This window comes from Helianthus annuus, chromosome 17 (genome assembly GCF_002127325.2).
Source record: "Helianthus annuus cultivar XRQ/B chromosome 17, HanXRQr2.0-SUNRISE, whole genome shotgun sequence".
NCBI lineage: Eukaryota > Viridiplantae > Streptophyta > Magnoliopsida > Asterales > Asteraceae > Helianthus > Helianthus annuus.
Genome location: NC_035449.2, coordinates 47,010,689 through 47,082,777, shown reverse-complemented (window position 1 = coordinate 47,082,777; position 72,089 = coordinate 47,010,689). Strand labels below are relative to the sequence as shown.

At 36.1% G+C, this 72,089-nt stretch overlaps 3 protein-coding genes across 13 annotated transcripts; all 3 read right to left on the bottom strand.

Moving 5' to 3' along the window:
- Window positions 1–15,716: 15,716 nt before the first annotated feature.
- Window positions 15,717–18,703, bottom strand: LOC110924147. Its single transcript, XM_022168183.1, has 2 exons — window positions 17,566–18,703; window positions 15,717–17,377 (listed from the first exon to the last, which is right to left on the bottom strand). The coding sequence occupies exons 1-2, from the start codon at window positions 18,701–18,703 to the stop codon at window positions 15,717–15,719; spliced, it is 2,799 nt and encodes a 932-aa protein (XP_022023875.1).
- Window positions 18,704–18,721: 18 nt separating this feature from the next.
- LOC110924146 lies at window positions 18,722–21,041 on the bottom strand. Its single transcript, XM_022168182.1, has 4 exons — window positions 20,963–21,041; window positions 19,901–20,339; window positions 18,859–19,799; window positions 18,722–18,786 (listed from the first exon to the last, which is right to left on the bottom strand). Exons 1-4 carry the CDS (start codon window positions 21,039–21,041, stop codon window positions 18,722–18,724), a joined length of 1,524 nt encoding a protein of 507 aa, XP_022023874.1.
- A 23,240-nt stretch (window positions 21,042–44,281) lies between these two features.
- LOC110923324 (probable UDP-N-acetylglucosamine--peptide N-acetylglucosaminyltransferase SEC) lies at window positions 44,282–51,981 on the bottom strand. 11 transcript variants are annotated; one of them, XM_035987050.1, is made up of 18 exons: window positions 51,652–51,981; window positions 51,458–51,570; window positions 51,159–51,215; window positions 50,375–50,685; window positions 50,190–50,277; window positions 49,005–50,020; window positions 48,850–48,889; window positions 48,083–48,170; window positions 47,946–47,973; window positions 47,698–47,848; window positions 47,125–47,584; window positions 46,737–46,816; window positions 46,463–46,610; window positions 46,235–46,384; window positions 45,854–46,015; window positions 45,342–45,461; window positions 44,690–44,768; window positions 44,282–44,597 (listed from the first exon to the last, which is right to left on the bottom strand). In XM_035987050.1, the coding sequence occupies exons 11-18, from the start codon at window positions 47,260–47,262 to the stop codon at window positions 44,389–44,391; spliced, it is 1,086 nt and encodes a 361-aa protein (XP_035842943.1). In that variant the 5' UTR covers window positions 47,263–47,584; window positions 47,698–47,848; window positions 47,946–47,973; window positions 48,083–48,170; window positions 48,850–48,889; window positions 49,005–50,020; window positions 50,190–50,277; window positions 50,375–50,685; window positions 51,159–51,215; window positions 51,458–51,570; window positions 51,652–51,981; the 3' UTR covers window positions 44,282–44,388. The 11 variants fall into 11 exon arrangements, with proteins under 11 accessions (XP_035842943.1, XP_035842944.1, XP_035842953.1 ...); XM_035987051.1 differs by having other exon boundaries at window positions 48,850–50,020; XM_035987060.1 differs by lacking the exons at window positions 48,850–48,889; window positions 49,005–50,020; window positions 50,190–50,277 and having other exon boundaries at window positions 47,125–47,221; window positions 47,429–47,584; window positions 48,083–48,678.
- Window positions 51,982–72,089: the final 20,108 nt, after the last annotated feature.

Below are 72,089 nucleotides of genomic sequence, written 5' to 3'. Positions count from 1 at the left end.
CCATTTGGGGGGGGGGGTTGAAGCCCAACAAAGACAATGGCGAGCGGTCGCGAGGTTGATTGTGGGGCCCTTTGTTTGACTAGCCATGGCCAACGGCTATTTTTTTAAAGGTTTTTTTATTGTAAAACAAAATTGTTACCTTACAAATATACTTATTCAACCCATTTTTTAACACACAACTCATCGGTCCATCTCATCTTTTTAACACAAAACTCATCTCTCACAATCCACAACTTCATCATGTTTCTGTTCAATAACGACCCGAACACCTTTTCTCCAAGCAATCCGCGTTACGTACAAACACCACAACACTCGTGGACCATCAACGCCAACACTGATGAAGGCGAATACCGGCCGCTTCCGACCGACAATTCACCAACATGTAACATGCAATCACCACAACCTCGACACACACCTCCACCGTTCAAATGTCGTGTCTTTACATGTACCCACCCGTGTTTGACCGATACACGTGACAACTCTTGTCTCCTATTTCTTTTATGTTGCCACTCGATACCCAAACCTTAGTACCCAATAGCCAACCCAACCCCGAAATTGAAAACCACGAAATGTCATATCGCGGAGACATCATAGAAAGCAACCCCACGAGCCATGAACAAAAAAGAGTGATGACAAGTGGACAATGAAATAGGAGTTAACCTTGGCATGAGCGTGGATCGACGTATCCGAAGACCCCGTTGTTGGTAATATTTTTTTAAAGTGTTTATTTACAATTTTAATTGTATTTTACATGTTTAAAATTGTATATAATTTTATTTACTAAAGCAATTTTTAAAAGTGTTAAAAAAGTTTATTTACTTAAGAAATTTTAAATATTTTTTAAAAAAAGTTTAACGTATATAATTTTAAAATTGTTAAAAAAGTTTAAAGTATATAATTTTAAAAGTGTTTTTAAAATGTATAAATGTTGTAGATGTTGACGGAAGCAATGATCAAAAGGCACATGTTTTTATGAGGCGGATCCGAGCAATTTTTTTTGCCAACATGAACCGCAAACCGTAACGTTCAAACGATTCGTTCTCGGGAAAGTGGTCGTCAATGAGGTTGAAATGTAGCAACTTAAACAACATTGTCAACCGCCATATTAACAACAAAAATAGACAGAGCGGTTCAAATGACGCATACGTCATGTCTGCCGCCCTCGACGAGCTCAGAGCATCATACGGTTGCGCATTTACCATGATTAAACCTTGGGAGGTGCTTAAAAATTCGCAAACTGGTATTTAGTGCCACCGGTCAAACCCTGTCAAACATCAAAGCGCTCCAAGACTAGTTCAGACACATCTGAGCCGCGCTCGTCTGTAGGTGGATCCGATGTTCATTCTTACTTAGACCTAAACGATATCAACCTCGACGTAGACTTTGAGGAACCACATGAATTGTCATGGCCATAAGGTACAGACAAAACCAAGGTAGCGGCCGCAAAAGCAAGATTCAGAGGCAAATCCACTTCTACAACAACATATACTAAAGGTGGATCCAACTGTTCGTGCGTGTTAGACGAGAAACTTTCTTGAATTCTAGCTCTAAAGGAACAGGAGATCGAGTTACAAAAGAGTAGGCCAAAAGCGACCGACATTCAGTTTCTCAAAGAGTCGATTCCACCTCATGTATCGGAGGAGGATCAGATGATCATCGAAATGGAGAAACAAGCCAATCGCACAAAATATCTAAACAAATAGACCTTCGTTATATTTTAAACTTATGTTTTTCTACAATGTTATGTCCTTTTTAAAAAAATATGCTATGTCTTTTTTTTATTCAAGAATTTGATTTTTTTTTTTTACAATTTTGGTTTAATTCATATATTATGTCTTTTTTCTATAAGATGTTTTGGTTCTTATAGATTTATTTTTCAAATGATGTAAAAAATAAAAAAATAAAAATAATTGATTAGGTAATGATTGAAGGGGCTCCATCCCATATCATGGGTGTTATTAAAGAGATGCAATAGAGCCCCTTCGATGACGTAACGCTTAAGTGTCGATGATGTGTCACAGTGGAGCCCTCCCATACGTTACACAGCCTAATGAAAAAAGATATTCTTTCAACTTAAAATTATTTAATACAATTAGAGAGGGGATATGGTTACAACCATATGTTTCATGAGTTATACGAAGGCCACGTCTCATCGACCCCCACATGTTATCGTGGACGTATGTAGTTTAGACTTTCAAAAGAAGAAACTGAACCAAATGTTAGACTTTCAAAAGAAGAAACTGAACCAAATGTTATTGACGACGGGGGTAGCCCAAAGACAAATAAAATCACCAATATGCAAAGAGCTTAAAAGGTTGAAAGGTTCATCGGATGAAAAGCTGTATAATGAGTGAATCGAGGAACAGTAACTAGTCATGTCCACCAACTCATCTCACCAACTCACGCTCACCAACTCACAAAGTCAGAGCAGGTCTGTACAGGCACACCCTATTAACCAGGGGTCCAAAGCCTTGAACCCCAAAAGGGGAAACCCTCCATAAGCAAACAGGTTCCACTAGTATAATCCATACCATTTCGAGAGATGTCTTCCACTATAAGAAGACAGCTCGAAGACACTTCCTGGACATTCCAAAAGGCAGAGATTCCTTAATCTCTTGTCATTCAAGAGTTCTTTGTCACCTCCAAATAACTCTCCATCAGATTCATCTCATTTGCTTTCTTTTCTGAATTCGAGCTAGTCTCGAAGAAAGAACTTCATAGCAAATATCTCAATCATACTAGTGAACCTCCTTCCACGTTTTGCAAACGTGGAGGGACCCCGCGACCTGCGTTAGGCAAAACTGAACCCTTCAGCCCTTTTGCCTGACCAGCTAAGCTACCATCCTTGGTCCCGTGTTTGTTGCATCAACAAGTTGGCGCCCACCGTGGGGCTACGCCGCTGTTTCTCCTCAGAAGAGACCTGGTACGTGTAGCTCCTTTCGTTCAAAATCACCATGTCAGAAAGTGGATCTCCGGGGGAGGTGAACCAGATTCCTAACACCTCTACCCCGGGAAGTGGTCAAGCTCACACAACAATAACAACGCCTTTTTCAACTCCGGGGAGTACACCCGAATTCCTCACCTTTAACACACCAACCCCATCCAGATCTGGGGCTCCGTCTCCCAACGTTGGTGTGTCTGACACTCCTACACGCGTTGAACTTACCCCCGAAGGGGTCGCTAATAACTTCCTTGAGTTAAGATCACTCCTTAACCAACATGTGAACAGAGAAAGGGAAAAAGGTGTAAGGATCCGTCTCGATTACGACGAACCTGAACCAACGTTGTCTCCTGGGCCACCTCTACCACCCTTTGTTACAAGAGGTGAGGCCGGTCCTAGCAACCCTTCAAACTTTCATCCTTATTTGTCTACTATGACAAACCCCACTGTTCATCCTGTTCTTTCTTCCCAACCAACCGCTAGTGGTACTCCTCTGGGACACGAGTTAACCCTCGACCAACTCCTACAATCCCCAGTGACTAGTTGTCCCACTTCTCTGAATACCACATGGGAGCAAGCCCTGTCCGTGCTCCCTTTAGCACGAAGTGCTGTTGCCAGCACCCCTCTTGGGGTAAGTTGCTCGGTTGGTCCTGGAAGCCTTCAAGGTTTCAATTTCGTGCCCAATGTGATGTCTCAGATGATGGCCCACTTCCCTTGGCAGCACTTCATCAATCAAGTGCTGGCCACCCAGGGAAACCAAGGCAATAACAACAACGGAGGCACGAGACCTGAAGAGGACTTGGCTAAACCTTACAAGCCAAGCAACCTTTCATGTTTTTCAAGACAGATAGCTGATTATGACTTCCAGTCAAAAATCAAAATGCCTGCCCACATCAAAACGTATGATGGGACTGAAGATCCAGAAGATCATCTTCAAATCTTTACCGGTGCTGCTCGAATAGAAAAATGGTCGAATGCTGAATGTTGCCTAATGTTCATGCAAACCCTCATAGGGTCCGCTAGAATTTGGTTCAATGACCTTCCTGCTCAAAGCATTCGAAGCTTTGATGATCTCAGCAGAGGCTTCCTGGCAAATTTCTCCCAACAAAGGAGATACGTTAAGGACGCGACTGTAATCTTCCAAATAAAACAACGAGATGATGAGAGCCTACGAGCATTCATTGAACGGTACAAGAAAGAAGGGCTAACCTACGTGGGGGCTGATGAGAAAATGAGGGTTGCCGGTTTTATGAACGCTATAACCTCTAAGTATCTCACGCGAGATTTCAACAAATCTCTACCCAAAACCTTGGAAGAAGCCCTTGAAAGAGCCGAGGCTCACATCCGAGGAGAGGAAGCTGTTGATATCAAGGAGCAAAGGAAAAGGGGTTCTGGTTGGCGAAGCAGTAGTCCAGCTAGAAAGAGAGGAAACTTTAACTCTTACGACAGACGCCCAAAGGGTTCAGACCCTCGAAGGGTTGAAGGGCGTAACCCTTCAAGCAGAGATAAAAACATGAGTTTTACTCCTCTCACCAAAACCCCTCAGGAGATCCTGGCAACGGAAGAGGTCAAGCAAAACTTCAGACCTCCCAGGCCTCTTCCCAAAAGTCGGAAAAACGAGAACTCCACTCAGTTCTGTGAATTCCATGAAGAAAAGGGACATCACACCAATGATTGCTTCCAACTGAAAAAGAGAATTGAAGAGGCCGTCAAGTCGGGAGAACTTGCCCACTTGGTAAAAGGAGTTCGAGACAAGATGGCTGAAAGCAAAGGTAAGGAAGTAAACATGGTGTACTCTGATGACAAGGCCCCTTACAAGAAACAACGCTTGGAAGCTTGGGAGCTTCAGTGTGTCTGCTTCCCCCCAACGGAGAAGGACCCACTACCTGGCCCTCTTGTGGTCGAAGCCCTCGTGGGGACCTTACAAACATGCAAAGCATACATAGACACGGGAGCAGCCACTGAAATCATGTTCGAAAAGTTCTTTAACCGATTAAGCAATGAGGAGCGTTCAAGGCTTCAACCCTCCGGGACTTCCATAAAAGGTATCGCTGATATAACCTTGAAACCTTTGGGGCAAATAACTCTTGACGTATGTTTCAGGGAAGGTTTGAAGGAAAGGACTCGATCACTAACCTTCGTGGTTATCAATATCCCTTCCAACTATGATGTGATCATAGGGAGGCCCGGACAGTGTGCATTTTACATGGCTGTATCTATTGGCCATGGCACTGTCAAATTCCCCACTGAGAGAGGGATTGCAACCCTCCAACCCTCTCAGGAAGCCTACCTGATCGAAGGAAAAAGTCCCGATGACGAGAAAGACAAGCAGGGGTTAGTCATCAACCCTAAGTACCCCGAACAGCGGATAAGGGTCAACCCCAACCTTTCTCAAGAAACTCTTTCATACCTTGAAAAGCTGCTAAAACACCACAGCGATGTATTCGCCTGGTCCCCCGAAGACATGACCGGGATTCCTCGAAGCATTGCTGAACATGAGCTAAGGATACCACCAAACGTCAAGCCAGTGGTGCAGAAGAAAAGAAGCCTGGCATCCGAAAGAAGCCTAGCAGCTTGCCAAGAGGTTGAAAAACTCGTATCAGCTGGCATTCTTCGAGAAGTTAAGTACCAGTCATGGATCGCTAACCCTGTTATGGTTCGAAAACCTGATAACTCTTGGAGAATGTGTATAGATTTCAAAGATCTTAACAAGGCTTGTCCTAAAGATTGTTACCCACTCCCAGAAATTGATCTCAAGGTTGATTCACTCACGGGATACCCGTTCAAATGCTTCCTCGATGCATACAAAGGCTATCATCAGATCCTCATGAAAAAGGAAGACGAAGAAATAACGGCTTTCCACACCGACAAGGGCATTTTCTGCTACCAAAAAATGCCTTTTGGCCTCAAGAACGCGGGAGCCACTTACCAACGGCTCGTCGATAAAGCCTTCGAAAGCCAAATTGGAAGAAACATGGAAGCATATGTCGATGACCTGGTGATCAAAAGCAAAACGGAATACCAGATGCTTGATGACATCCAAGAAACCTTCAAGAATCTTAGAAAAATCAACATGAAGCTTAACCCTGAAAAATGTTCGTTTGGGTTTGATGAAGGAAAATTCTTGGGTCATATTGTGGGAAAGCAAAGCATCAAGGCCAACCCCAACAAAGTAAAGGCTGTTCTCGAAGCTAAACCGCCAAGAACCAAGAAGGAGGTTGAAAGCTTGAATGGGAAGCTTGCAGCCTTGAAACGTTTTACATCAAAACTGGCCGAAAGATCTCTACCATTCTACAAAACACTCAAGAATTGTTCAGATAAGAAAGATTTCAGATGGACCGATGAGGCTGAGGAAGCTTTTAATCAAATGAAGCAGCACCTTGCTTCACTGCCAGATATTGCAGCACCGGAAACCGGGGAGCTCATATCGGTGTACCTCTCAGTCGCCGATGAAGCCATCAGTGCCGTCCTAACCATTGAAAGGGATAAGGCTCAGGTACCCGTCTATTTTTTCAGCAAAACTTTAAAACTGGCTGAAACCAAATATCCTCCCCTTGAAAAATTAGCCCTAGCCTTGGTCCAAACAGCCAGAAGGCTTAGAAGGTACTTCCAAGCACATCCTATACAAGTGGTCACTGACCAACCCGTTAAGAACGTGCTTGAAAAACCTGAAAACTCGGGAAGATTGGCAAAATGGGCAGTGGAACTAGGTGAACATAACATCACCTATGTCCCACGAAAAGCAATCAAAGCTCAGGTTTTGGCTGACTTTCTAGTAGAAATCCCAAGCCAAAAGACTGAGGAAGTAAACACCACAACCACTGAACCCTCCAACCCTGAAGCCTGGAAACTGTTCACAGACGGGGCTTCAAGCGTTGAAGGGTCAGGAGCTGGTATAATCTTAATCAACCCTGAAGGGCTAGAATTCACATATGCTCTTCGTTTCAACTTTCAGACCACCAATAACGAGGCTGAATACGAAGCACTGATTGCTGGTCTCCGGCTAGCCAAAGAAATGAAAGTCAACAAGCTTGAAGTGTTCACTGATTCACTATTGGTATCAAGCCAAGTCAATGACAGCTATGTTGCCAAAGAGCCAAACATGAGAAGGTACAAAGAAAAATCCAAGGAATTAATGAACACCTTTCAAACATGCAACATCAAACAAATTCCAAGATCCCAAAACAAAAGGGCAGATGCCTTAAGCAAATTAGCGTCCCTCACATTCGCCCACCTCACAAAAAAGGTGTTGGTTGAAGTGTTGAAGGCTCGCTCAATTGATGAATTGGAAGTACAAGATGTGGTCACCGAGGAAGGTCCAAATTGGATGACTCCCATAAAGAAGTTCCTTCAAAACAATGAACTACCCAACGACCAAATGGAAGCTGAAAGGGTAAAGATCAAAGCAAGACAATATGTGTTGCAAGGAGAAATCCTCTATAAAAAAGGATACCTTGCACCATTACTAAGGTGTGTGGGCCCTGAACAAAGCAAATATTTGGTCAAAGAAGTGCACGAAGGAATATGTGGAGCTCATTTTGGAGCTAGATCGGTGGTTGCAAAGCTCATGAATTTGGGGTATTTCTGGCCTTCAATGCATCGTGACACCGCTGAGCAACTAAAGAAATGCGATGCCTGCCAAATCCACTCACCGATACCAAAAAGTCCCAAACACGACTTGGTCCCCATAACCTCAGCATGGCCATTCCATAAATGGGGAATGGACATTGTCGGTCCATTCCCTCCAAGCAAAGGGGGAGTAAAATTCCTATTGGTAGCAATCGACTACTTCAGCAAATGGCCAGAGGTTAAACCCCTCGCCAAAATCACAGGAAAACAAGTCATAGACTTTGTTTGGGAGAATATCATATGTCGCTATGGGTTACCGGGGGTAATTGTCACCGATAATGGGAAACAATTCGCCGAGAAACCCTTCAGCCTTTGGTGCAAGGAGTACAGGATCAACCAAATCTTCAGCTCAGTGGCCTACCCGCAATCAAATGGCCAGGTTGAAAGAACCAACAGAAGTATTGTAGAAGGCATCAAGACAAGATTGGGGAGACATGAAAGTAATTGGCTGGAAGAATTGCCTAGCGTTTTATGGGCAATCAGAACGACGGAAAAAACAAGTCACAAAAAGACACCGTATAGCTTGGTATTCGGATCCGAAGCCGTAATCCCAGCTGAAATAGGAGTTGTAACCCAACGAGTCGTCAACATGGATCCCAATGTAAACACACAAGAGACCATGTTGAACTTGCAACTCCTAGAAGAAGCCCGAGATCAAGCAGCAATACAAGAAGCCAAGTACAAACAAAGGATGGAGGCCTATTACAACAAAAAGGTCAAGAACGAAAGATTCAAGCCAGGGGACCTAGTCCTCAGGAACAATGAAGCCAGCAAAAAGGAAAACCAAGGGAAACTAGGCCCAAAATGGGAAGGTCCTTACACCATCCTCGAAGCACACAAGGGCGGATCCTATAAGCTGGCAGATTCAGAAGGCAAAAGGCTTCCAAGGCACTGGAACGGAAAAACCCTTAGAAGGTTTTATGTTTAGAAAGTTTGGTTTGTAGCAAAACAAAAACCTTTTGTAAAAGCAAATGTTGCTTGAATGAATGAAGTTACTTTATCAAACTTGTCTTTCTATCCTAATATCAGGTTGAGAACCTAGCAAAAAACTCCATGGCAAGGGCCATGTAAGGGGATGAGCTCCCAGGCCATATCGCTCAATAGGTTCAAGGGTTGAATGGACCTATATAAGGGGTGAGTTCCTAAATCAATACAACTCCATGAGACTTATCAAAGAAAAACAATAGTGTCTCATAGACAGGTTTGAACAGCCTACACCAATCGTTCCTTAAGTCTAAAAAATATACCCAATAAACAGACTTACGAAATCAAACAAATCACAACGAAATAAAAGAAAAGGATAGACACTACGTCTTGATGATAAACACTAAGGCAAAGTGACTGCAGCACTGAACCCTTTAAAGTGTAAAAAACATAAAGACAAAGTAAACAAAGACAAGGCAAGAAAACAAAAATAAACAAGCCCATCAACCAAACATACAAACCAAATCAGAAGCTACCCAGTGTGCAACCAACGGATACTTAGCTTGAAAGGTTAAAGGCTTCAACCTGGAAGCAACCATACAAAAAGCTTGAAGGGTTGAAACCCCACAAAACAAACCAAGCAAGTAAAATAAACAAAAACACCAAACCATCATGTCATAGTCAAAAAGGCCATAAAAGACCTTCATTAGATAGTCAAAGCAAGCCCTAGTGACTTGCAGATAAAACTAATGTTCAACAGCCATATAGGCCCAACCAACCAACCATGGGAACCTTAAGGGTCCCCAAAACCTAAACATTGTTTAAAACATTACACAACATAAAATGTTTGCTAAGAAAGCTACGAATAAATGTCAGTTATCAGAGGGCTTGGAACCTTCACCCTTAGACTTTTTAGCTTTCTTTGTCTTCTTCCCCTTCACACCTTCTTCACCACCAACCGCAGAGGTTTCCAAACCAGCATCTTTCGAGGTTTCAGGCAGACTCGAAAGGGTATCATCACTGTCCCCAGAGTAGGACCTCTTCCTTGACAAAGAGCCCAAAACCTCAGCACAAACCTTCTCATTCAACCCTTCAGGCTTCAATCCCTGTAAAACAGACAAAGGCTTACCAGAGCAGGAGGATACCTCATGAATATAAGGGTAAGTTAGCCTCTCCATCTGCTCAACAGAAGCCTTGAAAACATCAGAAGCCTCGGGGCGATACATGGGTGACTTTTCCAAAGGTTGCCCAGATTCATGAAGTTTATAGCCAGCAGCAAGGCCTTGATGCTTCCCCAGGTTCAGCAGCTTTGTGTAAACATCACCAAGGGCGGAGTTAAACTCCTTGGAATGCAAAAGGTAAGTCACAACCTGTTGAAACCCATGCTCGATCAACCACTGATTATCCGCAGTCACCTGACCAACGGAAGCCTTCAACCCCTCCTTTTCTTCACGAAAAGCCTTCTGCTGGACAGATAAGGCCTCTCGATCAGCCTTCAACTTCAGCAAATTAGCTTCAAAGCTTTTCTTCAGGTCACCCATCTCAATGGCATGCATCTTCTTCAAATCCTCAATCTCCTTCTTCCAAGCTGCCTCCTTCTCTGCAAACCCAGCCACTTCCTTCTTCATCGATGCAAGGGAGGATTTCATTTTGTCTTTCTTTTTAGAAAAATCCTCATACTCCCGCATCCTCTGGCGAAAGCGTGTAATCCCTTGGGGAAGCATGGCTGCAAGGTTGCAAGTAGTTAAAACCATGCGAGATAACATAGTGTCATCATCCATCTCAGCAATAGCTTCACGAACGGAAGGAGGAGCAAGATGACTAAGAGCATCTTCACAAACAGCAGCATCCTTAAAAGTGTCATCATTTTTAACCAACCAAGAAGGCACATAAGTGCCCTCAGGGTTCAACCCTTCAACGTCTCTGCTCGACGATTCTTGAACAGGGGTAGCAACACCCTTCTTCCCCCGAACCTTCTTACCACGCACAACTAATTCCTTCTCCTTCTCAACCTCTGCCTCAGCCTGATCCTCAGAAACCTCGATGTCATCACTCAAATCCACTGGCTCAGTGGAAGTGGATTGAGGAGTAGCCTTCAGTAAACGACGAGATAACCGGCGAGTTGAAGGCTTGGGAACATTGGACTTGGTAAAACCCTTCACATTTTCAACACTGACATAACCTGAACCCTCATACCTCTGCTCAGAGGTCCTCACAACAACATTTTCACCCGGAACAGTCGGAGCATCTTCAAAAACCACATCGGACGTATCGTCACTCTTGATGAAGTCCAAAGCAGACATAACTGCCAAAAAACAAATAAAGAAAATAAGTCACAAACAAAGTAAGACGAAAAGGCAAAGGGGAGAAAATGCATACCAAGGCCATTTCTCATCAACACCGGATCCCGATCAACTTTTGCCCAAATATTACTAACCCCTAAAAGCACTAACAAATGTTCGGGAAAAGGACGAACCCTGGAAGGACACCCCCGAATGGCTGAAAGAAAGGCATCATTTAATTCAGACTCGGAAGGCTCCGGATCGTTGAGAACAGCATCCGGATGCCTCCACACCATTTTAAAAGGAATGATGGACTCAGAAACCCAGAAAAATGTATTCTTCCATGATCCAAGGGTCGTAACCATGGAGGAAACAAGACAAGTTTCAACCTTTGTGTTCTCAAAAGTAAACCAATCACCATTTTTGGCTAACCGGAAGAACCTCCGAAAGAGCAACAATGAAGGATCATAACCTAAAGCACGACACAGCACTTCAAAGTGCAAAACCCTAGCCATTCCTTTCGGATGTACTTGCCCAAAAGACACTCGATAATACTCAAGCACATTTAGAACAAAAAACGAAAAAGGGTAACGAAGATTAGACCACTCAAAATGCCGACAGTACAAAGCAATAAAACCAGGAATCGGTTTGTCAATGGAAGCATCGCAAGCAGGGGCGGTTGGATTAAACTGTTTATCAATACCATGTTCAAGACAAAATAGGTCTACCTCCTCTTGTGTCAATCGAGAAAATGACCTCGCTAAATCCTTAAGGGCACCCATGATCGGAAAAAGTAAAAGTGAAAATGGAGAAGAAACTAACCTGAGAAGAGGAAAACGGTGAATGATTGCAAAGAAAGTGAAGAAACTTTACAATAGTTAAAATAAATAAGAGAGTAAAGTAGGGGCATTAAAGGTAAATAAGTAACTTCTGCCAATCCGCCGCCTGACACATGTCCAATCAACTGTCAAATCGATTAAATTTCAAAATTCAAAAAGTAACCGCCTCAAACCCTTCAAGCCTCCAAACAACGAACCCTTGAAACCTTTAAAAAGACATGCATAAAAGTCAGAAGTCTTTGAGCATAATACCCCAAAAACCTCTGACTTGGGGGGCTGACGACGGGGGTAGCCCAAAGACAAATAAAATCACCAATATGCAAAGAGCTTAAAAGGTTGAAAGGTTCATCGGATGAAAAGCTGTATAATGAGTGAATCGAGGAACAGTAACTAGTCATGTCCACCAACTCATCTCACCAACTCACACCCACCAACTCACAAAGTCAGAGCAGGTCTGTACAGGCACACCCTATTAACCAGGGGTCCAAAGCCTTGAACCCCAAAAGGGGAAACCCTCCATAAGCAAACAGGTTCCACTAGTATAATCCATACCATTTCGAGAGATGTCTTCCACTATAAGAAGACAGCTCGAAGACACTTCCTGGACATTCCAAAAGGCAGAGATTCCTTAATCTCTTGTCATTCAAGAGTTCTTTGTCACCTCCAAATAACTCTCCATCAGATTCATCTCATTTGCTTTCTTTTCTGAATTCGAGCTAGTCTCGAAGAAAGAACTTCATAGCAAATATCTCAATCATACTAGTGAACCTCCTTCCACGTTTTGCAAACGTGGAGGGACCCCGCGACCTGCGTTAGGCAAAACTGAACCCTTCAGCCCTTTTGCCTGACCAGCTAAGCTACCATCCTTGGTCCCGTGTTTGTTGCATCAACAGTTATGAAATTGCTATATTACTTTTTTAAAAAGTTAGTTACAAGTGTTTCACCTGAAGTAAAAATACTTTTTAGTCAAGTCAAGAGTTTTATTACAGTAGCCTTCGGATGCTTTGAGTTAAGTTAAAAGTTTTATCACATTGGCCTATGGGTAGTGATAGTGGCGGAGTTTAAACGAAAAATCGATGGAGGCTAGCGCTAGACTCTTAAAATTCAAATCAGTGGAAGTCGGACTCTTAAAATTTAAATATTTTAAACTAATTTTTGTTGAAATTTTTCAATAAAATTAACACTATGAGCAAAAATCAGTGGGTGTCGAGGCACCCTCGGACCACTCGATGGTGGGTTTCCTTTGGAATTGGAATGGTGGTTAACTAGGTCACCATCACCTTTTGTGTTCACAGGCGTGGATAACTTTTTGCCCTTGAGTTTACCAAATGATCGGACTTTTGCTGATCGTTAAAAAAACTTAAACTATCTTCTAATATGTAGTTTTATGGTTTAGGATCAAATACAAAGGCTCCTAAAAATAAGAAGTGTACAAATGCTTCTAAAAATAAGAAGTGTACAAATGCTCCTAAAAATAAACCCACTACACAAAAAAAAAGCCAAACATTTTTTTTTGGGTCGGTGATCCGGGATTTAGGTTTTTGGGTGGGGGTGGGGGGGGGGGTTTAGGTTTTTAGGTTTTTTTTTTTTTTTTGTGGGGGGGGGGAGGGGGGTTAGGTTTTTGGGTGATGGTGGGGTGGGTGGGTGTTTAGGTTTTGGGTGATGGTGTAGTTGGTTTAGGTTTTAGGTTCTTGGACAGTTGGACATTTGTCACTTTATAATGCTTTCGTACACTTTTTATTTTTAAAAACCTTTGTAAAATAACTTAACCTGTTGTTTTATATATTAACTTCATCGAACTTGTATAAAATCTATGTTTTCATGAAATCAATGATGCTCAAATTTCGGGACTCAAATAAAAGTTATCAAGACCACACTCATCTATGAATTAAGAGTTAAATGCTTGGTTGGTCCCTGTGGTTTGCAAAAATTTCATACTTGGTCCTAGTGGTTTACTAATTACACGCGTGGTCCCAAAACTTGTCAAAAATGCACTCGATTGGTCCCTAGCCTTAACCTCTGTTAAATTTCTCAGTTAACTTAGTGTGAAATGACTATATTACCCTTGAACAATTAAAAAACTAAAACTAAGAATTAAAAAATTAAAAAACAGGATATATATGAAAGCTCTGCATTTCATCACCATCATCATCTTCATCACCAATGTCAATAAACCAAATCAAGATCTAGAAACACCAAACTGATGAAACCAAGAAACAACCACCACAACTTTTCAAGATCTAGAAACCAATCCCAATATCACAATAATCACACACACACACACAAGAAAAAGCCGATCAAGACAACATACCTATAGATGAGCACTTGTTGACACCTTCAAGGGTAACCAAAGCAGTAAGAATAAACACAAACGACAACAAGAAAGCAAGAAACAAAATAGTATGAAACAAAGTCCTGTAAGAATATGACGAGCTGCAACCTTGATCTTCATAAAATCAATAAGCCCATTACTGCTCGATATCGTTACACTTCTCATGCTAGGTGAGAAGTGTAGCTGCATAATGAATCAACAATCCCCTAATTCCTCAACAACTATAAACAACAAACCCTAACCCTAATTCTAACCAATCTCCCCAATTTCATCATACCCAGATCACAAGATCCACCAAGATCCACAATTGTCCAACAAACCTCACCTGAATCACAGCCTCTCAGATCAACGATTGTACACCGATTCGATTCAGATCAAATCTGTTCAGATCTAACTGTTGTGATGGAGACACCGATTCGATTCAGGGAGCTTTTGTTTCGACTTCCGACCGTGACGGAGACACCGATTCGATTCAGGTAGCTTCCGCTTCGACTTCCGATTCATCAACAGCCGCTGTACTGAAGCAACGATGTGTTCGACATCAGCGGAGCCGTTTAAACTGTAAGCTTGGTGGTCGGTTTTTTATCCACCGTGTTGTCTGATTCCATTAAATCTCAAAATGAGGTGGTGGTGGTGGGTTGAAGGTGACGGTGGAGGTGGTGGTGGGTTGAAGGTGACGATGGAGGTGGGTTGGTGATGAAGATGATGATGGTGATGAAGATGAAATGCAGAGCTTTCATATATATCCTTTTTTTTAATTTTTTAATTCTTAGTTTTAGTTTTTTAATTGTTCAAGGGTAATATAGTCATTTCACACTTAGTTAACTGAGAAATTTAACAGAGGTTAGGGCTAGGGACCAACCGAGTGCATTTTTGACAAGTTTTGAGACCACGCGTGTAATTAGTAAACCACTAGGACCAAGTATGAAATTTTTGCAAACCACAAGAACCAACCAAGCATTTAACTCATGAATTAATCTTCCACAGCTTTGACAAAAAAAAAATTACACACAAGCGTGCTAAAACAACAATGAATACAAGAACTCAAATATTATAACTCATAAAAGACATAAAAAAATCAAATTAATCATAGTGATTATATTTAGTGGTTGGCTACAAATAATTAAACGTTACAAACAGTAAAAGCATATTTGAGTCATTAATCTTGTAGATGTTACAAACAGTAAAAGCAGATTTGAGTCATTAATCTTGTAGATAAAAGGTTGTAGGCACGCCACATCATATGGAAGGAATACAAGTGGCTGGAACTTGGAAGGGTAGGATAGTAATTGCAACAGTTGTTGAATGTTTAACATTTCCTTACATTTTTAAATGTCTGTAATTTTTTATATGTAACTAGTTTAAGAATCCGCGAGGTTCGCGGGTGGACTAAAAAACAAATGAATAAGTTTAATTTATTGAAGTAATCGTTTGAATTAAATAACCGTTCAAGTAATAATAAATTAGTAAACTACAATGAGACAAATAATGTAATATCTAGAGATAAATGATGATGCAAATTTGTGTAATATTGTGTTTATGGAAGATAATGGATAGCGAATTATAAGTGAACGTACTGTTTATTTATGTAGAATTTTAGGTTAATATTTAAGTGTGTGTATGAGTATACATGTTTTGTATTACGTTAACAAAATTGATTAAAAAACAACAAAAAATAAACATTAAATAACTTCAAAAAAATGTTATGGATCATTTTAGAGAACAGTTACATGGAATGAATGATCGAACGATGAATGAGTACATGGAGATCACAAGTCACGAAATACTTCTTTGTAAACTACATTTGTCGTTTTATTAGTAGGTTTGCCGTCATTGTCCAAAATCAGAAGTTTAACTCCTTGTCTGGTTTTAAATCTCGATAAAGCAACATACAGCTGACCATGGGTGAAAACTGGCTGTTTCAGATACAGACCAACTCTAGACAGTGATTGTCCCTGACTCTTGTTAATAGTCATTGCGAAACAAACAGCCAACGGAAATTGTCTCCTTTGAAACTCAAAAGGAATTTTTTTATCAGAAGGTATCAAACTAATCCTTGGTATATAAGTGCGAGTGCCTATGTTCCCTCCGGATATTATCTCGGCTTCTATTACACGGTTATACATTTTTTTGACCTGTAGTCGTGTACCATTGCAAAGACCATTTTGTTGGTCAATGTTACGTAAGAGCATCACCGGCACACCTACTTTTAGTGCTAGCCTATGATTAGGTAAGCCGGATACTTTAAGACCGTTAAGCACATCGGGAGAGTATAGTTTTTGTTGTGTAGCGTTTGGATTTTCAGACTGACAAAGACTGTTTGAACTAAGATATTCTCGTTCTTCGCCTGGGAATAGTGACAACAACCGATCATTAATTTCATGCACAACCTCGTTCTTAGGTGCAAGTATAGCCCTCTCACTGAAATAATTTTGATTGTTGAAGTTTTCAAGAATTGAAGGATACACAAAATCAATTAAAGTTGAAATGGGGTCCGATGTATCAGTGATCAGAAGATCGCTTGGTATTTCAATTGATGCTTCTCCATCATTTGGACCACCAACATTTCCCTCGCCTATATCCAAAAGCCATTTTGCAAATTGTTTTATTTCTTCAGCGTCCGATGCTGAACTTCCAACTGTTAACCTCATGTTTTTTGTTAGTCTCAGCAACTTACATGTATCCCAAAGATAAGGCGAACTTAATGAGGCATTGACAATCTCTTGTCTTCCACCATTTGGAACAACAGGAAGGATCTGTCTAAAATCGCCTCCTAAAACAATAACCTTTCCTCCAAAGCGGATATTTGATCTGTTGGAAGTGTCGATATTGAAAATGTCGTTCATTGTTCTATCCAACGCTACGAATGCATGCTTATGGACCATAGGCGCTTCATCCCATATAATCAAGTTTGTTTCGTGAAGTAGTCTAGCTACATCTCCATCAGGTTTTATATTACAAACTGAATCCTCTGTAAGATTCAATGGAATACGAAACCTGGAATGCGCGGTCCTGCCACCAGACAATAACAACGACGCGATCCCACTGGAAGCAACGTTTAATACAATTTGACCTTTTGATCTGATTGCCGCAGATAATGTCTTCCATAAGAAGGTCTTCCCGGTCCCACCATAGCCGTACACAAAAAAAACCCCACCTTTGTTACCCTCAATTGCGTTGATTATTTGTTGGAAAACTGACTGTTGCTCATCAGTTAGCAAATTAAGTTGATTATTAAATTCAATTTCAAGATTGGTTTTGTCGTAGATACGCTCCTCGTTAATCAGACGATTGTCTGAATCAGACATAGACGCATTATCTGGGTACGGCATTGTCTCAAATCTTTTGAGTGATGAGTTGTTTCTAGCTAAGAATTTTTCAACTTCACTCAAAACGTAGTTTTTAAGCTGCTCATCTGGAATTGATAAAGCTGTAAAAAATGAAAAAAAAATATATTATGTAATAAAAAAAATATTTAATGAACCAAAGAATATATCATAAATGAAACACAAAACCATGTTTTCTTTAAAGCGAAATAGTTTTTTTTTTTTTTTTTTGTATCACAACCAAAAACAAAAAAAAAGGGGAGAAGAACAACATTTTGTGTAAAAGAATTACCTGGAACTCGATGATATTTTCTAAGTCTGTAGATAAAGTCGTCTGTCATGTATCTCCATGTGCTTTCCCATACAACCTCTGGTCTGGATAACGTATTTGTTAACATCAAAGTAGCAAATAAATTACGAAGATACGAAGGGGATCCTGTTTCATTTGCTTCCTTGATTGCCTCAGTGTATTCTGTGTCATCGTCCAAAAGACCGAGTGCATAACATGCATCTCTAAATGTATCATATACCTTACCATCAACTATTTTAATATCATCAAAAGATTTTGGTCCTTTCACTTTGTTAAGAAGAATTCTTAAAAAATAGGCTTCCCCAAGAGACGGACTTACAGCGTGAATTCTCCCAATTGACTTATGTCTTTGTCTAGGTTCCCAACAACGTTTATCAAGCTTCCATACATACCAACTTGGAAACTGAACATATGTAAGTATACGGGCCACTGTGTCATTCGGGTGTTTGTTACGTTCCATCCAGGAAAGAAACATTGATGCTTTGACAGATGGTTTGTTAAGGACTTGATTAATATCCTCGTCGGGTCCAAAAACAACAGGTTGTTTTCCGGGAAGATGGAAAGGCAGCCTTATAACAGAAGGAGTCTTGTAATGCACATCGTAGGCGAAGATCCTCCAAGATGCCTCACAAGCTGAGAGATACCTACAATCATAATATTCTTTGACCTCGTCCTGTTCTAGTTCTTCATTGTTATTATCATGTTGGACAACAACAACGGTTGCTCTATCAGAGCCTTTATTTATATATTTAAACAAATATTTAATTGATCCGGCTTGATTGCACCACTCAACATTTATATGTGCCTGGTACCGTTTCAAAAGTTTTTTGTTGTATGGCACAACACTTCGGTTGTCTAAGTCGATTCCATTTTTTACTACAGAAGCACCATTATCTCTTCTTCTGTATATTGGGAATCCATTTGAATCCAGTGTAGTATGATCTTGAAATTTCTTTGGAAAACCCTTCGAACACTTATTGTCAACCATACATGGACAACTTAAATTAGCGTTACCACATGGACCATGAATCATATAGTCTTTCACAAGCGCATATAATTCTGCATCTTCATCTTCATCAGGGATTTCTACAGTTATAAATGGATCAACATGGTCTACCATCGGAAGTTTGGATTCATTTTACAAGAATAAGCATAGGTGGGCATGAGGCAATCCTCTCTTTTGAAACTCGATTGTGTAAACAACTGTACAAAAAAGATATCATTAGTAGATTTAAATAATCTAATATGTATATAAAAAGCAATCTGATAAAATACCTGCTGCAACTTTTCCAAATAGATGTCGTTCTTTAAAATCTTTGCAAATTGAATCCAACTTTATTTTAAACAATCTGCTCAGTACATCGGGCCTATCTTCAGGTTTAAGATTTGTGTCTCTAAGAAACCTTTTAACCTCAGGCCACTTTGGATTGCAAGTGATGGTTATAAAAAAATCCGGATAACCAAACCACTTACAGATAGCCATGGCATCTAAATAATTTTGCATCATATATCTAGCGCCACCGGTAAACGAAGAAGGAAAAAAGATTTGTTTTCCAACCTTAGATATGTCTTGCTGACCCTTATTTCTTAATTCACAGAGACTTTCATAGCTATCTGACCTTAGATTCTTTTGTTGAAGTCGTATGTAGTTAAGCCTTTCACTCTCAATCATAGTATACGCATCAACCAAGAATTGTTGGAAGAGTCTCCTTGAATTTAGAATCAATGAAAACTGATTAATTCTGTCTTGCACACGATATGCAAAGAACTCTCTCATTGTACAATTTGGACGTTTCTTATTGATTACGTCTACGACACCTCGATGAGGGATGTCAATTCTGTAACCATCATCCCCATAAGGGAACAAAATAGGATATTGAAGTGCAAGGTATGAAGGATGCAATTCACTAATTCGTTTCAAAGTACCTGTCTGCGTTTCAATAACTATATCTCTATTGTTGATTGTGTTGGCAATATCCCCCACAATTAGAGCAGCAACTTCACCACAGGTTGGTAAATTATACGTTCGTCCATCCTTTTCTCTAATACCAATTAGACGAAGCTTGAGATTAAGATCAGGGTTTTCATGAAAACAGTCTCTAACCATCCTATAAGCTTTTACCAACTGATTTTCTGAATCTAAAACACATTTTATATGTTCAATCAGTTTACTATCAAGTTCAGCCACACTTGAGGAAGATGTATCCTTGGAACGACTGGTTAAAAAATAGCGGAGTGTCAAAAAACATCAATATTAATAAAAAAAATAATTTAGAAAGCTTCGGTGGGACAAAAATTTATAGTTTATTATAATTACCTAAAAACGGATTGTCTGTTGGAAAGTTCGTTTTCAGTATCGAAAATGTAGAGCTGGCAAAATTTTGGTTGATCTCCGTTTTTCGGAAGCAGGCTTCCAGTGCTGTGATAGTTCTCACCACTAATTCTGTAGCAGAATGGTCCATTACCTCTATTAACAGTGGGATCAACCTTACCACCCATTGACGTGAAAGCAAACATGGAGTTATACCGTCGAATATTATTCAAAAAATGTTTGCTTTCTTTATCCTTATACATAAAAAGTTTCTTATAACTTGGGACAGCATCTTTATAATCTGGTAGCTCTACTTTGCCATAACCACAACATAAGAAATAGCATATTCTTCCTTTCTCTTTTCTTCCCCTTCCTTTTTCTGCATCCCATAATTTAGCATTGCATACTTCACAAGTAATACATTGGTCACCATGGTCGAAATAATCTGTAAAGTTAGTTGAAGAAAAAAAGAATATTACTTTACGAAGTAATATAAATATAAAAATAATATATACTATTTAATTAATTCAATAAATAAAGTAATTGTGATTATACATGTTGAAACTCCTTTGTAAATTGCTTCATCTGTAGTGTGACAACCCGAACTTTCAAGGTCTGTATCTCTTCGTCGCGAGATCCTGTTTCTTGATATTTCTATTTCATATCCTTTACGACGATAGAAATCAGTAACACTTGTGATTGTGACGGTAATTTAATTATGATGAATATGACCTTATGAGTTAGCGTTGTGTGCATAAAACTGTAAGTCTATACGTTTATGATTATGTGCACGCCGATATGTATGAGAACAGTAACTGATGATGATGATTTTGCAAGAGGTGAAACAAATTGTATTGCAATCTGGAATGTATTCGTGGTGTGTATTGGAAGTGTTAGCACTATGATTACTAGTTTTAATATTGCATGATGATTGTTAATATTTCATAACTAGGGTGCATGTTAGTCGAGGAGGGTTGTTGCTGTTAATATATTGGCATAGTTCATTGAACTTGGCCCAAACATGATAAGTAACACCAATGAATAAACCTTTAGACTCGGCCCAAATACCGTTCCTCATTATTGTGTAGTCTCGGCCCAAATCCACTGTTTGATTAGCAAAACATAACCGGCCTAGTTCCTTGTCCATATAGCTGCATGTTTACATGAATAATTATGAAAACAAACTAGAACAAACCCTATTTTCCCCACCTATTGCGCGACGGCAGTGGACTCAGACCCCCCTCCTTCTCATAACTTCCTCCTCTACCTATAATTCTCTGTTCGGTATGTTCCTTTCATATATTGGTTGTATTGATTATGTATGAATTGTGATTAAGTGTTGTTGTGTTTAGACTAAAAGCATGTTCGTAGGAATTGTTTGTATGTTGTATTAAATCTAGGCATACGCCATTTATTTATGATAATAAACAGAAGAGATAAAAGAAAATCGTTTGGGATGTTGGCCTAGGATCCGTAATGCTTTGAATGATGGGTATGTCTTAGGGTTTTGTTAGATGTAATTATTAAAGCATCACATGGTTTGGTGTATGGTTTGCCGTCAAGAATGAAGCCTCACATGGGCCACCATTCAAATTTATTGACTAAAAACCACAAATTCTATAAAACTGATTGGGCCGCACCATTTAAAGAATCATATTGAATCGATGTAGTGATCTGAATTAAATGCATATTGTCTCGATTAGAGTAGTGCTTGTGATTAGATCAAGTTGTCAGCCACAATTTCTTTGTGAGGTCCAATAGAAAGGAGGGTGTGCCCCATGTGATGGAATAATTGTGCTATGGTGAGTTTTGACTTAGTACTCATGCAGGTAAACTAATTGTAGTCAAAAGAATGTTATGCCTTGCATTAATCGATGTAAAAAAAAATGATGATTCATGTTAGATGTTGATGTAATTGTTTAGGTGATAATGGTGATGATACCTGGTAACATATAAACTATATAGTTTAGTAATAAATGGAGTGATAATTGTGTAACTGATCATCCGAAATCAATGATGTAGAATAACTGATTTAATACACCCTTGGTCGCACACTAATAGCGTGGTTGCACACCCTCAAATGATCGCACACCGGCCCACAAGCCCAAACTGAAAAGCACACTAGTTGGGCCACGCTTGAGGATCGGACCGCACACACACGGGTTTGTCTCAGGCCTGGGCTGCATCTTCTGACGGGTCGCACCGAGGGAACCGGGTCGCACGCGTTGGTTGGGCCGGAAACAGTTGGGCTGTGCACTACTGAGAGAACTCTAATGAATTGCTAAGTGAAGTAGGCAGGGTATGTTGTGAATGCGTGATGCGTGATCCAAACAGCAATGAAGAACTAATAGGTGTTGAACTTTATGTCATGCCATGTAGGGCTATGTTATGAATCACTATGTATGTGCTAAATGCCTAAGATGTATTACAAGATCATGAGCATACTTTGCAAAGTGTTAAGTACGTGATGTAAGTACTTGTGAATTGTTATGATACACACACTCATGTGATTGACAAACTAACTTGTCGAGTGACATTATGATACATGCACGTGAGAGGGAAACCGATTAGTGATGCAAATGGTTGCTACATGTTATGACGTCTATTACACACAATCTACTAGTATGCATGATACTATTTTACGCAAAACTGAGAATGTTATGGTCTGTTTGTAGCATGATTCTTTGTTATGTTTTGCACTATGTTACGTGCACTATTTGTACGCTACCTGTGTAATGTGATTGTAGAATGCGTAATTTATGTGCATAGAACTGATCGTTACCGGTAACCATGTTAGGATGTTTGTGACCGACTGTTAAACAAGTAACTGGTCTTACCGAGCAAACCAAGGTGAGTTCACTACATTCGAGCATGCGTCCTAGTGGTTGGGGACAGTCAGTGGGTATCCCGTGGAGGGATAAGTCTTTTGGGTAAAAACGGGTATATTGGTTAATATTCTCACCTATCATCTTTGTAAGTCCCTTATTATGTTACCTGGAGGGTAACGGGTATTAGTTGGTAGCGCTACTTAGGTTTGGCACCCTCACACCGTTCCTAGAGAGGACGGATGTGAACTAATGACCCAGTCGTGGCCCAGTACTAGATAGGAGTACGTGGGAAGGGCAGTCATGTATTTCAGGAGCCGTCTTGTTCGGAATTGAGATATTAACAATATTACTTGCATTTGTCGGTGAACTGTTTTACATACAACTGGTAGCAAACGTTTTCTTAAACTGTGAACTCGCCAGCTTTGTCTGATACACTTGTTACATGCTCGCAGGTCGTTAGGTATCTTGGAACAGGAACTTGCTGGCTGGAGGGCATGAGTGGCCATGGTTCACACCAATTGGTTTTATTTATTGAACATTGGTTCTTACATTTGTTTGGAAAATGTTTATATTGTGATACGTTAACGCTTCCGCCGAAATTGCTGGTTTCGAATAATTTATGTTTGGATTTTAATATAAAATGATGAAACTTTATTTTTGAACTTATGGATTCAATGTAATTGGTGGCTCGTTGCTAGTGGGTCACACGCCTATCAGGGACACTCCCTAGGTGGTATTTTGAGGGTGTGACAGTTTGGTATCAGAGCCACTGGTTATAGTGAATTTGGTTTTAAAAACGTTTCTATAAAACCAGACTATAACCGAACAGATCTGAAAACGACCATGACACTCAGCTCCAGACTGCAAGGTTCGTCTCTCGTTTACTTACTTTACTGCATAACTAGTGAACACTTACATATGATATTGCATGTGATTGCACGTCTAGCACAACCGTATGAATTCATCACTTGCATGTGTTATGTGATGGGTAGTGTGGTGTTTCCTTAGACATTCATGACTCGCATTTTGTGATGTTCTTTGCTTGCTACTTGAGTTTGAGGAACCATTTGACATGAGTTAGGAGGAGCTGAGATGAGCATGCAAATCACAATATTATTGTGGGTGCACACATAATAATAATGTGGGGTGCATGCGAGTCCCAGTAAGGCTTAACAATTGAAGAAGGGGTTCCGTTCTGTTATTTGATCGATGTGAAACACAACAGTCTATAAGAGCCGTAGCAGTGATTGTCTCTTACTCGAACATGATCTTTTCACTCCTTTCTGAACCCTTACGAATCTCGATGTTATCGAGTATCACCTGAACACTCATCTGAACGCCTAGCGATTTGTGTAGAATGTTAGGTGCTTGTACGAACGTCCCTGAGTGGATGTTGCAACATCAATGATTAGTCTATACCTCTCACACTCCTCTTTGTTTGCTGGAACTCACTGTACTAACTTCTTAGACCTCGACGTGCGATCACTTCTACAAACACTCTGGAAACAAATTGTGTAGTACTCAGTGAGCATGCAAGAATGATGGACAAGGGGATGAGCGTAGTGCCTTACCAACCTCAGTACTAGAACGACCCTGATTACCGCAGCGAGCACCAGCAATTTTACTTCCACTGAATCCTTAAACCCTAAACAACGACTTATGAGAGTCAACTCTCACGAATCAATCAATCGGGACATAAACGATGACAGTCGACGAAGGTGTATACTGTGTAACTACCAGCACAATAAGTAGCGCCTTAGGACGTGGCACGGATTGTGAAAAGGTGGACCCTGTTGGCGAAAGACCGCAGGACTCTGTTTTGAGCAATGACATTAGAAGCAACAGTCTCAATGACATCAAGGTACTCGCAAATCATGACTTTCGGTATGGAAATAATGGTGGCTTCAACAAGAATTGGCCGATGTTAAGTCAGGACGCCAACACCCCATGGAACAATAACAGTTTTGAGAATTCTAGTAGCAGTAGCAACAACACTGGAAGTGGTACTCGTGGAAGGGAATTCAGGACCGGCTTAGGCGACACCAGGCTTAGCAACATCATGGTGGCTTGTACGGGTAGCTATTCGCTTCGTATCTATTTTGCTTGACCCTGATACTCCTTGAATCCGAACCTGTTGTGGAATCGGCTGATGACAAGACAAATGGAACCTCACGTGTTGTGGGTTGCAAAGTCGACCTCGTGGGACAAGTGCTCAACATCGACCTTCCTACTACTACCCTTAATGGTTTGATGCAGTAGTTAGTGTGGATTGATTATTCAGAGATCGTGTAGATAGACCCTGTGAGGAGAAGATTTTACATATCATTCTCCTTAGTGGAGGATCGTTGTCTATTCTAAAGCGTCAGAGTGGTGCAAGGGTTAGCGCCATTCCAGCTATGAAGGCCCAAAAGTGTCTACGGAAGGATTATTCCGCTATGCTAGCACCCGTCACTAATAATAAGGCTAAGGAAAGAGGATCGAGGATTCATCAATTGTATGTGATTTCTTCAAATGAGCCACTCGAAGAACTTACAGGATTACTCCCACAACTGTTAATCAGAATCACATTTTGACCCTGCGCCAGAGGCAGCCCTTGTTATTTGTACTCCTTACCGTCTTGCACCAGGTGGGTTGCAAGAACTGTCTAACCTACTACAGGAGTTGCTGGACAGACGTTTTGTCGAACCTAGCTCTTTTGCCGGGGGAGCCCCAGTTATATCCATAAAGATGAGCCTTATCGTTGGACATGTGTACCGATTTCCGAGCCCTCAGCAAGGTGACAGCCAAGAATCGTTTACCTCCACCATGTATTGCCCGCCTGGCCACTAGTAGTGAGGGTCAAGCTCTATTGTCAGATTGAAGTATAAGGGGGAGAATGTTCCTATAACGGCAGATCAAACGCAGTGTGGCCATTGTTAGAAACTGCTCGATACCAAAGACCCCTTCGAGAGTCTTATTGAATGTTACATCTAGATTCGAGAGAAACATTTTGATCATGTAACCAACAAAGTGGGAATACACGTGGATCTCGCTAAGAGGCATCTTGTTAGAAACTGATCGATACCAAAGACCCCTTCGAGAATACAGGAATTTCTTGGTCTCACTAGATATTATCGCAGCTTAACCACAGGATTTTCGAAGGTCGCGCAGATTAGATCTCTTTAGCACAGCAGGGTGCTGTGTTCGTGAAAGACAAAACAGGAGGACGTCTTTCCAACTTTCGAATTCCAGCTCTGTGATACACTGAGCATCGTCTTTACCCGAGGGTGCGGGTGATTTAGGGGTATGCCATGATGGTCTGAATCAGAGTCCCAGTTACACAACAACGCAACACGAGAGAGCGATGACTTACGTGATGGAGTTACAAAGAGGAACCGCACGACACACAACTGGCGGTGAAAACCGTGGTCTTGGGATTTTAGATGGAGGCATTACTTGGACGGTACCAAGTGCGTTATTTAGATCGATCACAAGGGCCTCCCGTGTACCTTGGCTTCGACAGAGCTAAATCAGTTAATGGCATCGCTGGAGGGAACTTTTTGATGATTACAACTATGAAACTTGAAAGTACACGAGCCTTGTAGCTCATTACCGACTCTAACTTACCTGATTAGACACGCTCTGTTCAAACCGAAGAACCGAAGGAAGAGGATTTTCAAATTGAACCCATGCGGGGCATGGAGAAGCAACCTTTGACAGGTTGGACGATACTCGTTACCTCATAGAACGAATGTGGACCTCACTATACGACTATTGTAGAGAACTCGTGTTGAGCAAGCACATCGACCTTGATAGTATAGTAATCCGGGTTGTTGGTGAGAGATACTAGGATCTATAAACCTTGTACTGGTAATCAGGCACGAAAGCCCACCTATCCAAGTATGGGAATGGTGTTTGACTTGTGGGAAAGTCAAAGTGAAGTGTTAACAACCAGAAACACCTATATCAAAAGCGAAAACATGCTGCCATGGATTCGGTCGCTAGTCTACTACAAGTCGAAACGGAAGCAATATCAATTGGATAATCGTTGATTGTCTCAAGTAACCAGCATACTGCTAACCAGCAAGGAAACGGATAAGTTTCTACACTTGCAGTCATCTACCTGAAAGAAGTGGTCTCGAGGCACGGGGTGCCAACCTCCATTATTTCCGATCGTGATGCGCGTTTTACTTCTGAACTGTGACAAGCAATGCACAAGTCCTTTGGCTCACGTCTAGACATAAGCACCGCTTTTCATCCACAGACGGATGGGCACTCTGAACGCACCATCCAAACCCTTGAAGACATGCTTAGGGCATGTGTGATTGATTTTGGTAACGGCTGGGAAAAACATCTACCGTTAGTAGATTTTTCGTATAATAACAGCTACCACACCAGTATTCAGGCCGCTCCGTTTGAGGCATTGTACGGACATAAATGTCGATCACCTCTTTGTTGGGCAGAAGTTGGTGACAGCCAAATCACCGGTCCAGAACTTGTAGTAGACACAACAGAAAAGATTGCTCAGATACGGCAACGCATGACGGCAGCTCGTGACCGTCAGAAAAGCTACGCTGATAAGCGCAGGAAACCACTCGGGTTCCAGGTCGGGGATCGAGTGCTACTCAAAGTCTCACCTTGGAAAGATGTTGTTCGTTTTGGTAATCGAGGCAAACTTAACCCGCGATACGTCGGACCGTTCGAAATCCTTGAGAAAATAGGCAAGGTGGCCTACAAACTAAACCTACCCGCAAAACTCAGTGGAGTTCACAACGATTTTCACATGTCAAATCTAAAGAAGTGTCTGTCAGATGGGACCCTCATAGTTCCTCTGAAGGAGCTCACTATCGACGATCAGTTGCAATTTGTCAAGGAACCAGTTGAAATAACAGACCAAGACGTTAAGATTCACAAACGCACCAAGATACCTATTGTTCGAGTTCGTTGGAACTCCCGTCGTGGCCAAGGGTTCACTTGGGAATGAGAAGACCAAATAAAACACAAATATCCCCAGTTGTTCGAGAACAATGCAACCACTACTGAGGCTGAAGCTACAACGGAATTTCGGGACGAAATTCCAAACCAACGGGGGGATGATGTGACACCCCAGGAAAACTACACAACCTAACTAGCTTCCTCAGTAACTACGTACTAAATTTCGGGACGAAATTTCTTTCAAGTTGGGGATGATGTGACAACCCGAACTTTCATGGTCTGTATCTCTTCGTCACGAGATCCTGTTTCTTGATATTTCTATTTCATATCCTTTACGACGATAGAAATCAGTAACACTTGTGATTGTGACGGTAATTTAATTATGATGAATATGACCTTATGAGTTAGCGTTGTGTGCATAAAACTGTAAGTCTATACGTTTATGATTATGTGCACGCCGATATGTATGAGAACAGTAACTGATGATGATGATTTTGCAAGAGGTGAAACAAATTGTATTGCAATCTGGAATGTATTCGTGGTGTGTATTGGAAGTGTTAGCACTATGATTACTAGTTTTAATATTGCATGATGATTGTTAATATTTCATAACTAGGGTGCATGTTAGTCGAGGAGGGTTGTTGCTGTTAATATATTGGCATAGTTCATTGAACTTGGCCCAAACATGATAAGTAACACCAATGAATAAACCTTTAGACTCGGCCCAAATACCGTTCCTCATTATTGTGTAGTCTCGGCCCAAATCCACTGTTTGATTAGCAAAACATAACCGGCCTAGTTCCTTGTCCATATAGCTGCATGTTTACATGAATAATTATGAAAACAAACTAGAACAAACCCTATTTTCCCCTACCTATTGCGCGACGGCAATGGACTCAGACCCCCCTCCTTCTCATAACTTCCTCCTCTACCTATAATTCTCTGTTCGGTATGTTCCTTTCATATATTGGTTGTATTGATTATGTATGAATTGTGATTAAGTGTTGTTGTGTTTAGACTAAAAGCATGTTCGTAGGAATTGTTTGTATGTTGTATTAAATCTAGGCATACGCCATTTATTTATGATAATAAACAGAAGAGATAAAAGAAAATTGTTTGGGATGTTGGCCTAGGATCCGTAATGCTTTGAATGATGGGTATGTCTTAGGGTTTTGTTAGATGTAATTATTAAAGCATCACATGGTTTGGTGTATGGTTTGCCGTCAAGAATGAAGCCTCACATGGGCCACCATTCAAATTTATTGACTAAAAACCACAAATTCTATAAAACTGATTGGGCCGCACCATTTAAAGAATCATATTGAATCGATGTAGTGATCTGAATTAAATGCATATTGTCTCGATTAGAGTAGTGCTTGTGATTAGATCAAGTTGTCAGCCACAATTTCTTTGTGAGGTCCAATAGAAAGGAGGGTGTGCCCCATGTGATGGAATAATTGTGCTATGGTGAGTTTTGACTTAGTACTCATGCAGGTAAACTAATTGTAGTCAAAAGAATGTTATGCCTTGCATTAATCGATGTAAAAAAAAAATGATGATTCATGTTAGATGTTGATGTAATTGTTTAGGTGATAATGGTGATGATACCTGGTAACATATAAACTATATAGTTTAGTAATAAATGGAGTGATAATTGTGTAACTGATCATCCGAAATCAATGATGTAGAATAACTGATTTAATACACCCTTGGTCGCACACTAATAGCGTGGTTGCACACCCTCAAATGATCGCACACCGGCCCACAAGCCCAAACTGAAAAGCACACTAGTTGGGCCACGCTTGAGGATCGGACCGCACACACACGGGTTTGTCTCAGGCCTGGGCTGCATCTTCTGACGGGTCGCACCGAGGGAACCGGGTCGCACGCGTTGGTTGGGCCGGAAACAGTTGGGCTGTGCACTACTGAGAGAACTCTAATGAATTGCTAAGTGAAGTAGGCAGGGTATGTTGTGAATGCGTGATGCGTGATCCAAACAGCAATGAAGAACTAATAGGTGTTGAACTTTATGTCATGCCATGTAGGGCTATGTTATGAATCACTATGTATGTGCTAAATGCCTAAGATGTATTACAAGATCATGAGCATACTTTGCAAAGTGTTAAGTACGTGATGTAAGTACTTGTGAATTGTTATGATACACACACTCATGTGATTGACAAACTAACTTGTCGAGTGACATTATGATACATGCACGTGAGAGGGAAACCGATTAGTGATGCAAATGGTTGCTACATGTTATGACGTCTATTACACACAATCTACTAGTATGCATGATACTATTTTACGCAAAACTGAGAATGTTATGGTCTGTTTGTAGCATGATTCTTTGTTATGTTTTGCACTATGTTACGTGCACTATTTGTACGCTACCTGTGTAATGTGATTGTAGAATGCGTAATTTATGTGCATAGAACTGATCGTTACCGGTAACCATGTTAGGATGTTTGTGACCGACTGTTAAACAAGTAACTGGTCTTACCGAGCAAACCAAGGTGAGTTCACTACATTCGAGCATGCGTCCTAGTGGTTGGGGACAGTCAGTGGGTATCCCGTGGAGGGATAAGTCTTTTGGGTAAAAACGGGTATATTGGTTAATATTCTCACCTATCATCTTTGTAAGTCCCTTATTATGTTACCTGGAGGGTAACGGGTATTAGTTAGTAGCGCTACTTAGGTTTGGCACCCTCACACCGTTCCTAGAGAGGACGGATGTGAACTAATGACCCAGTCGTGGCCCAGTACTAGATAGGAGTACGTGGGAAGGGCAGTCATGTATTTCAGGAGCCGTCTTGTTCGGAATTGAGATATTAACAATATTACTTGCATTTGTCGGTGAACTGTTTTACATACAACTGGCAGCAAACGTTTTCTTAAACTGTGAACTCGCCAGCTTTGTCTGATACACTTGTTACATGCTCGCAGGTCGTTAGGTATCTTGGAACAGGAACTTGCTGGCTGGAGGGCATGAGTGGCCATGGTTCACACCAATTGGTTTTATTTATTGAACATTGGTTCTTACATTTGTTTGGAAAATGTTTATATTGTGATACGTTAACGCTTCCGCTGAAATTGCTGGTTTCGAATAATTTATGTTTGGATTTTAATATAAAATGATGAAACTTTATTTTTGAACTTATGGATTCAATGTAATTGGTGGCTCGTTGCTAGTGGGTCACACGCCTATCAGGGACACTCCCTAGGTGGTATTTTGAGGGTGTGACATGTAGTTTCCTCTGTCGTCAAGTCAATCATTGGTATAGGAGATGTAACTCGTGATTTACTTAATAACTTACGTTTTCCTGGTGACATCCTCTGTAAAGAAGAACTTTCAAGAATAGTAGATGTGTTGCTAGAAGTTGTGATATTTGAAGATAGAGAAAAACGACGAATGTTTATTGGAGTAGTCAAGTTGTTTGTAAGACAACTAACATTACCTAAATAACATAATATACTCGAACTTATTAACTTTCTAAAACATATATACTGTATTTGAAATTAAATTTGCATTATTCGGTAAATATAATTTTTACTTGTAGGTACAACCGACGTTGTAGGAGTAACATTTTGCGTGTTGAAAGATATCAATCTTAAATCAGTAGAAGATGATAAAGTATTGGAAGGGTATAATTTTCGTTGTTGTAGACTTGTAGATCTTTTACTGTCTAAATATAATTTCCTTAACCTCCGTCTCTCTTTGTAGTCATTTTGAAGAAGTCTCGGTTCAAAAACTGTAATATTATAAAAAAAACATATAATTAACATATAAACATTATCCAATTAATAAATAAAATTTTTGTTTAAAATATTATCCTACTTTAAACATTTATTAAAGTTTTACCTCCATATTCAATGGACGCCTCTGTTGTAACATTGACCATGTCATGCGAGATGGATAATGAACCAGAAGTAGATGTTATAACATCTATTGATTGTGATGTACCTTTTTGCATGCTATAACGTTTACCATCGATGTATAATTTTCTCAGTTTACGCCTCTCCCTACTCTCATCTTGAGTAAGTTTAGGGATGAAAACTTACAGACAATAATTAAATATAAAACACATATAAGCTACATGAAATAATAATGGTACGGGTTAAATTGAAAATGTAAATATTATTACGATAAAAAGTTAAATAATACCGTTTGAAATGTTTCCCAAAGGTGTTCGATGCTGGACATCTGAGATAATAGGAAATAAATGTGTATAAATACAATACATGTGTATAAATACAATTTGATGTATAAATACAAATAAAGTATTCGAAAATAGGAAACTGTAATGTGTAATACAATGGCATGTTATTTGACAAAGGAGTAACAGAAATGAAGTTGTATTGCAGTTTGGTAGCATATTACAATCTGCAGTAGTTTGAACGACGACATAAAAAATGGAATGGGAATGGACCAGAAGTGATACGTTTCTTTCTTTCCGGCAGTGAAAATGATTTGTAAGTTCTTAACTTATATATGTATTAGTAACATTTATAATTTTTACTGAGTCACTTTAGAACTATAAATTCACTGTTTCATTTTTTTAAAAAATAATATGTTGTAATAATTATTTTTTGTTATAAATCAACCGGTTTTATATGTATAATTTAATTACATTAAGTAAACAAATAGATTTTATAGTGTATATATGTAACTTTACAAAAATTAAGTAAAGATAGGGATTATTTTTGTAAATCAAATAAAGTAAGAATTGTGTTTATAAATCTAATAGTCATATCCGATATCAGATATCTTTACATATACAGTGATCTTATCTCTTTCTATATTGCCCCTTTATATAATACCTAACTTCATACGCATACAAACTGGTTCAGTTGTTCGGCATTCACATTATCAGCATAGAAAGAGAAATCACTAACAGGTACGATTCAAACTGATGTTCTCACATAACCTAGATCTTTAATTTCATCAGTGTTACAGATTTGCGATCTAAATTTGGGGATTTTTCATAAATCGACATGTTATGTGATAGACAACATCTAGTATTTAACGGCATCCTGTTCGTCGTTTCATCAAATTCTATGGATTTGCGTTTGTTCTGAGCGAAATTACAGGTTTTCTGATCTTGATTTAGCGTTATTGTTCCAGTTATTGGTTTTGTGTTGTTTGTTTAATCGGTTAGGTCGGTTTAGGCTTTCGATTTGAACATGTTTATCGTTGGGGCATTATTATTATTATTATTATTATTATTATTATTATTGTTCGTTGATTCTTTTCTATACATCTGTTATTGTTTGTTTTAGGTTTTTTGGTTAGGATTGTTGTTGATATGTATATTCGTTTGGCATAAGTGTTACACACAATTGTTACTAAATTTGGGGATTTTTCCTAAATCGACATGTTCTATGATAATCAACATCTAGTATTTATCCAAATAATTATATGTAGTCAATGGCGCGTTCTTCAAATGAGCGAAAGAAACAAAAGAAAGAAAAGGAAGTGATCCTGCTAACAGATTCGGACTCAGACGAATCTTTCACTTCGGAAGAAATTGACTGGAACGCACCAGAACCAAATATCATTTTCATGCCCTCCTCTTGTTCACGTTTTGTAAGTAGTTAGTTAGATTATTTGTATACTAAGTTAACTGTTGTTGTTCTATGGTGTCATTAGTCTCTTTATCATTACAGTCTGAATACTTTTTTGGCCTTTTTTAGCGGATACCGGTAAAGGTCGCAAAAGCCATGGGAATCGATCGCTGCGGAAAGGTGACCATTAAAAATAGGCGTGGTGTCGAAACCAATTTGAACGTCACGGCTGAACCAAAAAGAGGAAAAAAGAAAAATAGGTTTAGTGTATTGGGATGGCCAGGATGGGTTCGTGAAAACAACATCAAGAAGGGTTATCTTTGCGTTTTAGAGTGGTATCAGGATATGCCTACACTCTTTGTTAGGGATGTAATCGAAGAATAATGGGGTTAGTACCATAGATCAAAACCGTTCAACCATTTTGTATGGTAATTTTGGCTAACAAACGGTTTTGGCAATAAGTATATAAGTATGTAGCAATGGTTTTTGTGGAACCTGTTTAAATATTTTGGTTTATGTTAGCTGTTGGAAAACTACTTGATAATATTTTGGCTTATGTTACCTGTTTAAATATTTTGGTATATGTATCCTGTTGGAATGCTACTTTAATTTTAATGGTCATCTACCAAATACAACATCACTATACGATTATAAGTTATTACGGACAAAAGGTTTAGATATTTAAATGTTTAGGACGCGTTCATGGTCACATTATTATTATCAATTCATCTAACTTTAAAACTATTACATGAAAGTGCGTTCCTTTGAGAGTTAGATTTTGTTTACAACTATTACCTGAAGATACATTCCTGAGAGCGTTAGAATGTCTTCATAGGGACTGAGATTTCCGAGAATCCAAATACATTTTTCGTTGTCTTTGTCTCTCTTTCGCTTCCTTATTGGTATCAGGATTGCGAACTAAAAAAAATTAAAATTACAAATTACAAAGTATAAATAAAAAGCAAACAACTATAACAGCACGTTAAACGATTATGCATATATGTGTGGATTATATGTATACCATTAGTAATGTCTGAAAATGGAATCCTTGATATGCAACCTGCAACATCAATAATAAAAGCATACAAAAAGTAGTATATGTCAATGGTTTGAGCCATGTATCTACCTAATAATCAATAAACTGAAAGATAATCAAAATGCTACCACTTGAATTGTTTATATTGCAAGGTTGGTTGCCGAAAGACGAAGACTCAATCTTTGACCTTTTCGACATGAGTATAACTGTAAAATGGTAGATGAAAAATTAACTAACCTTATCTCTAAATTTATACTTTATTTCAATAACTCAATGAAATGGCACTTACGGTTTGCAATGTTCTCATTCTGTACATCTTTTAATGAAGAAGAAAAAATTTCATTTTTCGATCTTTTTGACATCACCGGAAATGTGATTAAGGTTACTGCAATAAGAAGAAGAAGAAGATCCAATTGTTAAATGTATAAACCTCAAGTAAACCAACAAACATGAGGCTTACATAGTAAAAGAAATAAGACTCTTCGTTCAATATAAATAGTGGTTTACATATTTTTGGAATCCATTTAATACCATATCAAGTTAAATTGCAATAGATTATCTTGATTTATGGTTGATAAGTTTTTCCAAATTTAAAATTACATATATTTTCATGCTTTCCAAGTATACTTTTTGTATTTTTGGTATGTTATCAATTACAATAATCAAATCACGTATATTGATTATATCATCAATATTACACGGCTAAGTAGCAAACAAATGTCAATACAAAAATTGACACTAAATAGTATATTTAGTAGTAAAGCATTCTGGAATTTTGATATACATTTTTAGTTGTAGAAACAAACATAAACATAAACATTAAACATATACACAAAAGTTAGGTACCATACAAATGTCTATTAAGAAAAAAGTCCATATAGGTACATGTTCAAAAGATAGTTACCAAAACAAAGACCAAACAGTTCTTATAAAGACAGTTTATAAAAGATAGGTGCACTTATGCTTAGACATATCAGACATTTTTTAAGATGTCGGTTTTCTTTGAAGTCACATAAGTGAAATCAAGCATGTTGCCATCATTCAAATTATTTTCAGCCATAAATACAGGCCAGTTTATGACTGAATAGCGTAATGCACTTCCGTTTTTTTCCGGTTTGACTTCATAAGTACTAACTTGCCCCTGCAGGTTTTCAATCTTCAGTCTATGAAGCTTCTTTGTAAAACCAGCGCGGTTTGATACCCCGACCGGAAGACGCTGCATGTAACAACGTTTATTTAACAGTTTAAATCTTAAACATCCAATAATAACGAAAAATAATGTAAATTTAAAGATTTATTTAGCAAAAATAATACCAGCCTGTATTCCCCTTTACGTGTAAAGTTCAAAAACTCCGGATCTTCAGGAATAGTGTGTTCTCTGAATTTCTTTCCATGTAAACGCTCCTTAGACTTGGAACTACCAACCGACCTTATATTTTCCTTTACCTTTATGATTAAAAAAATTGTTATCTTCAAAACGATACCATATTATTGTTAACAAATGAATATTATTTGTATAAATCTCAAAACTTACATCTTTTGTGACAGATTGAGATCCTTCAGCTATAAATCCCTTGGAAGTACAATCAACGTCATGTTGTTTACCCTTACTTGTTTTTCCAACTTCCTCCTTCATGGTGATAGCATCTTGTTGCTGAATGCAAATATCCTGTTAAAATGCCACATTTTACATTAAGATAAATAATGTAAATGATTACCTGTTATGCTAAATATCAGATGAATTTTATGTAAAAATCTACATTTATAAAAATATACGATTACCTGGTGGACATTTGGTTCTTCATATGAAAAAAAGAAGCCATAATCTTTACGTAAGGCCTAAAAAGGACAATATGCAATATAATTACTGCCATATAACCATTAATCAAAAATGTGTTTATAGATATTAGTAGTTTACCTCGTCTACTTTATGAACGAACTGATCACGAGATATTTCAAGAACCTCATCATCGGAATTGTCTCCCATTATGAACACAACCAGCAATTGAACTGAAAAAAGAGTTAAGTGAAAGTGAGCATTAGAAATATTATTAAATATAAATATAGATTCATCATAAAACAAAATTTTAACCAAAAGAGAAATTACATTCAAAGATGCAGTTTTGGAAAACATATACTACAAAAATAAAGAGATTTTTTTTTACTAAATATGTTTCAAACAATATAACATGAATATCAAAAAATAATACATCAGTAATTCACAAAAAACAGTATAAAATATATTCAACTATCTATAGATTACATCTCTAATGACCGTAAAACAATAATCTAACACTGAATAAAAACAGTAAACTATGAAAACATTCATTTAAGATCTAACATTTAAAATCAAACAATGCATATTTCCGAGAGGATAGTAATCATGACATAAAAGATCCATTTTAAAGGTAAAGCATAGTTTCGAATAAAGGTTAACCAAATTTAAACATGTAGTTTATGCCACTTCTTAAAGGACAAACTTAAAAAGACTTCCTTTATAAATAAGAGTCAAACAATCAAATCTGCAAATGAAACAATAATTTCTGACTATTCGTGATAAAATCCATTAATAAAATGACCAAATCTTATAATAACTTTATGTCATACAAATTTATCTTTTGAATGGAATACCAAATAACATCACAACTGTATAAGAAATAAGACAAATACATAGATTCAGGATCAGTTTTTTTATAATCTTATAGATCAATATGAAGACATGCATAATAAGAAAATAATAATCGGTTAAAAATATTAAAAATAAATTAAAAAATAAAGAACAAAAACTCTCAAAAGAATACATCCTTGTATAAGATCCAAGACATAGATTAATACACATACGACGATAACCCCATTATACCTAAACATTCATCAGCTTTAAACCCTAAGATAAAACTTCATGAAAATACATAGAACAAACTATGTAGATAATGCTTTGAGTTTCCAGTTTAATCAAAACTAAAATATCAAAACAAACCAATTTATGTATCAAAAAACGTTTCCTTGTATAAGATATAAGATAGGGAATCACCAAACAGAGACGGAATCAAACTTCTGAACAAACTTCATGAACAAACTAAACCAAAAACAAAGCATGTATCAAATATTTAGAAATTACCGATAAAGATTTTGATGAAGATTGTATGAAGAAGATGAAGATCAAAGGGTTTCTTGGGTATTGTGTATGTTAAACTTCGAGAAACAAAGCAGAAGAACTTTATATTCGGTTGATTTGTGAGAACCCATTAACATAACCGGGTATAAGTATTTAAAAAAAAAGGAAATTGTAATAGTTGTTTGACATGATATTATAGGGGTAATGATGAATTTATGTTACCAATATGTGATATTGTTTCTTTGCAATTATGATCACCATATTTTGTATTGAAATATATATACAATTTCTATATTTCTATACTAATACAGACACCTAACAATAAGTATTGAACTACATATGGTATTTTTTGTATGTTTAAAAAATACCAAATTTTTAAAAAGTTTTCCATATTTATTGTTAATGCTAATGGTGGTGTTACGATATAATATCTATATTAATAAACATCAACGATATTATTTTTTGAATTATAACTTTTGTATTTTTTTGGATGGATCTTAATCAACGATGGTATTTGGTAATAAAGAATGCAGTTACCAAAGTGAATGTTAAAATATGTAATTTACTGCACACATTAATCGGATATAAGAAAAGATGAAACATAGTACAAAATACTTTGATTATTAAAGTAACGAAAGGATAAAATTTCAGATACTTGAAACAAATTAGATAGTCCGAGAAACAAAAGATGAAATAGTATCAAAGTAATTCATAATTTCTAATCGAAAGGCGAAACGATTGTCTCAAAAAATAATGCGCCTTTCGGTCCGTTGTAGCTGTCAACATGTTGGATGTAGTTAAAAGAATCATTGCAAAGTAGAACTTCAACGGTATCTCCACAAATACTGGTTATCAACCACTTGTTGTCTTGAATTACATTTGTCCTTTGCTGCGGCTCCAAATGTTGAACTATGCGAGCCTTATTGAAAGAAAAGACCTTGATCCAGTCATCATGTTCATATTTGACCAAATCTGCAATTAGTTCACCGGCATATTGAACGACAATGACATGGATCTTGTTCGAAATTGTTAGAAAATGTACTTGGCAAGGATTGACTTCAATACGCTCCGGAAAACGAAGTAAACTGAAAGATTCAGAGATAACATCGAAAGCAACTATGTTCCTTTCACCAGGTGGAATCCAGTAATTGGAAACAATGAAATATATTGTTTTGCCGGAATAAATTCCAGAAGACCATGAATAAAAGTTTGAAGTTAATTGAGTTCCGTTCAAGAAATTTAATTTTCTCCATGAGTCATGACGTCGTGAATATACACGAGCAGTAAGTACGTCCCAGTAACAATTAATATAAAGCACTTTTAGATCGTTGTCCTCGTCAAAGTACATTCCACCAGTATCGTTGTGTCGACCAAAATAACGAATAAAGTAGTCGTCCGATATCAACTTAAAACGCCTGGTCGTTGGATTCCAAAGGACCAGCTCATTGTGATTCCTTTTAAGGCAAACTAAAATCAGTCCGTTAAATGAACATATAATGCTTAAAAAGGATGGATGGACATCATATGGAAAAGCTACGGTTTTGCTAGTATCGACTTCTAAGTTGCCAGATACTATGTCGTCAACGACAATGGAATTTTCTTTAAAGGAGAGCAGCTTCTTTTGTATTGAATTCCCAACTCGCCGAGTATGGATGAAAACAAACTTTGGTGTAGATAATTCATAACACCATTGTTTAGAAACACATTTGAAATGACAAACTACCTTTGCAGGTAGTCTCGATAAGATCTCTTCAAATATCATGTCATGTAACACCTCGAAAAATTTCGTCCAATAATGCATTAACACGTGTCATGGGCATTGGATATGCAAAAACATACTTTAGAGGGACTAAAGTTGACAAACAGTGAAAACTATGGAACGCAAGGGTCCAAAGTGTCAACAATGGATAAATAGACTCTATGCTAACCCTACATAATGTTTATAACCTTAAACGGATGGATCATGGATCATACGAAGCGGAAATTGCACAAAAGTGAGGAATTACAAACTGCAGGGGCCAAAAGTGTCAACATGTTGAATTTATACCTCTGAGTGAACTTTTGGCAGACCCGAAGCTTTGTAATGCTAAAACATACTCACTAGAATATGTGGTAAAAATTTCATGAAGTTTCGTTATCGTATGAGAAAGTTATGGCCAAAACCGTACTTGAGGGGTTAAAAGCGTCAACATCGAATTTCATGGCTTTTCGGGTGAGCGCAAAGTTAACCGAGGACATTACCATGTTGGTAAATGTCCCAAGGTTCTTAAAAACCAGATTTGAGGGTTTACGAGTCAAAATAAGTAGCCAAAACCTCGCGTGCGAAGACAGGGACCAAAACTGCAACAAATGAAAAATGTTTGGGTACTGCAGACCCCAGGCGGCCCGCCTGGGCTGCCTAATGCGGGCCGCATGCCCCTGCCAGATGCAGAATTTCGCGACCAGGGGCTGTTTAGTCCGAATTTGGAGTGGGAAACAGCTGGGAGCACCTCCAAAACTCACCAATAGATGAGCATGCATGTCTTGGACACCTGTGAGCTTCCTACAACTCCTGCAACCTCCTTAAATCAGATCAATTCTCCATTTCTTGAGGCACTTGTGTAGTAACTAGAACACATTCAAACTTGCAAGAACTCTCAAGCAATCCAGGAGCAATCTGAACGAAAAGGCAACTTCCAAATGCTTTCTAGGCTTCATTAGGACCTTTGTAAGCATTCATATCATCCTCAAATTCGTTCTTGCTTTGATTATTAGTTAAAAGTCAAACCGTTGTTCATATAGTTTGACTTTTCGATTAAACGAAATTGGCTCTGTCATTTCTCAAATTGAAACCACTTATATGTTGGTATTTATGTGGGAAACAAACCCTCAAAAGGGTATTCTCTGATTCCCACTCTAAGCATGCTAATTGTCGAGTCAAAGATGTTCTTAAAAAGTCAACAGGAAGTGTTTTTGCGAAATATAGCGTAAACGGTAATGTAGATGACATGCAATCAGATCGATCATCAAAAATAACTTTATAATGAATATAAGAATGTGTTTTATCATAATCAACTCGACAATCTTTAGTATAAACTCGGATCGGAACCGAAAGTCTTATAAAACGACTTTTTCGTTGACTCTCGATTCGGATCCATGCATGCATGTCTGAGATCTGTATTAGAGTATATTTTTGACCATTTTATTTAAGTGTAACTCTCTGGAATTTTTTGCAACTTGAGTCTATGTTTAACCGATTCATATGCATGTTTCCGATTATGCTTAAAAGTTGACTATTTTGCCCTTTTTGATATAAAACGTGATTTTTGGAAAAGTGAAAGAGTAGAAATCTTTATTACTAATTTATAAACTTGCACCGAAAATTTGAGATCAGTTGGTGGTCCAGATTTTTAGTTATGGCCAATATCGTAAAACTATATCTTTATGTTAAATAAACGGCGCATTTAGCGTATAACCTATTTAAGGCCACGTTTTGATATAAAACTTTTTACCCACTGATGTTATATAATATTTTGGGATTTTTGATGATTTTTATTTAATTTTTGGCTGATCGTATCATAGGACGCTAAGTTGATTCGGTTAATGCCGATTTTGACCGTTTAGGCCATAAAATGAGTTTTATAAATCCTTTTGACCCCAAACCTTTTTCTACTGATTTTATTTGTCAAATAAATTATTTTGAGCATTCTGGAAATATAAAAATCTCAGCTTTCTTTTAAAAACCCGGAAACGGCTCTAAATCGCATTTTTAGCATTTCTAGCGCATAGTAAGCGTTATACTCATATTAAACATATAAGATTCATACCTACTGATGTATTTAGCATATTTTCATATAATAACAGTAAGTATAAGATTTTGAACTCAGATTTCCAGTTTTGACATTTTTAGCCCTTGTAAAATTACCAAAATACCCCTACGGTGCATAGTTTGATTTTAAATGATAAGTTATGTATACGGGTCATACCCTACTGTTATAATATGTCAAACTAAGTATATTTACTGTATAAATCAGACATGTAACTCAGATTTCCGAATTAACTCTTTTATAATCTTTTAAATGACCAAAATGCCCTTATAAGGCATAAATTGAGTTTAAATTCATTCGGGGCAATATAGAACATAACTTGCTGATATTATATCATATTTAAAGCATATTATCTCAGGGAACTTGCATATGACTCTTTTGCCTACCCGTAACGCTCTTTTAGCGCTCGGTTCGGTTTATGTAACTAGTTTGCATAAATTGACCGAAACGGGTCAAACGTTATCATTTTTGTCTCAAAATCCAGAATGTATTTAGTATACCCATATTATACAAGTATTCAAACTTGTCGGGTCTAAATCACATTCTATCCGGTCTTTCGCTTAATCGTGCGCTTGTACCGTATCGTCCTTAAAACTAACCGGTCTAAGCTTAGGCTTAAATAAAGACCCGTTAGGAATCTAATAGGTTATTATAAACCTTTGTTCCAGAATAGGAGGCCCAGTAAAAGCTATCTACACTTACCAATTGTGATTCATACTTACTCAGGTAAATACATTTTGACTTATTTTCCCTATACGGGCTTGGGGTACGGTATATAGAATACCGCTTGATCGAGCGTACAAATCCTGCACCCTTGGGTGTCAAGTTGGAATAATTTGATCGGCTCGTTTAAACAGTCTTGTTTTACTTTAAGCATTTGGGGGGTTATTGACCGTGTCCCGGATATCCTTGGCATTATCTTACGAGATGGCCACGACCAGAGCACGGGGTGTAGGCGTACACCCGTCGTGTATAACTCTTTAATGTGGTGTGTCAATTAATCTTTAACCCGGACAAGATCCGGGCTACCGAACGTACGAGTAGCATGTAATTCGTTCACAAGTTTATATTGCATAATTATCCCAAGTTAATAAAAATATTTATGCCATGTGCATTTAAATCAATTTTCAATCATTTTCAAAATGAGTCAGTTAATTTGTATTTACCAGTGTAAACTGACGTATTTTCCCAAAAGGTTAAGTGCAGGTACTACACGTACTAGGCTGGCTGTCTCCTAGAGCGTCCACCATAGTCTCGCAAGCTCGGACGACAAATAAACTGTTGAACAATTTATCTTATTTTATTTGATCCGCCTGTGGATCCGTTTCAACTACTCGTGATATTATTATTACATTGTATTTAAAGTTGAAATGAATCTATTCTGCTTCCGCTGTGCATTATTATGTTGTGTTGTTTGTCTATGACGATGCCCACTACGTCACCATACCCCACACCGGGCCCACCGGTGACACGTGGAGATCGGGGTGTGACATGTCATCCCCAATACGTTCCATGATTCGTAATACTCTGAAAAATAAATAAAAAAAATACGATTGTATAAAAAGTTATTGTATAAAAACTTGAGAATCATCAATGGAAGATTAAACATTTATAATACAGTATACAGTAACTAACCGTGTAAGAGGAGGTGTTATGTATAAGAATTGAAGAATGAGAAAGAATTACACGAAATATGGGTATTTATAGGACTTTCATCATATAGTGGAAATCTATTATTATTAAAAAATAGATGTAAATTTTTGAATTAATAACGTCAAATCTATTCTAATCTTTTATATATATAAATGTTGTTAAATAAAGTTTTAAAAAGAATTAGATTTATTATTCCATATATAAGTTTGCAACTTTTTTATGCATTATAACTTGTACATTATGCTTTGGGTGTTTTTCAAAAAAGAAAAGTTGATTTTTTATTTTCAACCCAAAGGTTTTTACTTTTTACAATTTTAACCTTACATAATTTGTTTTTTTAACTTTAACCCAAAACTTTTCATTATTTGCATTTAACTTCACAACTTTTGTCACTTCGAGTTAATATGACGCAACGTGCATGTGTGGTTCAACGTTTTTACCTATATTTTTCCATGTCTGACAGGTTCGTCGCAACACGCATATCATAGGTCGAGTCAGTGTTGGTGGTCGATTACGGTTGTGTGACATTAGTACTATTTGACACCATTTTACGCCCCGCCGCAACGCAGGGTGTGCTTTGTGGGGTTTTCAAAGAAAAAATGGTTATGCATATGGTTGTCGTAACGTTGGCTTTGGGGGTTTTCCAAAAAAAATGATTTTTTTTTTACTTTTCACCCAAAAGTATTTCATAAATTATTTTTAACTCAAAACTATTTGTTTTTTTTTTATTTTTAACCCAGAACTTTTTATCTTTTGCAATCTATTCTCATAACTTTTTTTTACTTTCAACTTTGGTCCTTTATAGTTTTCATATTCCGCAAATTTTTCGCTTTATGCTTGGTTCTAAATTTTGTGACTTAACACATCGCAACGTGCGTCTTTGGTTCAACGTTTTTACGTTTCGTTCTAAATTTTGCAAGTTAACACGACCCAGCGTGCGTGTGTGGGTGAACGTTTTTACATCGTCTATTTTTCCCCGTTTGACACGTTTAACATAACATGCGGGTCCTAGATTGACTTAGTTATAACTAAAGACTCCCCGCCGCATTGCGGCGGGTCGCAATCCTAGTTCTCATTAATTGATACATGTTATTACAACTTTTTCCATAACTATTACCAATCTATTTAACTTTCCGTTTTAATAAATCTATATATTTGGGAACCTTATTATGTAATATACGATTTAATTCAAATTATTATTATAGTCAATCAAAAAGAGCCCATCTCCATAACTTAAATGTCGGTATATTATTTGGAAAAAAAAACGTATATTATGTAAATTTATTAATGGTAGTACGGAATAATGCAATAATAGTTCCTAAATACTTTAGGAAAATTTATTTAGATTGAAAATCTATTTATATATTGAAACTAGTTTAAGAACCCGCGAGGTTCGCGGGTGGACTAAAACACAAATGAATAAGTTTAATTTATTGAAGCAATCGTTTGAATTATATTTGCACTTTTAGGTCCAAGAAAACCTCAACGGATTATATTTGCACTTTTAAGTCCGTAACATCAAGATTATGACCACTTTCTAGCGGGACTCACTTTTCCACCATACAAAGTTACAAACCCTAGAAACCACAAAACCTCACCAAAATCCTTCCCGCTAACGCATTCGACGAAACACGGCTCATGAGCGCATTCAGAGCCACCCCCGCCGCCGAATGCTCCGCCTGTCTCAACGTCGTGCAGTAGTTAGGGCTCTCATATGTCTCGCCGTTGAAATTAACCGTCGCTATGTCCAAGTTACCTTGCTCGTCATATACGCTGGCTAGATTCCCTGATTTAATGTGAAAATATAAATGAAGATAAATAAATATTTAGTCTATACAGAATGTAGGTATAGTTGTATAAAATAGAAGTGGCGCTTACCATAAGCCATAGCATAATCTGGTTTGGATTGAAGAGTTCGCTGATAACAGACGATAGCTTCAGCAGCCATTCCAAAAGCCTATGAAGTGCAATATGACACTTAGGGTCCACATATATACAAATACCATCAACAAAAGAAACACAAGTTGATATAAAAAGTGTATGTAGATATTTAAGTGCAACGCTTCTATCACAACTCATAGCATTCTTTAAAAAGGCAAACCAAGGGTAGCAATGTCAACCCATTTACGTACAAATGTATGGCTTGGGTATGGTTTATGCCAAATGGGTCAAATAGTTCAGACATGTCAATCGGGTTATAAGGTCACTCAAAGTGTATTTTTAATGCACACAAATTCCTATTTTTATATAACAATTTCAGTTATTATTGTCTTCAATTATTTTTTGCAATCACATTTAAAGCATCAACTATTTATAAAAAAATCAACAGTAAAATTAGATTATGAGTGGATCTACCCTACCCAATCCAACCTAACCCGTGCTCTCTACCTTCAGTAAACAAAATATATGTTTCAGCTGAAATTGTAATAGCCCATTACCCAACCTATTTGACCGCTTTATTTTTGAACCACCTCTAAGCCAAATGATCAGTTGATTTTTAATTTCAAATTTTCATCCAAACTCCACTTACCTTGTAATACTGATGTGCCCTACTAAGATCGCCAGACTCCATGAAAAGGCCAGCAAGATTAGAATAGAAAATGCCAAAAGTCGGTTGTATATAGAGTGCCTCCAGGTAGCACTTGTATGCCTGTTCAAACAAAGGTACTCATCGTAATGATGATAACAAAATTTCGGTTGGTCTTTATGTTTAATACAAAAAGATGCAGTGAACAGACAAACACAACAATCTTTATGTTCACATACAAACTGATGCAGTGAATAGCCAAACACTACAACCTATAACTCGGCTATGCAAAAAATGATCAGTCCTCTAGAAGCTCTGAAGAGTAGACCTAGAAGTCAATGGGAAAACAACAGAATACAAAAAAGGCTATGAGAATACACTACATGATAATGCAATATTTCTAGAATGTGAACAAACACAGTGGAACATTATCATGTTTGAGTCAGTGAATAATGATAGGTGATTGAAAATGAATGGCATCAACATACAGAGCATATGAATAGAAGAAACCTAACGTAAGCTTCAAGCAACTGTGTGTCTGCCAAATGAGGGTTTAGTGAAAGAGCCTGCCGACAGCATTGAGCAGCTTCAGTAAGTCTTCCTTTCCTCATGTATGCACTTCCCAGGTTTGACCATGCATCCAGCGAATAAGGATACATTTCGATCCTATTTCTGATCTAAATAGATAACCAAGCCCATAGCATTGGTATTATACTATTTTTTATATATCATACATACACATATTCAAAAAAAATAATCGGTTAATTATTTTTTCAAAATGAGAGAAGAAAAAAAAGCTCAGGGCCTTGAGGAGGCAATTCATGTACATGTGGGTTTAGAAAAGGATGATATATACCAACTTTAGGACAAAACATTAAGCGGAACAAAAGACTCACAATGGTGATTTGGGGCCGAGCCCTAGGTACACGTCTAATACAAAGCATAGCAGCAAGAGCCATGCACTCCATTTGGTCAACATCATAGTCAACACCCAAAATGGGGTCCAACAATCTTGAAAATTTCCCGCTGTTCAGAACTGGATTTGCCTAAACACGAATAATTTTGTCTCTTTTAACATAAAAACAACCAAAGACTAAAAAGAAAAGCGTATTTGAGTTACATACCCACATAACCAAACTCTCTTCACCCTTTGGATGTCCATTGCTTATCGGCTTCCTTCCGGTAAGAAGCTCAAGAAGCACAACACCAAATGCATACACATCAATTTTCTCCATAAATTTTCCGTGCGTAAAATACTCAGGAACCAAATAACTGCATTGTATAAGTTCATATCCAATTAAGCCACTTTCATATTCATATAATCTAGAGATAAGAATGGAGGAACTCTATAGAAAGTTTTTAACACGAAAATTGGAAGTTGAAATTGAAGATGCAAACCCGAATGTGCCAGCAACATTAGTAGAGGTTATTTGCAGTCCGGTTGGTGTAACCCATTTAGCAAGACCAAAGTCAGAGAGCTGAAATAAGCAATAACACAATCAACTTAAAATCCATTACAAAGTTGGGAGTGAGAATTTTAACACAAAACTCGTAGGTTTGACTTTATTCTAAACGGGTTTGGGTTATTTTCACATAATCACCTTCTAAACACCCTATTAATGCAAATAAATATCAAGATGGATCACATGTGGCTCACATAATCACCTTCTAAACACCCTATTAATACAAATAGGTCTAAGAAGGCTTATCACCAGGCCCATCAGTCACAATAATGAAAATGCCTAAAAACTTGAGACAAAAAATCTTTAATAAACTATTATATTACCTGATTCAGCTCGACATAGGCATCATGAACATTTTCGTCACGCACATAGTCATCTTGTATACTAACTTCTGCATAACGAAACAAACAACATCGAAACCTGTGGAATTCATTTAAACATATACACACAAACATATACATTAGGGTTTCTAATATTAACAATAATGCCCAAAATTAAGAAAAATCGGTTAAACTAACATGCAAATATGTGAAATCTTTGTAAAACATACATCAATCAAAGAATAACATATACAATCAGAGGATGAAATGAATGAAGTGTGAATATGGATTTAAAAGAAATAAATACCCATCGATGAAGAATCACAACAATAATTAGACGGTAAATACCCAACAGTCCAGCTATAACAACTGGCGCAATCAACTTCGTTACCAACTCAGGCCTCATCACTCCCATGGATTCGATCCAACGCCACCCTCCGCCGCCTCATACGCCGCCCCATACCTACATATGTAACACAATAATCAACGAATTTCAATAATATATAATATATACAATGCCTTGGCCTCTTTTTATGTTAGAGAAAATAAAAGAAAACGAAAAGGAAGTCAGCTAACCTTTGATAGAACGACTATTTTGAAGCGAGATGGCTGACCACGGCGTCGCGGTGTGACGGACGGGATGCTCATGGTAGCGGACCAACGAATTATAGGAAGTTCTCGAGCGCCCCAGAACAACAGGCAAGAAAATCATTGCCCTCTTGTATAACTGTAGCAATTCCACATTTGGTCAGCACCAAGACTGGATAAATATGCTAATTGTGCATCCGCCTTATATGATTCTACCAAACTCTATATTCTCTTACCAAACTTTATATTCTCTGACCTTAAAACCTGCAAGATATAAGATCATTTTAAATAAATGTTCCATTTAAGAATAAAGTGACGTATATTTGCGTACCATTAAATATAGCTACTATTTTACAGTGTTTCATCCACTTACAATATATCAATTACCCAGATATCTAACATAATAAAACCACGTGATATCTAACTTGCTTTCTTCTTTTTTACAGCAATCCACAATCCACCTGTACCAAGAACCACATCAACCAATACATCATTTCAAATGACATGTAAAACCATAGACCAAGATAGGACTAACCAGTCAAACCAAAACAAAAGGTGTAGTTTTGTCAACTTGAACCATTGAGTCAAATAGCTCGAATTGGTTTTGCACACTTGTGGGTCACTTGAAAAAGATTTGTCATTAATGGACTGGTGTCAGCAGGTTGAAGATTCAATTCAAAAGTATTCTTAGGAACACGTGGACCAAAGGTTTGAAAATGATGATTGTATTAACTTATGTGACCATTAATATAAAAACAGAGCAATATATGGTTGCATAACTTCACGTAAAAGAATTGTATGCTTTTTATGCCATCACCAGTAAAAAAACCCATCTAAAACAATGGCATATAAGCAAATATCTTGTTTATTAATATTTTGACCAGATTTTCAATCAACAAAAAGGGGAACTACTTGCTTTAAAAAAGCTAAGGCGAGAGCTTCACAGAAATTTTCCAAATCGCCTGGTGCCTTTGGAAGAACATAAGAAAGAAAGTACTTTTGGTTGTTGCCATTTTTGCTCAAATTCTTAATTCTTTCCTGCATTTCTCTACAACATGCCTAAACATATTGTTTTAAACTTTCAATCTATACTATTTGCATAACTAATAATGCAATAATTCAATTAACCTGGTCATTCACCTTATCATTTATCTCTTCATGTTCAGAAGCATCCTGGGACCTAAATAATTAATAAAAAATCATATATGATGATATATTTAACCAAAGTAAGCTAACCATCTACAACTTGCAAAGAAATTCATATCAAGCAGCTTCTTCTGAATTTCGTACTTCACCTTTCCCAGCATCAGTAAGACTCTACCACCGTCTTCATCATCTCTTAGGCACATATCATTCCCAGAGCAGACCGACTGCTCCCATAGTTCTAAATCACCAACTAAAACAACTTGCGGAATATTTCCACAGTGCTAACCTTTCAAATATTCAAACATGAATTCACCGATAACACATTTTTGCTTCGTATATTTCCCTAATGTTCATCGTGACCCTACTTAATTAACACAACCCAAGCTCTTTAGTCTTCAAGCTTTCATTTTTAGGACTATTTTAACCACTCTATCATGTACAACTCCTTTATATCCATTTAGATAACAAATCAAACTTTGTTGAAGAAAATATATCTGTTTTTTTACAATAACCATGGCTTGATAGTACTAACAATGCCAATTACATTAATTCTAAACTCGACCAATTTACCCTTACCTTACACATCTTACTATCCGAAGCATATGAAGTGTAGGTAAAAGAACGCTTTTCAAAATATATTGAAATTTCCAAACCCAAACATAATCAACACAGGTCCAGAATCTAGATAATTTGATCTTCCCTTCCGACATCACCACTCCTTCCCTCTCTCAGCTCAATTTTTAAAGTTTATTTACATGTATGCTAGACATGGAGGATCAGTAGCTACTTATATCCTAAATCGTACATTATCTAAACCGTCTTGTCTAGTCAAATATCTCCTAACGGCTTTCTTCATACATAAACGCCACCTTCTACTATTCTACGTGCTTCAATTTATTGATTATCACCAATTAAATTATATAAAAAAAAACATAATAGACAGTTAATGCCACCAGAAAATTCATTTAGCTTGACGTTGGGAATTGAGCAGTGGTGTCATGAGCTAAATGGATAAAGATTAAATGTCTTAATTACCAAAAAGGAACACATGTCGATTAGTGAAAACAAAGGAATAACAAATAAGATATATATTTTTACCAGAGTGTTTATGAAGCCATGATGGTTTCCTTTGGAGGATTCATGGATTGCAGCATTCACTCCATCCCTAATTTTATAATTAAACATTACAAATATTACAAACTTAGGATTATTAAAAAAGCATACATAGAATTCAAAAAGACAACCAAGTATATTTAAAATACAAAAGAAACACACTAAAAAGACATAAATTATTTGAATGACTAATAAATATATTTCCTGATTAAGTTACCAACCATCTTCAAGATGGAATCCCAGTTGACATGGACAGGATGGATTAATGTTGATCACCAGTATTTCCCTAGGTCGAATATTTGATTGTACCTGCACGATACGACATATATGAATTAAAAGAATATAAACTTGGTTATGTAAAGCAGGTTTTAAAAAACAAAAAAGTTGTCGTAATAACTGTTCATACCTTTAGATGCCCAATATTATTCAGCAAAGATATTGAATCTACTAACATCTTGTGGTTCATAGCACATACGGAAGATTCAAGAAATCAGATTCAAGAAAAACGAAATTAGATTCAAAAAAATAAAAACATCAAATTAAAGATTCAGGTAGGAAACATGCCTGGACGCCATGGAGTTTACATCAAGACTGATGCTCATCTTCATCTTCGAATTGAGAGGGCAGATCGGCAAAGAAGAACGAAGAATACGATGAAGTTGTCGGCCAGAGTTTAGAGGGAATAGGAAAGAAGCCTTTTATATAGATCGAATTATCCTAGATGAACGAATCACAAAACAAATCTTAAATAGATGATGAAGAAATCAAAACAACATACCTTCGATTTTCAAAATTGTTTAGAAAAGATAGCAAATTAGCACGTTTGATATCCAGTAGCAAATTAGCACGTTTGATATCTCTATTGCAATATAGCAAAATAAGCCATACATATTATTACATGATTAAGTCAACTTGTCAAACCATTCAATTAAGTCAACAACTTAGAAAATCTAACAAAACCCCTAAAATCACAAAAAAAAAAAAAAAAAAAAAAAACAGGAAACAATAAATCAATTACAGAATAATTGACTCTACATATATTAAACAATCAGTAATTAGAATGTCATTTAGAACACTTTTCCAGTATTCACAATGCAATCAGATAAGTCCTTTATGGTTCCTATGTAACACAAGCACATAATGTAACCACAAATAGTTATTTACAAAAACAATAAGCATTAACAAACCACCATTTGTGTTGTCTGAGCATTCATAGAGACTTGTGCTTTAGCTTTTCCAAACCTCCACTGCAAATAATGATTATGAAGCAACTTTAAAGAATAAGCATCTTGTTTAAACAAAATAAATAAAAAAACTAAGAAAGAAATTACGATTTTATATCTACTTTCGTTCGGTTTTAGATCTTTGTTTTAAGATATACCGAGAAAGAAACTAAGGTTTAAAACGGAATCAAACACAACATTGAAGTTTAGGGTTTTAAATATTGAACAACTTTAAATTATATGTAGATCTGTAGAAAAAAAAATACCTGATCGAATTGAGAGGAAGGGTTCATTTGATTTAATCTAATTGATGTTGATCGATTTCATGAGAGAGATGATAAGAAACGGCTAGAGGATTTACTGCGACTGTTTCAAAACCCTAGAATACGAACTTATATGGACCATAAGAAAATTAACATACATTACAATGTAATCATCAACGGATTATAGATTAACATACCTGATGTTGCTTGATTCCTTCAGATTCAGAGGTAGGGTTTTGGTAAAGAGATGGAGAAAGACGGTAACGGGTGAGATCGTTGTTCCGATAGATGAGACAGGAAAAGAAAAGGAGAAAGAAAGCAACATGGTTTCTGAGGAAAAGAAAACGTGACGGGATGAGATTTAGGGTTTGAAGGGGAGTGGATGAAAGAACAGAGCGTGTGAGGGAAAAGATAGAGAACAATTGCCGCTCAAATCAATATTGAGAGGAGTATTAAGTTGCCAGGTGGCAATTAGTGGATTAAAATTATGCCAAGTGGCCAAAATTGTTTTGTTTTAATATAGATAATAGATTATATATTTTCAATCAAATAATGCAAAACTTATGAAAGATTTACGTAGATTATCTTGATTTATGGTTGATAACTTTTTCCAAATTTAAAATTACATATATTTTCATACTTTCCAAGTATACTTTTTGTATTTTTGGTAAATTATCAATTAAAATAATCATATCACGGAATGTTATTATATCATCAATATTACATTTCGAATAACATGTTTTTTTACAAACAAATGTTATAATGTTATAACACGTGTATTATAAATCGTAAAAAATACGTTTTTTTTAAAAAAACGTGGGAAGGAAAAAATCTTTGTTAATTTTGTAAAAGTTTAATACAGTTCAAATATATCGAACAACTAATTATCATATATATCCGATGTAGATGTAGATAAAAAATATGTAAATAATAACATCAAATAACATTGCAGTTTAACATTTCATTGAAAGCTTTAAAAAGTATATATAAATAAGTAAAAGAATTCCATGTAACATAAAACAATGAACGGGTCATTTTGTAATACAATCACATGGAATAGATGATCGAATATTAAAACCAATAAGATGTGATTCCGGAATTTTAGGCTCAAAAATGATGTTGGTCAAATCCGTTGATCTCAAAATGTTTCCTGCAAATTATATTATAGTGTTTTAAACAAATAATTGTGTAAACTGAAATGTTATTAAACAAAATAAATAAAACTAAAACACTTACTGGTGTTCCAGTAAACCAACTTGACCCGAGCAACGTATATTATAGACTTTTTTTCTATATTCATTCGAGTTGAAACATATCCAAATCTTCTCATGTCATACAATTCCATTTCAATAACATGTCCTCTGTTAGATTTTAATTTATTGTTAAAAAGTAAGTTTTAGATAATGTGTAGTCACCAAAAGAGTTGACTTACGTGAAATCTTGTAGGAATAACCTAAACATATATTTCTTTTTGTCTCTTTCGCCACATATTATTCTTCCAACAACATCTATAAAAGGTACAACTATTAACATAATTATTCAAACAAATGAAAATAATATATTATAATAAATAATAGATAACAAATATAATTAAACTTTAAACAATAACATGTAATCAATCAAGGTTAAAAGAAGTTAAAATTACCAACAATATACTTTTCATGTCTTCTGTCATGAGCTAATGTTTTAATGCATGGTGTCAACGGGTACAAAACAAAACCTTTAGGAGGATCAACTAAAAAAGGTGTTAGTTTTGAAAATTCATTAAATACGATCTTTTTGTTTGTTGAAACAATGATGTAGCCTTCATATCTTGGATACTCATGATACATGAGATTTTCGATTTTGAATTGAGACAGAGAATATACACCACCAACCATCTTACTAAATGGGTATAAGTTAGTCAAATTAATAGGCACAATTGCTGCAATCTTCTGCCTCTAAACAAAGTCATGGAAAAGGAATTTCAATAAATTAAACTTAAAAGAAATGTATAATTCGAAACTTTAGTAAACATGTTATGAAGTTACCTGTTGGTCGAGTAGCACAACAATCAATCTGTCTAAGTCTTTGTCATGCCATACAAATTCAATGCTAACAAAGATAATAGAATACCAAACACCATCTTCTTTCAAATCAGAAAACAAATCAACGGATTCCACTTCTGCCGTTTCCTTCATTTAGAAAAGACATACTTTAAAAAAAACATACAATAGCATAACAAAGCAATAATTCATTGAAAATGTTATCAACACAACCAATGACATACATACCAATATTCAAAAGGAACATCTCTTATTAATATAATTGCAACCACACAAAAGTCTAACACGGGAACCATTAATAGGTTTACGAACAAACAAAAAAAACACTCCACGAAAACATAAAAACCAATGAGATGTTCAAAACATTCGTAGTTGCGACAAACTACTTCTCAACCTTGGGAATCAGTAATCCAACTGTGACACCATCATTATCCACAACCTCCTTGCCAGCTTTACGTGGTTTTGTAGACGACTGCGAAGACATCACATCAGCATCGTACATGCTGTCCAAATTCCGCTTCAGTTCGTTTTCCATGACACGAATTGAGGTACCGTTGCCATCTTCATCGGGTGTTGTAAAGATGCCTTTAGTAAAATTAGAAACAGGTGTCTCATCAGCTTTGGTACAGGAGACAGAATCCTTAAAAAGGGAAAACAAATAACGATTAAAACCCAAAAAAAAAAAAAGCATTTTTAATGAACAACCAGATAGAAATTACACACATTAACGGGGACCTCATCTGCTGCTTTAATGTCAGAGCTAACAACATTCACACGCTCCTCGTCAACAGGCTGAAATATGAAATATAAAAGTTATACTATTGGTTAGAGTTATATAACATATAACTAAATAGCAGTGCATAGGTTTTCAAGTACCTGAATGACATCAAAAATATTATCTAGTTCGGCAATCACGGTTGGATTGTCTGTTAATTTTGAAATAGAGTAACCATCCGATTTGTTTTTTATGTTAAAAGAACCGATGGCTATCTTGAATGCAAACTTCCTGTTGAGTAGAGCATTGAGTTCAGGCGGAAAATTCCCTTCGTTAGCTAACTGGAGAGTCATATACAAAAATAATAATTTTGTCAAAAAGCGATGTAATGTTAACTAACTAATAATAATCGACAGCTGTAAAACAAAACAACTAATTATAACGTACATCAAGGTTCTTATCCAACAGCTGACTCGCGTTAACCTTCAACAGCTTAAGCACCTCACGCTCAAATAGGGTGAGCGTCACAATCCCTGTACAATCCTGAACCCGTATCGGAACCCTGATCCTGAAACATGTTAAATATATGTTATACAACAATAATGTAAAGCATAAACATGTAAAAAATCAATTAATATCTAAAGTAATATAACCTCGGAACGGAGTAAACAGTCCTACTGTTACAGCCATCGTCCTTACACTCCAGAACCACAATATCCTCAAAACCATCGGAACCGTCTTGCTTTTCTTTTGAAATTGTTTTTGTGGTGACCTTTCGATTACAATTTCTGCAAGCATTGTAAAACCAAGAATCCTTGGAAGCAAAACTCTTGATAGTTCCGACAATAATTACAAACTTTTGCTGTACAAAAGATATTACAATTGACGTCTTAATGATATGTCAAGTAAAGAAACATGGTAAAAGTAAGACTTTTAGTACCTCCGAAATTTGATTTAAAGCTCCAATAGTACTGAACTGAAAATCTGAAAGATACTCTTCAGTAGGATCCTTGATTCTAGAGGAACTCAATCCAGAAAAGCTGGAAGACGTTTCAGGGGCAATGTTTGAAAGGAACCTAAAAAAACATTTAATTGAACGTTATTTGCAAAGTCCGTCAAAAAGTCGGGATATGGGGATGTTAAAACTGACCTCTTCTTAAGAGTTAATATGTCATCAATTTCAGCGTTGATCAACACGCGAGTGACAGTGTAGAGATTTGAAACATAAAGATACCCTATTAGTGAACACAAAATTCTCAAATTAATTTAGATGGACAATTGTTAACAACAGATTGTGTAATAAAAAAATATTAAAAAAATGTAGGAGTATACCTCCCCAGAATCTGTATTTTCCGAATTGAACAATTACAACGACATTTTTTTCATCTTGATTGTCCCTTTCAAAATCCAATATCTGTTCAGCATAAGCATCCCAAAGAGTAACATATATTTGCTTCCCTCTATGAAACAAAATAACAAAAACAAGAAAATTAGAATAGGAGTGATTGAGTTACATATAGTTAGTAGACAAAAAAAGGATTAACATACTCTAAATCCTGAAGCATGAATGTTAGCTTCTTTTCTTGTTTCCCGTCTTTGGTATCCACTTTTAGATCATAAGGAAAACTCTTAACGACAAAACCAATTACGTCTACAAATAAAACAATATTAACATAAAATTAGTTGTAGCATCATATAAATTACATATCGTAGAATCTATTAAAAATAGAGAGTCAATATACCAATAGGACTTTTAAAGGACTTGTTGTCGTCATTCGGGTCTTCTACAACAGAACTAAAAGGAGAAAAGTCGAATCCCCACTCAGTACCAACAGGTTCATCACAAACCGAAACTATTGCGTTGCTGTTTAGATTAATCTTCATCGGAATATGAACATACTTCACTTTCTGTCGATTCTCGCCTAATGAAGGATTACGGATGAACAAACATTGCTTCTCCTTCAACAAATGTTCATACTCTCTTGCAGTTTTGGCTAAGACAAAGGCTTGAATTTTCGTCCCCTAATATGTATAATAAGTACAAAATTTATACCAGAAAAAGAACGTAAAACATATGTATATGAAGTATCATTAAAAACAATTTTATGTACACTTACTTCTTCATCCATTAAAATCATATCATAGCAATAAACCTTTCGAGGATCGTTGAATGCTGCTCGACTCCATAGTCTGACAATGCGAACTTTGATGGTATAGTCATCCTGGTTGAGATTCAAATTTCTCAGCGACGTGATGGCTGGTTGTTCCATTCTACATAGCATGCAAAAAAATAATAAATTAAATGGACATAAAAAATAAGATAAACAAAAATAACATTTAAAATACTACATTGAAACAAATATGAAATAAAGTATTGAAACTCAAAGCAAATTCATACATTCGGATGAGTGAACGATGATGTTTCTTAGAATGAAGAAGGGAAGTTGTGAATGAAAATGTATTTCGAAATTGGTATTTATGCTAGTATATTATTTTTGGTCATTATTTTTCCCTTAAAGTAGTTGAACCCGCGATGTATATTCAATCAATCTTTTATTTTAAAATAAAATTACAACCATTACCATATTACAATTTCCATTTTCAGTTTCAAAAATTTTAAAAATATCTTGATTTCGAACGAAATTTCAAATATAAGATATTAATAAGGTTCGTAATCTAATCTAAGAAAGTATATAATAGATTCAATTCTTTCTATATATTAAAAAGTTAACGATTTCAACAGTAATAATAATAATATAATATAATAAGTATATTAAATAAACAATATATATTAAAAAGTTAACGATTTCAACAGTAATAATAATAATATAATATAATAAGTATATTAAATAAACAATATTTTGAATAGTAAAATCTTAGGGTATGGTTGAGCAGGGATTTACGGCATGGGTTGACACATGGAGTTCGAGCCCCCTACACTAGTGAGTGACGTGTCCGTCGAGTATGATGGGGCGTGGCTTGGCCAGGTGGGGCGGGGGTTTACGGCATGGGTTGACACGTGAAGTTCGAGCCCCCCCCCTGGTGAGTGACGTGTCCGTAGGGTTTTGTAGGCCAGGTGTATTAAAATAAAAAATGGTCCGTTATGCCCTAGCCAACAAGCCAATAAGAGCCGGCCAGATAGGATCACTAGCATGCCCCAGGGCCGGCCTTAAACTCCCGCCTAAGGGGCCACGCTCAAACCCAAGCCCACCCGGGGTGGTGATTTGGGCGTTTCTCTCCAACCCACGCCCCAACATCCGCCCCATACCCTATAGTCTAAGTAGAAAAAGACAATGTTTTGAAGCGTAGCTAGAAAAGGTTATAATAATAAATATAGTTTTTTTTTAATTATTTTTATTATCTTCTTTACTTTTTAAGTTAGATAAATTTATGTTAACTGGTACTGGTATCGTAAATACCAATACGGTTATCGGTACATGAAGGTAAAAACCGATATCAGTCTGGTACAGAAAACACCAAAAGTCGGTATCCAATTGATTTTGACAATCTTTTAGTTTGGAAAATTCGGTATTGCTACCCGGTACCATTTGCTCATCCCTGATAACGGGTGTCGTACGAACAACAACGGTATCGTGCAACTTTTTTTTTTTGATTTTTTCCAACTTTTAATGATTTCTTTTTTTAGTTTCAGATGTAGTGATGAGCTCGATGCCAACCAATACTGAATCGGTACTGTTATCGAAAATACCAGTTACGGTACCGATATATGAAGGTAAAAAACGGTAGCGAACTGGTAGCAGAAACGCCAAAAGTCGTACCGAATTGGTACTTAAGATCTTTCGGTTCAGGAAATTCGGTACCGGTACCCAGTATCATTTGTTCATCTCTGACCACAGGTTTCATACGAACAACATTATTACTATACAACTTTTTGGTTGATTTTCTTTTGGTTATCTTTTAGTGTTTTTTCCTATATTTTCTTTTTATTCTTGTGAACGGTTTCGTGCGCAACGCGCTTATAGTGATTTCAAAACACATGTACAAACAGACTAAACAACAAAAGACGTTCGCCGCAACGCGGCGATAGTAAAAAACTAGTTTACTTAAAACTTGAATTACGAATTATATTCAATCAAACTATTAATTTATATTAAATTTACAATCATTACCATATCTAAATCATTACCATATTTAAATTTCAATTTTCATATAAGCAAATTTGAAAAAGATTATGATTTCACCTTTATGAGTATATATATATTTGTATTTGTATATTTATATATAAAAAGTATATAATCGAATAAAATTATTTAAAAGTTGAATTTAGTCATTTATATTAATTAATAAAGAAATCATAAGCATAATCATAGTTAACAAATTAAAATTACAAAATTTATGAAAGATTCCACTTTAAATATCTACATTCTATACCAAAACTAATAAAAAACAAAAAATATATAAAAATATAAAAATATAAAAATAAATAATATATTTGGTCCAATGTATGTGTTACATGGCTTAGAATTGTATCTACGTCCAATATTTTTAATGAACAAAACATTTAGTTGACCATATGTTATCTACATTAAAGAAGACGTGAGGCCCATACAAAGTTATATACAATTTTACAGAAATTGTATATATATTTTTTTAATTTCATTTATTGAGAAAATGTAGTTAAGGTTGAATTATTAAAATGGGTTAACAAATTTTAATGTAATTTACATTGGCAGGATCGTGAATACGGACTGAGACGAAGAGTATAGTGAATATGGTTGTGGTAATTATTGATTACAGTGATTGTTGTACAATATCATAAGAAGTGGATTTAATGCAGCTTATTATGTATACATGATAATAATGTGAAAATAATGTGATTAAACTTACCTGCTCGTGCCATTCAAGATAGGTCTTAAACTCCCACTTCAGTAACTTTAATTGAAGTGTAACTATTCAAAAAAAAAAAAAAATCAGTTCAAAGCCTAATAACCGACTCGCCAACACATGAAACAATAAAAATCAGTTCAAAGACTAAAAATCAGTTGAAAGCCTAAACATATATTTGTTTTTGTCTTTTCCACCACATATTATTCTTAAAAAAGCCCTATTTCAGTATTTTAATAATCAACATCATAGATAACATAAAATAAAATCAGTATAATATAGCTTTTAACATACTCATTTTAAGCTTTTTTAGTCAAGTGTACCAATGACCTGAAATTCAATACTTAAAGCACCTAGTTATAAATATGGGGATTTGGACCCGTTTATATGTGTTTTATATTGAATGGACATATAAGGCAAGCTGGTATATAGCCGCTTGAAATGTACTCTTATTGGTCCTTCGTAAAGCGGATTGTAATGAAAGAATCAAATTATTGTAGTAATAGTCTGTATTTTTATACTTTTAGCAAAATAATAATGTATTATCTTACTCCGGTGGCTGCTGGAGGTACTTTACAAAACCGTGAGGAATAAGGTTTTTTTGTAAACAATAATCAGCAATCTTCATCTTAATCTTAAACTTAATATGAGAATATATCAATTTAATTGTATCATTAAAAGTAGTTTCTATCTCGTTTTTGATCTATCATACATGCAGTGGGAATAAAAATTACTAAAAACATAGAGTAAACTTTAAACACATGGCATATAGTGGTTTAAATAACAGTTAAGATATGAAAATTATATAAAAACTTGAAATTCAAAACCAAAACCAATGTTAAAACCAAAAAAATGGAAAGGCAAAAAACATGTCGTAATTGTCTTATAACTAATTGGTACGCCTAACGTAAGGTACAACCCTCTCAACACTCAAAACCTGCTCATTTTCATCAAAAGAAAAGTGAACCTGGTCACGGACCTTAATTCGAGCGGCTTTCATGAACTTCTTCCAAGAGGTTAAAGCATATCGAAAACCAGTCCTGCCTCTTCTTTCACGTCTGGTACCGTTGGTAATCTGCATTGGCGGATCCAGATGCAAAAATCTTACGGTCAAATCTTTTAAACCTTCATGAAGTTTAGCCATGCGTGAAACAGGATCAGGAATCCTCTGTATTGTTGTAAACATAAAAGAAGAATGTTTATTAAGTAAAAAATTGAGAACATTTGTATTTTAGCAGTCTGTAAAATGATTTTCAAACTTACAAAATAATCTTCACCAGCCATACGAACAAACCGACGAACACCACCATGTATTTGTTCATCAATTTCATTTTCAACATCAAGAGGTGCAACTTCAGCCTGCAAGTTAAATATATAACATGTATTAAATTACCATTTATATAATTTATACTTATATAAATATATAAATAAGTAACAATTTGTAATTTACCTCATCAACATCTACGTCAGGATAATTGATTTCAACACCGTTTTTTCCAAAAACTTTTAAATAGAAAAAATTACCAAAACCTCTCGTAAATAACAAAAAACAACCAACCTCCAACTGAAACAGACTAAAAATTACGTCCATACCAGCGGTAAAACCGACTTTACCATCAGACGTTTCAATGGAAACGTTAAACGTTTTGTTGTCTATCATTACAATAGAGGTTACAGCATTTGAGGAACCATCGTAACTTTTTGGCAAAATACATTGAGGAATGACCTGTAGGATGATAAAAAAATTAAAAAAAGGATACTATTAATACAACTTATAAACTCAGTAATAATTCAATACATTATGAAAAATAATATATGAGTTTATCTTACATAAAAATTAGATGATGAAGGGAGCATATATGTCCAGAAAGACCCACGACTAACCCCATCAACGAAATACCATAATTTAAACGTAGTGGGCTCTACAGGAATAAATACTACCAAACATCCTTGGGTTAGTCCCAAGTGTTCTACAACTTTGGACCAACCACGGAAAAAAAATAACTTCCCTTTAGAAGCGCTTAAAAAAACATTAAAGTCCATTCCATCTTCAGTGTGTATCATAACATTTGCAGGGCCTTTATTGTGACAACTCGTAATTCGAACCTACTTTGTGTAACGATACGTACTTATGTGAACTATTATGATAATGAATGTTAGGTTGTTATATGCTATGTGACTGTATATTTGTTACACAAACCGAATCGCACAACCATCCCCGATCACACAAGCCATTTGGGCCGTATACTTCGTAACCGAAACCCATAAGGGCGGCCCATTGAGGGGTTCGGCCCACTCACTTTATGCGCATAACACATGAGGTGTTGTAACCACCTCACACTTCACCAAAACTCACACAAGTCACAAACCCTAGCTTTCTTTCATTCTCTCTTGAAGCCGACGGCAAGCATTCCCCTTTCGTTTTTGATCAAGGATCCTTGTGTTTCGGATCACTCTCTTAACCGGTTAGTATTCTAAGATGTTGTGATTAAATGATGTTATGTTTGCCATGATACGGTGGGTATGAATGACATATTTGTGAATCGGATATGTATAATCGGCTATGATGTATTGTTTCAGATTGATTGCATGATAAGCTAATGATGTGATGATTGGTTAATCGACCACATTTGTAAGATGATATAAAGTCCATGTGAATCGGTTTTGATATAGATGTTAACCCGTTATATGTTCATGACCGGATGATGTTGTTGTTGTTAGGATGCATGCTAGAAAATCAGGATCATGAGCCGAGTGTTAATCGTGATTGTGTTTGTTCATGTTGATCGGATTAGGGTTGCATGATAGTTCTTGAATCCGTTAATCACATGATCTGGTTACATGTTCATAGGTTATTGATTAGTGATTTTGGAATTGATATGAATGTTTGAATATTGAAATAATTGTGTTTGATCTGATTTGTGAAACTGCCAAAGATGTTAGTTGATATCACGGAAATCATAAACTGCAACTAAGGCAATCAGTTACAGCATGGATTGCGAGTCGAGAACTCACTGTCTCGACTCGAGACCAACACACCGACACAAAACAGCACAAACCGAGACCACGGTTGCGGGTCCGGTTGCGACTCGAGACCGTGTGATCTCGACTAGAACATGATGACTCGAGACCTCCTTGTTGCGACTCGAGACCCCGAAACCAGTACAACCCGAGACCGTCTAGTCTCGACTCGAGATCTCTGGTCTCGACTCGAGACCATATACACATATACACTGTTGGACTTGCACACTGTTACGAGCCCAGCTGATTGGGCCGCATATTTGGACTTTGTTTATGTGAGGTTACTGTTGAACTGCTATGCTTATACGTGAATACAATGGTCAATACTTGTACACAACTTGTTACAATATGTGTAGAACATACGTGCAATACTTGTATACAAACCTGACTCGTATGATAACCATGCTAGGACGTGGTTGATCACATTGTAGCTTAACTGAACCTTTCGTGTATCATACCGAGCAATCCCAGGTGAGTTCATTGCATTTCTCAAGCATGCGTCCCAGTGGTTTGGGACAACTAATAAACATTTGGAAGGGAAACTTTGAGTAAACAATTAAATCAGTTTTGGTTATTGAACATGGAATCTATCATCATCGGATTGCCTGTAGGGCAATGGGGTAATTAGTTGATAGCGCTATTAGGTGGGAAACCTCACACCGGGCCGTAGGGACGGGCGTGAACTAATTATCTGGGCATCATTACCAATGCTTGGTTAGGAGCATTGGGGTTGTTAAGGGGCACACTCCCCGGATACATATGGGCACACTCCCTAGGGTATCTAGCATGAGCATCATCGTATCGCAACGTTGAGTCGCATTAACATACATCTGGTAACAAAACACGATAACAAAACTTTGAACTCGCCAGCGTCGTCTGACACACTTGTCTGCATGCTTGTAGGTCATTAACATTTGGAACATGGACTTGCTATCTGGGAGTGCTGGAGTGGTCATGGATCGAGGCTCTTGGATTAACTTACATTTGATACATTGGTTTTAAGTATTATTATGAAACAATTGCTAAACGATTTATTACATGCTTCCGCTACACAACATCTTGAGAATTGATATCATGTTTGACATTTTCTATTGGTAATTAATGGCATGTTTTATTAAGTATTTACCATTGGTTCAATGTGATTGGTGGCTCGAACTCTGATGCGTAACACGCCTCGCGGGGTTTCCGCAGGTGGAATTTTGGGGGTGTTACATTTATCAACACCCCATAGTTTGGACGCAGCGTCATCTGGAATGGACTAATAAATCAAACAAATGGAAAATGAATTATAATTATAATCAAAATATTTAAAGAATACAATACTCATAAAATGTGTTTAATAAGAAGAAAAACAACAAAAAAAAAAAATAATAACTCAAATAATAATTTTTCATTTACCAGAATAACTTGGTCTGCTCGATTCATTACCCTACAGAACCAGGGTGTTCTGTAACACATTCAAATGCAATGTTAATAAATTTGAACATTTCAAGGTCATTGTTACAAAATATGTAAAACAATGAAAAAAAACAACGCTTTCATGAACTATATACCTTGACGAATATTCACCCATAGTAAATACCTACAAAAACAGGTTACATAAACAAACGACATTAGATAAATTATTATGCAATCAATATAATTAACAAACATGTTTACATTTTATAAAACTTATAAATCTGAACAAATGTCAAATGTCACCACTAAGAATGTGGCAAAAGTCTTCGTAGTTCATTATATAAGGCAAACAAAAAGCATAGATGCAATGATATATAAACACAAGTAAGATATATTTAAACAACTGAAACAATTTAATTAACTTGAGTTGTATTAGACCTCAATATATTTTTTAAAAAAGAATAAGTATATAGTTCTACATGATTCAATCAGTATGATCCATGTTCCCCTACAGTTTCAATCAATCATAAGGCAATCTGAGCAATGTTTAGAACTAAGTTTTCTATATAAATGTGTTAGTTTCTAACCACAAATAATTGCAGAATTCACAGAATCTAACATCCTTGTAATATACCTCAATCAATCTGTAGGTTGAAATTTGAAAAGGATTCAGTTAAACAACTTTTAAAAAAAAAGCCCTAAAAATTTATACTCAATAATTTGCAGCTCTTAATTCAACACTAAATAAACCTAAAACGTAAGAGAATCAGAATAACATATTAACAAATAAGCCCTAAAAATGTATACACCATCGTAATTTCATAATTTTCATAATCGATACAAACAGATGTGATATTCAGATCAGAATAAGCCCTAAAAATGTTTAGCCACGAAAATTGTTACAGATCTGAATATTGAGAAAAGATCCATATGCTTACTTATGATATTCAGAGCAAATCGACACAAAATCGGATATTGAATCAAAACACATATTCAAAAAAAACCCCTAAAGTTTGCTACAGATTAAGTACCAGATAAATATGCATACTAGTGATAAAGAATCGTACCTTAAATATATTTTGACAAATCAATTGAATGCCAAATCGATGTGAACAAACAGATGTGATTGATAAATCGATTGCCCTCAGAATCGATGTGAAGAAACCACAGAATACATATGGATTTATAGATTTAGGGCTTATGCGATCAATCATCATTAAACTTGGCAACTCAATCATATTTTGGAATTGGAATTGGAAGATGATTATAAAGAAATATGGAAACTTGAATTCTCGGCGTTACAACCAAAGTGATAAGAGGGATTACATATAGGAGGTATATTGCCACTCAAATCACAATTGTGAGGAATATTAAGTTGCCAGGTGGCAATTAGTGGATTAAATATATGCCAAGTGGCACTAAAATGTATTGTTTTAATATAGATAATAGATTATTAAAAAAAATTACATTATAAAATCGAGCATTTTTTTTAATCTTTTTTAACAACTATACTATTTATATACTTTCAAAAAAAATGAACAGGGTTTTTTATGACATTTTTCGGGTTTTTTATGACGTTTTTCAACTGGACATTTTATAGTGTTTTTCTTAACTAAGTTTTTATAGCGTTTTTCAACTAGACCTTTTATGGTGTTTTTTTGAATCATGTTTTTATGGCGTTTTTTAACCGGGCATTTTATGGTGTTTTCTGAACTAGGTTTTATAACGAAGTTTTTAAATTGGTGACATTTTCAACTGAACATTTTATGACGTTTTTCAACTGGACATTTTATAGTGTTTTTCTTAACTGAGTTTTTTATAGTGTTTTTGATAGAAAGGTAAATAGTCGTGTTTTAACATGTGTAAATATAATGTTTTGAGTGTTTGTTATAATAAAACATGGTTACTTTGAGTGTGTTTCGATTTGTAGGTACCAAGAGCTTCACGAATGGCTTTTGAAGCTAAACGGGAGGTTTTGGTGGAAGATTTATGAAGGTTAGAAGCTTACACACAAGTTTGGAGTTGAAAAATGCGAAAAATGGTAAGAAACCAGTAAAAGCGCAAGAAGAAACCAGTCTGGCGCAACCTTGTGTCAGTTCTGACGCAATACAGATGACATCAGTCAGGCACTGACATTAGATAATCATGCGAAAATTCAGGATTTCACCTTATTTAAAGATATCTTCAACCCCAAACGCAGGGACCAGTAACCCTAATCATTTTTAGCTTCCTAAGGATGAAAATTCAAGTTCTCAACATCAATTTTCATTAATATTTCATGCAATCAAACATACAAGACAGCCGAGAAGATCAAATCATGACTATGAGTGGCTAGATTCTTTTGTGACCACCTCAGGGTGGATGGTTCATGTATGTGAAACTCAAACCTTGTTTATTTAGTTTTTTTTGGATTGTTTTTTCATAACTTGAAGAATACTTGTGGTTTAGTTTTGTTTAAAAGAATTGTGAGTGTTGCAATTATTCATCTTTTACCATTCGCATTCGGTTTTCTTGCATCGTGAGTAGTTTGGTTATTGGGTGGGTTATTGGCACTTATGATTTGGTAATTAAATTGCATAAGTTAGTATTAAAAACTTGTCTTTGATTAACAATCAAATTAAACCGTTAACAAGACCTTTTGGTATCTATCTAATTAAACAGGTTTGGGTGAATCATTGAACCGGAAATCCGGAGGGGGTTGCTTTTCTTTAAAATTGATAACTTTCTTAATAATACTCGATCAAAAAACTCAAAACATAATCAAAGCAATATTTTTCTTAGTTTTTAGTTAATCTAGGTTTCTACAATCAACACTAAACACATATTCCCTGTGGAGACGACCCTACTTACCCTTGCTAGTAAAGGTACTTAGGACTAAATTTTAAACTTGTTTTTGACTGACCTTTCGACATCGATCAGTTTTTCAATTAGACCTTTTATGGTGTTTTTCTGAACCATGTTTTATGGCGTTTTTTAACCGGACATTTTATGGTGTTTTCTGAACTAGGTTTAATGACGAAGTTTTTAAATTGGTGACATTATTGTGTATTTTTTTTGAACTGGATCTTTATGGCGTTTTTTACTTTACATTTTTCATGGCGTTTTTCATTTTTAAAACAGGTTTTTGATATTTTTAACTAGGTTTTATGGCTTTTTTTTTTGTTGGTAATTGTAAAGTTGTAATTCATGGAGTTGTTTGCCCTGTAAAGTATAAAAATGATCCGAACTGGGTATTCATGAAACACCATGTTTTATGGCGTTTTCATTTTAAAAATAGCCTATTTGTGTTTTTTAACTTAGTTTTTATAGCGTTTTTTCTTTGGCAACTGTATAATTTTAGTTCATGGAGTGAATTGTAGTCTAAAACACCACAAAAATTGCGCAATCTAAAAACTCTATAAAATTACACTATTTAAAAACTTTATAAAACTAGTATTAAGCCCCTCCGCGTTACGGTGATGGCGTAAACAGTGGCGGACCCAGGAATTTTTTTCATGGGGTGCGGAATTTTAAAGGTGTCTTTTGTCTATCGCTATATAATACCTTTTTGGTCCGATTCGGGTCGGGTCGGAAAAATCTACTTGCATAGCTCTTCAACGTTGCTAGAAAAGCCTCCGACAGGGGCGAATCCAAGAATTTATTCCAATATAGTTGTTATTTTTGGATGCTCAATTTCATAGAATCATTTAAACAGTTCAAGTAAGTCAGATTGATCACAATAAAATCTCTTTCTCAATACGATACAACTATGCATATGTACTACAATCTTTTATGTTTTATTTATATATTTATTCTTTTTAAAATTTAAAATACAAAGAATGTAACTAATTTATAACCATATATGTTATATTTATATCTAATATATATACACAATAAAATCTCTTTCTCAATACGATACAACTATGCATATGTACTACAATCTTTTATGTTTTATTTATATATTTATTCTTTTTAAAATTTAAAATACAAAGAATGTAACTAATTTATAACCATATATGTTATATTTATATCTAATATATATATATAACAGACCGAAGTATATTAATCAGAGTCCACAAAATTTTAAAATTAGATAGTTAACAGAATTAATTCATAATTTTGTGTATTTATCTTAATAACTAAATAAGGATAGGTCTCACCTATAAAAGTTACAGGCTTTTGCTGCAAGCCTTAGAAAAGCAAAAGAAAAATACAATAAAATATCATAACTTTTAAAACTATCATAAGAAAACCCATTTAAGTTTCAAAGGAAAGGATGGTCTTCTTCTTCTTCATTTCATTTGCAGGTATCTCCCGACGGACGGCCGGCGTTACTTCCCGGAGAAAAAATCCGGTCACATATATCAGTTTTTGCAATTAAGGGGTGCGATTGCAAACATTCAAGGGGTGCGATCGAGATTTTAGCCTAAAAAATACACTAAGCTTTTCTTTTTTAAGGGGTGCGCCCGCCCACCCAACCTCTCATGTAGGTCCGCCCCTGGGCGTAAAACCATGACAAATAGCACCAATGTCACAACATCACCAGCGACCATCAACACTGAAGTTGCGACGTGTTAATGCGAAGAAATTAGACCGAAACATAAAACATAGAAAATAATAACTAAGTCAATTAGGAACCGTGCGTCGCGATGAACCCATCAAACGTGAAAAAATAGACGACCATAAAAACGTTGAACCACACACGCACGTTGTGTAATATTAACTCGCAGAATTTAGAACGAAACGTAAAACAAAACGTAAAAACGTTGAACCACATACAAACGTTGTGCCGTGTTAACTTAAAAAATTTAGAACAAAACGTAAAACAAACATTTTGCAAATTATGAAAAGTGTAGGGTACCAAAGTTGAAAGTAAAAAAGTTGTGAGATTAAATTTGTAAAGATAGAAAGCTTTTGGGTTAAAAGTAAAAAACCAAAGTAGCTATGGGTTCAAAGTGTAATTATATAATTTTTTTTTAAAAACCTCCTTAAACATACAATACAACTTAACTATACACCATAATAATGTTATTAATTTATAATAGGTTAATTGCACGGTCCAAAAACTCCATAAAATTGCAAAGTGCAATAACTCCATTAAATTGCGTAGTCCAAAAAATTTAGTAAAATTGAACACTCCAAAAACTCCATACAATTGTACAACGGAAAAGCCATAAAAAGTTAAAAACACCCACTTTCACGAAAACCGAATTCACATCACTTTGTTATTACAAAAGTAAAGCAAAAGAAAAGAATACTTGTTCGAAAGATAATAAAACACTTGATTTTGTGGGGTAATTGTTTTAAATAATCACATATAAAAAGTTTCGATATTTAAAAAAAAATTGGTGAAAGATACCTATGACTTGGATGCGCATGATCTTTGTGTGAATGAAATGTTCATGAGATTTTTGACAATATTATCTCTAATGTAAGTTAGCATTAGTGTCATATGTTAACACCAAATTTCTTCCTACAGTTTGTAAGGTTCTTTCTATTTGAGAAAAGCCATCCGCATTGTATTTATGAGTGATTAAATTTGAGTTCTTAGTTATTCATAGACTAAGAAGTTTTTAAAATTTATTTTTTAACAATGAATATTAATACTCCACTCCTAATTTGCATTAAATTAGGGGTGTTCAAAATTTGTTTCGAATTCGAAAAATTCAAAATTCGATTCAGTTATCAATAATTCGTTTCGATTATAAGAATTTGAACTCGAATTTGATTCAATTCGAGTCAAGTAAATCAAATACGAATCGAATACGAATTTATAATTTCAAATTCGATTCGATTAGAAATTCGAATAAAAATTATACATTTTTATTTATTATTTTTATATATGATATACATATATAACTTTTTTTGGGCTATACAATAATTTATTTTCAAAATTTATTCCAAGTATTAAAATTACCCATTACCAAACCACTACATGGCCCATAACTAAAACGTTAGTAATAAATCGATCAATAGATTTCTAACCCTAAAAATATCAACTTGTAACATGGAGTGGTTATTCCCGACTTCTTGTTTTAAATTTTAGATTTATGGTACTTTATTTGGAACCTTTTAATGAGATATTGTGCTTTATGGTTGCTTTAAAATTTATGTTTCATTTTGATAGTTTATACATGTTTTAAAAGAATCTGAATCAAATCGAATATCGAATTTATAAGAATTCGATTTGAATTCGAATTTTTAATCGAATACGAATTGGGTTTTTTATTCGAATACGAATTCGAATCAAATTGGGTATATTTTAATTGAATTCGAATCGAATTCGAATTCAAGGGAAAATAAAAATTATTCGAATAATTCGATATTCGATTCGATGAACACGCCTACACCAAATTAACCATAATCAGCCCTATACCAGAAATTATAGCTATGGTATTTTCCCCAAGAAGTAAAAACCTCTATCACCCAGTAAAAATTAAAATAAAAGTTTTTTTTTTAAATTAAATAATAAGCTAAAGTCCATTCTAAAAAAAGGCTAAAGAAATAATTCTTCTCAGGGTTAACGGTCATCACTCATCAACGTTAGAAAAGAACAAAATCTCTTTCTCTTTTAACATGTGATGTTATTATTTTTTCAATGACACATCTAATCTTAAAACAAAATATAAGGGTGAAGGGGGTGCTCACCTAATAGGTGAGTCCCCTCTCTTACGTCAAACCAATCCCCGTGTGCCACGTCAACTCCCCTCTTAAACTCCCCTAACACCCCCATTTGATGGCGCCACTCCCCTCTTAACTCCCCTTATTTTTTTATTCAAAAAAAAAAAAAAAACAAATAAAAGCTTTGATTGGATGGAATTTGGCTGGCCCCACCACCTTTCCCCTCTCTCCTTCGGTGAGCCGCCACCCCCTTGTCTACCTCTCTCTTGTTCACCGAAGCAATGGCGCCGCCCCCCTAATCGGGATTTCCCCTCCCCGAACCCCTCCCCGAATTACGCCCCTTACACCCTAATGATTATTTCAACTTTTTATATAAGATTCAAAGACAATACTAATTGAACCATTCTAGTGTAAACTTTTTCACAGATTGCCTCACATCGAACCTCAGTCACAATCAGTGGCGGATTCAATAACATTTTTCATCGGGTTTCTTTTGGTAGATTCTCACTAATTTTTTCCAAATCATACGCGATTTCTATTATTTTTTTTCCAAATCGAGGGGGTTCCCGGAAACCCCAAAAACACCACTGGATCCGCCCCTGGTCACAACGCACAATTAAACGAGCCATTTGCTTGATAACGTGTCATTATCTTCATTTAGTATTCTTCTAGAACGTTTTGTTTTTTTCGTTTGTTTGATTATTCTTTTGAAGGCTTTGGGTGGTTGTAGGTCAAATGTAAACTTTATAATGTGAAACCAAGTTCATTACAGTTGTATTATGTTCATAGTTGATTAACTATGTGAACTAAAAAAAAAGTAGATAATAAACAAATCAAGAGGTTTACAAATCACAATAACTACAACCTTTTAAATTATAAATTAAGTTGTGTTTAAACCCTAGTTTGTATTATTATGAATATATAAGAAAATAAATAATGTCACTCAAACTTTTATAAAGGTAAAATAAAAATATATTATTTTTGGTTACGTTTATTTGGTAGTTTCAGTGTAGTATGTGACATTAAACAAGTTCTGCCTCTACAGTCATGAAAACAAGTTCTGCCTCTACAGTCATGAAAATGCGTAAACAAATTATGCTCAAGAATTAGTGATTCTTTACAAAGGTTTTATAATATCCAAACCACCTTTTACCTTTTTCTTTTAAAGATTTTTGAGCTTGTGGACATTTTCAAAGTAAAGTAGAAACTCGATAAATTAATACTCGATTATTTAATAAACTCTCTAAGATAATATTTTTTGTCGGTCTCGACTCGGGAATAGAGTGCTAAATTAATAATTCGCTAAAATTATAAGATAATACATTTTTGATAATTTCTTTAGACCCCATATAAAATATAAATTAATAATTCCTTATATATAGCATAATACATCAATGATTTATGAAGGTTTCTTGAAAAATGACTCAATTGTCTTTTGTTTTTTGTTGAAATCAATTTCCCCTTGAATCTCGTCTCTAATTTTCCTTAGCATGGTAAGAACTTCTGGTGTTGTTTTCACATAGCTCAACAAGAAATTGTTCAATGTGATTGCCGCTTTAATAGCTTCGTTTCGCGAAGGGGGCTCCATTGTAGAACTTTCATCATCTTCTTCATCGATATCATCTTTATTAATTCCAACAACGCTTTCAATAATTTCTTCATCAGTCAACAACTGTGCAACTACATTTTATTCTGGGTGAGTCAGAACATCTTCGACATCCATTGCATTGCGATAACCCAACTCTTTGATCAAATTCTGGAGTTCTTGAGTGCTTTCACCACCTTCATCTGAGTTCTCAAAAGTCATGTTATCTGTTGATCGAAGTTTACAATGACGAAAGCAGTTCGCAATTGTATTTGCACGAACATCCATAGTCCATGCTGAAATTGCAAGATTCATTGCATCTAATACATTTATTTTTGCTGGATTTGGAACCCCTAATTCATAACCCTCCAAAAGACTTCTATAAAATCGACGACAATAATGCATCTTAAAAGCTCGTATGATCCC

What these genes read in the sequence shown, in the direction of transcription:
- LOC110923324 (XM_035987053.1), bottom strand. Translation starts at nt 47,262, where the DNA reads ATGTATATGTTTGTGTGTATATGTTTAAATGAATTCCACAGGTTTCGA. An exon ending in AATGTTGCTGGCACATTCGG is followed by an intron (nt 46,611 to 46,736) that starts GTTTGCATCTTC and finishes TATACAATGCAG; the next exon opens with TTATTTGGTTCCTGAGTATT. An exon ending in AGATTATGCTATGGCTTATG is followed by an intron (nt 44,598 to 44,689) that starts GTAAGCGCCACT and finishes ACATTAAATCAG; the next exon opens with GGAATCTAGCCAGCGTATAT.
- LOC110924146 (XM_022168182.1), bottom strand. Translation starts at nt 21,041, where the DNA reads ATGGACAAGGAACTAGGCCGGTTATGTTTTGCTAATCAAACAGTGGAT. An exon ending in CTACACAATAATGAGGAACG is followed by an intron (nt 20,340 to 20,962) that starts GTATTTGGGCCG and finishes CTAACTTTACAG; the next exon opens with ATTATTTCGACCATGGTGAC. An exon ending in AACAGACAATCCGTTTTTAG is followed by an intron (nt 19,800 to 19,900) that starts GTAATTATAATA and finishes TTTTTTAACCAG; the next exon opens with TCGTTCCAAGGATACATCTT.
- LOC110924147 (XM_022168183.1), bottom strand. Translation starts at nt 18,703, where the DNA reads ATGGTAGACCATGTTGATCCATTTATAACTGTAGAAATCCCTGATGAA. An exon ending in AAAATATCATCGAGTTCCAG is followed by an intron (nt 17,378 to 17,565) that starts GTAATTCTTTTA and finishes CATTTTTTACAG; the next exon opens with CTTTATCAATTCCAGATGAG.